Here is a 72,089-nt window from a genome sequence, read left to right on the forward strand (position 1 = left end):
GTCACTGGCCCGCGCGACCGCCACCAAACAAGGACCGGGTCAACGACGGGCTGGCTCCTCACCAACCTACGCCCACCGGAAGGTAGCACCTCCTAAAACCAGCCCGGTGGAGCCTAGTCCCGGACATGGCCCCTCTGATCAAGCCGGCCTCCTCCGCCGAGTCGACGACGAGGATGCGGGATAGGCATCGTCGACGTCGATGCGGGAATAATTGCTTTAACTAAAAAAACAAACTAGTTCTATTAATTTCCTTGCTGAAAATAAACTACTTCTATAGTAAAATAAACTAGTTTTGTTAAATCAACTAGTTCAACTACTAATTAAGCACTTACTATAAATAAAATAAAGTAGTTTTATTAATTAGTCAAGTAGTTCAACTACTAAGCACTTACTATAAATAAATAAAATAAAGTAGTTCTTACTAAAAATAAACTACTTCTATATATAGTAAAATTTAATAAAGTAGTTTTATTAATTAATCAACTAGTTCAACTACTAAGCACTTACTATAAATATATAAAATAAAGTAGTTCTTACTAAAAATAAACTAGTTTAACTAGTTCTTTTATTTTTCTAACTAATTCTATTAAACACTTTCTCTTCTTATTCTATGAACAAAATTACAACAGAAAAAAATCATAAAAATTCTATGAACAAGATAAAAATTCTATGAACAAAATTACAACAGAAAAAAATTATAAAAATTCTCAGAAAAAATTGACATATTCTTTGCATATATATGAACACACAAACATTTGCATATTCAACAATAATATCACAAAAAAATCTATGAACAGAAAAAAATTCTAACATTTGCATATTCTAAAAGAAAAAAATCTATGAACAAAAAAATCTATGAACATCTAAATTAGGAAAATACATATGAGCTCACAAAGGGGGCGGCGATCGACGAGGAGGCAGGGCACGGGGGCGACAGTGAGGAGCGCGGCCACGGGCGACGAGGAGGCAGGGGGCGGCGACGGCGACGGTGAGGGGCGCGGCGACGGGTGACGAGGAGGCAGGGGGCGGAGGTGAGGGGCGCGGCGACGGGCGACGAGGAGGCAGGGGGCGCGGGGCGGCGACGGCGTCTGGGCGGCGCGAGACGGCGTCGGAGGCAGGGCGACGACGGCGACGGCGAGGCGCAGAGGGGCAGCCTGGCGGCGTCGTCGGGGCGGGATCGAAGAACTGAACGAAAAATTTCACAAGTGCTGTATATATAGATGGAGCATTGGTCCCGGTTCGTGACAGCAACCGGGACGAATGCGACCTTTAGTCCCGGTTGGTGCCATCAACCGGGACCAAAGGCCTCTTTTCAGCAGCCCAAAGGGCGGGAAGCGGCGGCCTTTGGTCCCGGTTGGTGGCACCAACCGGGACCAAAGGCCTCTTGCTGCCCGTGTCGTGACCAAAAGTTTAGTCCCACCTCGCTAGTTGAGAGGGCTCGAGAGTGGTTTATAAGCGCTGCTGCGCCCACCCTCTCGAGCTCCTCTCAACTGCAGGCTTTCGGGCCTAATCTGTCACTATGTGCCTGTGGGCCTACTGGGCCTCCTGCGGGCCTGAATCCTAGCCCATGGATGGGTTTCTAGTCGTATTCAAGCCGTGGTGGCCCAGTAGGTGGCATATTTTTTATTTTTTGCCTGTTTTTTGTTTTCTTTTTTTGCTTTATTTATTTTGTTTTGTTTCTACTTACAACAAAAAACTTATGTATTTTATTTTATCTTGTTTCTAATTACTTATTTATTTTACTTTATGATAATTCATTTTGCTATTAAAGTTTCTATCAAAAAAAGTTCTTTATGAAAATTCTTTTTGCTTTTAATGATTTTGAACAGAAAATACTTCGATAATTTTAGTTGCATCAATTTTATATGATTTTAGTTTCAATAATACTAGAGGTTTCTTATAATGTTCTGAATAGAAAATACTTTGTTAATTTTAGTTTCATAAATTTTATTAAAGTTTATTTTATTTTGTTTCTACTTATATATTTTAATAAAGTTTATATTATTTTGTTTCTAATTACTTATTTATTTTATTTGTTATTTTTCATGCACCATTTTTCATGCCTTTACTAATTATTTTGAGCTATAAGACCCTAAAATTGAAAAGCATTTCAAATGAACTCTGAAAAGGTTGAAAGTTGGCATGATATCATCATTTCATCCACATAGCATGTGCAAGAAAGTTGAGAGGGTTACGGCAAAAACTGGATGCACTTCGTGTACAAAACGGACAATCTCTTTCAAAGTATCAGGATTTCATCCAGAAACTCGTCTGTTACAAAGGGATTTCATTTTTAAACCTTATTTGAAATCCTGACTTTTTGTGTGTTCAAAATGCACCATTCAAAGCCACATCATCATTTTTCAATCCGGTCTGACTTCATTTGTTATTTTTCATGCATTTACTAATTATTTTGAGCTATAAGACCCTAAAATTGAAAAGCATTTCAAATGAACTCTGAAAAGGTTGAAAGTTGGCATGATATCATCATTTCATCCACATAGCATGTGCAAGAAAGTTGAGAGGGTTACGGCAAAAACTGGATGCACTTCGTGTACAAAACGGACAATCTCTTTCAAAGTATCAGGATTTCATACGGAAACTCGTCTGTTACAAAGGGATTTCATTTTTTTAAACTTATTTGAACTCCTGACTTTTTGTGTGTTCAAAATGCACCATTCAAAGCCACATCATCATTTTTCAATCCTTTCTGACTTCGTTTTTTATTTTTCATGCATTTACTAATTATTTTGAGCTATAAGACCATAAAATTGAAAAGCATTTCAAATAAACTCTGAAAAGCTTGAAAGTTGGCATGGTATCTTCATTTTATCCACATAGCATGTGCAAGAAAGTTGAGAGGGTTACGGCAGAAACTGGATGCACTTCGTGTACAAAACGAACAATCTCTTTCAAAGTATCAGGATTTCATACGGAAACTCGTCTGTTAGGGATTTCATTTTTTAAAACTTATTTGAACTCCTGACTTTTTGTGTGTTCAAAATGCACCATTCAAAGCCACATCATCATTTTTCAATCCTTTCTGACTTCATTTGTTATTTTTCATGCATTTACTAATTATTTTGAGCTATAAGACCCTAAAATTGAAAAGCATTTCAAATGAACTCTGAAAAGGTTGAAAGTTGTCATGGTATCTTCATTTTATCCACATAGCATGTGCAAGAAAGTTGAGAGGGTTACGGCAAAAACTGGATGCACTTCGTGTACAAAACGGACAATCTCTTTCAAAGTATCAGGATTTCATACGGAAACTCGTCTGTTACAAAGGGATTTCATTTTTTTAAACTTATTTGAACTCCTGACTTTTTGTGTGTTCAAAATGCACCATTCAAAGCCACATCATCATTTTTCAATCCTTTCTGACTTCATTTTTTATTTTTCATGCATTTACTAATTATTTTGAGCTATAAGACCATAAAATTGAAAAGCATTTCAAATAAACTCTGAAAAGCTTGAAAGTTGGCATGGTATCTTCATTTTATCCACATAGCATGTGCAAGAAAGTTGAGAGGGTTACGGCAGAAACTGGATGCACTTCGTGTACAAAACGAACAATCTCTTTCAAAGTATCAGGATTTCATACGGAAACTCGTCTGTTAGGGATTTCATTTTTTAAAACTTATTTGAACTCCTGACTTTTTGTGTGTTCAAAATGCACCATTCAAAGCCACATCATCATTTTTCAATCCTTTCTGACTTCATTTGTTATTTTTCATGCATTTACTAATTATTTTGAGCTATAAGACCCTAAAATTGAAAAGCATTTCAAATGAACTCTGAAAAGGTTGAAAGTTGGCATGGTATCATCATTTCATCCACATAGCATGTGCAAGAAAGTTGAGAGGGTTACAGCAAAAACTGGATGCACTTCGTGTACAAAACGGGCAATCTCTTTCAAAGTATCAGGATTTCATACGGAAACTCGTGTGTTACAAAGGGATTTCATTTTTTAAAACTTATTTGAACTCCTGACTTTTTGTGTGTTCAAAATGCACCATTCAAAGAAACATCATCATTTTTCAATCCTTTCTGACTTCATTTGTTATTTTTCATGCATTTACTAAGCCTTTGTGACTAACAGATGAGTTCTCGTCCGAAGCCCTGATACTCCGAAAGAGATTGTCCAGTTTGTACACGAAGTTCGTCTAGTTTTTGCCGTAACCCTCTCTACTCTCTTGCACATGCTATTTGGGTGAAATGATGATACCATGCCAAGTTTCAACATTATCAGAGTTCATTTTGTAGCGATTTTCAATTTCACGGTCATTTGGCTCTCTAAACAAATCGGTAAATGACTGAAAAACAGCAAATGATGTCAGAATGTGTTGGAAATTGATGACGTCGCTTTGAATGGTGCGTACTGAACGCAAAAATAGTCTGGAGTTCAATTAAGTTTAAAAAACATGAAGTGCCGGTGTAATAGATGAGTTATCGTCCGAAGCCCTGATACTCCGAAAGAGATTGTCCAGTTTGTACACGAAGTGCGTCCAGTTGTTGCCGTAACCCTTTCTACTCTCTTGCACATGCTATGTGGGTGAAATGATGATATCATGCCAAGTTTCAACATTTTCAGAGTTCATTTTGTAGCGATTTTCAATTTCACGGTCATTTAGCTCTGAAAATAAATCGGTAAATGACTGAAAAACAACAAATGATGTCAGAAAGTGTTGAAAATTGATGATGTCGCTTTGAATGGTGCCTACTGAACGCAAAAAAGTCTGGAGTTGTAATCAGTTTAAAAAATGAAGTGCCGATGTAACAGATGAGTTTTCGTCCGAAGCAGGCCCTGATACTTCGAAAGAGATTGTCCAGTTTGTACACGAAGTGCATCCAGTTTTTTGCCGTAACACAAGAAGTCCGGAGTTGTAATAAGTTAAAAATAAAAAAGAGGCGCAATGCTCGTTAATTAGCTTCAAGCCTTTCGGAATAGTGTAGACTGCACTGCACATAGCTCCATGCAGTCTACCTTATTCCTGAAGGCTTGAAGCTAAGCAACGTGAAGGTGAGCATTGCGCCGCTTCTTCATCGTCTCTGCACTCAGGGCTTATAAACCGCTCCTAGTGCCTCTCTCTTCGTGAGGTGGGACTAAAAAACAGCTTAGTAAGAAACTCTAGTATCGGTTCGTGCCACGAACCGGTACTAAAGGTGCTCGTGGGGCCACAGCCTCATTAGTACCGGTTCGTGGCACGAACCGGTGCTAAAGGTTCGCCACAAACCGGTACTAAAGAGCTCCTCCTGCCTAGCCGTTGGAACCGGCACTAATGGACACATTCAAAGCCGCATCATCATTTTTCAAAGCCACATCATCATTTTTCAATGTATCATCAAATGAACTCTGAAAAGGTTGAAAGTTGGCATGGTATCATCATTTCATCCACATAGCATGTGCAAGAAAGTTGAGAGGGTCCCGGCAAAAGGTGGATGCACTTCATGAACAAAATGGACAATCTCTTTCGAAGTATCAGGGTTTCGGACAAAAACTCATCTGTTACAAAGGGATTTCATTTTCTTGAACTTATTTGAACTCCTGACTTTTTGTGTGTTCAAAATGAACCATTCAAACAAGAGACTGATTTTGAATGGTGCATATCAACACACAAAAAGTCTGTAAAGATCGCCAACCCCAACATAAAAAAAATGAGCATAAATGCGCCTATAGAGAAAATTCAACCTAAATTCATAATAAATTTCTATGAATTTCAGAGAAACTCACTATGAATTTAGGTCAAATTCCCTGTATAAGCGCATCTATTTTCATTTTGAGAGGAGCTCAACAAGGCAGAGAGGGACGGGCTTATAAACCTGTGTGAGCGCCCTTCGGTTGGCGAGGTGGGACTAAACTGGACCAACCCTTTAGTCCCGGTTTGTGGCACAAACCGGGACTAATGGTCATGGGCCAAGGGCGAGGCGCATTGGTCCCGGTTCGTGCGTTGAACCGGGACCAAAAGGTCCAGACGAACCGGGACCAGTGGCCCACATGGCCCGGCCGGCCCCCTGGGCTCACGAACCGGGACTAATGCACCCCATGGGTCCCGGTTCGTGCGGAACCGGGACTAACGGGCTGGCCAGGCCCGAACGAAAGCCCTGTTTTCTACTAGTGATAAGAGCAGTTCAAAGGAATTAGAAGTTGCGAAACAATTTACGCGAGAACTTACTTGATGTACGGCCGCACTTCTGTTAGGTTGGTGAAGATATACAACGAAATGGTCCGCCATTCTTGGACATCCAACGATATTGGTTTCGAAGCACCGGCTGGTGCGAGATTCCCTTTGAACAGGATGAGGTTGGATTTATGGCCGCCAGCATTGTATCGAGGCTTCAGATTATGCAAATGACAATTTTTGGCTTCGTAGTGTGTTGTCACGAAGTTTGCCGCCTCCTCAGTAATAAATGCCTCGGCCATCGATGCTTCAATTCGACGTTTATTTTTACATTTTTCTCGGAGCGTCTTCTGCAACCTCTCAGTTTCGTAGCACCAACGATTTTGCACGCCCCCCAATCTTGCCTTGGTCGGGAGATGCAAAATCAAGTGTTGCATTGGATTAAAGAAGCCCGGCGGAAAAATCTTCTCTAACTTGCAGATCAACTCCGGCGCCAACTCTTCCATTTCTTTTAGCACGGCAGGCGATAGTTCCTTCGCATAAAGAACACGAAAGAAATAGCTCAGCTCTGCCAGTACTAGCCATTCATCCTCAGGGATGAATCCACGCAACATCACTGGCATTACCCGCTCAATCTATATGTGCCAATCATGACTCTTGAGACCAAATATTTTCAATTTGTCAAGACTCGCTCCCCTCTTTAGATTCACTGCATAACCATCGGGGAACATCAACTTCATTTTCACCCACAAGATAATTTCCCTCATAGCTGGCCTTCCAAGATTGAACCATGCCTTTGGCTTCGTCCAGTTCTGCTTTCCTTTTGGTCCTTGCATGTTTTGTATCAGTCTAGCACAAAATATCGACAGGACCTCCTCGCTATTCTCCTGATACACGTCTCGGCAAAAAGCCAAGAGAATGTGCATCCGGAGAACAACAGGGGGCGCTGACGAAATTTTGTCTCGGAATGGGGTAGAGCATGGAGAACGTACTCAATCTACATATACTCGGGCTGTCCGTGGAAATCGCTAGACAATCTGAATGAGTTACGATGATAAATATGCAACTGAATGCATATTTATCAATGCAACCCTTTCGTACGGGAGACGCATACTGGTAACGCGACTGTAGTTACCTAGTTAGTGTCATCGGCACGAAGGCCAGAACAGAGCAGATAATTAAGGGGGGAGGAGGAGATGTCATTTGTGCTCACCCACAAACGCAGGGGCGGAGCTCGTCGAACACCAGACCCTCGCAGCAACGAAACAACTGCACATTGAAATCGAAAGATGAGTAACATAACATTATTGTTTTTGCCATCAACCTAACTAAAATTAAACTGAACTAAGCCTAAACTAAAGTAAATCTAAAAAACAGAAAAATAAGTAAAAAGGAGAGAGGGCAGCAATGGAGCTCACCAGAGAGAGGGCAGTGGTGGCAACGGGCGGTAGTGGAGGAGTGGGGCGGGGCGGCGGTGGCGATCGAGCGGCGGTGGAGGAGGGCGGGGCGGGGCGGCCTGGGGCGATGGGGGCGGGGGCTTCGGGGCAGGGAGGGGGGGCGGGTGGCGCCATGTGGTGGCGGCACCCGGGTGGCGGGGGCGGGGCGACGGGGATCGGGGGTGACGGGGCGGTGTGGGCGCCGGGCCGGCTGGGGCGGGGGGCGCCTGGCGGCGGGGCGGCAGGGATGACGGGACGGCGGGGGCGCCGGGATCCGGGGCAGGGAAGGTGGTGTGGCGGCGGTGTTGGGTGGCAGGCGGCAGGGGCGACAGGACGGCAGGGCGGGGGGCTCCGGGGGCACGGAGGGTGGTGGGGCTGCGGCGGTGGTGGTGCGGGCACGCGGGTGGAGAGAGAGGGGAAGAGAGAGGGGTGCGGCCAGGGAGAGAGGGAGGGGTGCCCGTTAGAGGTCGTTAGTGGGTACGTTCTTTGCCGTCAGCCAACCGACGACAAAGAACTGGTTGATGGCAAATAGGATCTTTGCCGTCAACCAATTCTTTGTCATCCGTTTTTTAGAAGTAGACGACAAAGGCCTTCTTTGCCGCTTGCTAGAAGACGTCAAAGATCTGACTGATGGCAAATTCTCTATTTGCAGTAGTTGTTCGGGAATGTAGCATGCAATTTCAAAAAAATTCCTACGATCGCGCAAGATCTATCTAGGATATGCATAGCAATGAGAAGGGGAGAGTGTGTCCACGTATCCTCGTAGACCTAAAGCGGAAGCGTTAGGTTAACGTTGTTGATGTAGTCGAACATCTTCACAATCCAACCGATCTAGTACCGAACGCACGACGCCTCTGAGTTCAGCACACGTTCAGATCGATGATGTCCCTCGAACTCTTGATCCAGCAGAGGGTCGAGGGAGAGTTTCGTTAGCACGACGGTGTGGTGACGGTGATGTGATCCGCGTAGCGCTTCGCCTAAGCACTACGACGATATGACCGGAGGAGTAAACTCTGGAGGGGGGCACCGCACATGGCTAAGAGAACAATTGATGTGCTATGGGGTGCCCCCTGCCCCCGTATATAAAGGAGGGGAGGAGGAGGTGGCCGGCCAGGAGGGGTGTGCCATGGGGGGAGTCCTACTAGGACTCCACTCTTAGTAGGATTTGCCCCCCTCTTTTCCTTTCTTACTGAAGGGGAAAAGGAAGGAGAGGGAGAGGGAGAAGGAAAGAGGGGCGCCGCCCCCTCCCCTTGTCCAATTCAGACTCCATGGGGGGGGAGACCCTTTGCGGGCTCCCCTCTCTCTCCACTAAGTCCCATGTAGGCCCAATATTTCCCCCGGGGGGTTCCGGTAACCCCTCGGTACTTCGGTAAAATACCCGAACCACTCGAAACCATTCTGATGTCCGAATACTACCTTCTAATATATGAATCATTACCTCTCAACCATTTCAAGACTCCTCGTCATGTCCGTGATCTCATCGGGACTCCGAACAAACTTCGGTCACCAAAACACATAACTCATAATACAAATCGTCATCGAACGTTAAGCGTGCGGACCCTATGGGTTCGAGAACTATGTAGACATGACCGAGACACATCTCCGATCAACAACCAATAGTGGAACCTGGATGCTCATATTGGTTCCTACATATTCTACGAAGATCTTTATCGGTCAAACCGCAATAACAACATACGTTATTCCCTTTGTCATCGGTATGTTACTTGCCCGAGATTCGATTGTCGGTATCATCATACCTAGTTCAATCTCGTTACCGGCAAGTCTCTTTACTCGTTCCGTAATGCATCATCCCGTAACTATCTCATTAGTAAAATTGCTTGCAAGGCTTATAGTGATGTGCATTACCGAGAGGGCCCAGAGATACCTCTCCGATACTCGAAGTGACAAATCCTAATCTCGATCTATGCCAACCCAACAAACAGTTGGGGAATGCAGTAATTTCAAAAAATTCCTACGCACACGCAAGATCCATCTAGGTGATGCATAGCAACGAGTGAGGAGAGTGTGTCCACATACCCTCGTAGACCAAAAGCGGAAGCGTTTAGTAATGCGGTTGATGTAGTCGAACGTTTTCGCGATCCAACCGATCCAACTACCGAACGTACGACACCTCCGCGATCTGCACACGTTCAGCTCGGTGACGTCCCTCGTACTCTTGATCCAGCTGAGGCCAAGGGAGAGTTTCATCAGCACGACGGCGTGATGACGGTGATGATGAAGTTACCGATGCAGGGATTCGCCTAAGCACTACAACGACATGACTGAAGTGGAAATCTGTGGAGGGGGCACCGCACACGGCTAAGACAACTGTCAACTTGTGTGTCTATGGGGTGCCCCATTCCCACGTATATAAAGGAGTGGAGTAGGGGAGGGCCAGCCCTCATAGGGCGCGCCCAAGGGGGGGAGTCCTACTCCTAGTAGGAGTAGGTTTCCCCCCTTCCCTACTTGGAGTAGGAGAAGAAGGAAGAGGGAGAAGGAGAAAGGAAAGGGGGGCCCACCCAATTAGGATTGGTCTTGGGGGGCGCGCCTTCCACCTGGCCGCCTCCTCCTCTCTCCCACTAAGGCCCAATAAGGCCCATTGACTCCCCGGGGGGTTCCGGTAACCTCCTGGTACTACGGAAAATGCCCGAACTCATACGGAACCATTCCGGTGTCCAAACATAGCCTTCCAATATATCGATCTTTATGTTTCGACCATTTCGAGACTCCTCGTCATGTCCGTGATCACATCCGGGACTCCGAACTACCTTCAGTACATCAAAACACATAAACTCATAATACCGATCGTCATCGAACATTAAGCGTGCCGACCCTACGGGTTCATGAACTATGTAGACATGACCGAGACTCACTTCCGGTCAATAACCAGCAGCGGAACCTAGATGCTCATATTGGTTCCTACATATTCTACGAAGATCTTTATCGGTCAAACCGCATAACAACATACGTTGTTCCCTTTGTCATCGGTATGTTACTTGCCGAGATTCGATCGTCGGTATCATCATACCTAGTTCAATCTCGTTACCGGCAAGTCTCATTACTCGTTCTGTAATGCGACATCCTGTAACTAACTCATTAGTCACATTGCTTGCAAGAATTATAGTGATGTGCATTACCGAGAGGGCCCAGAGATACCTCTCCGACAATCGGATTGACAAATCCTGATCTTGATCTATGCCAACTCAACAAACACCATCGGAGACACCTGTAGAGCATCTTTATAATCACCCAGTTATGTTGTGACGTTTGATAGCACACTAAGTGTTCCTCCGGTATTCGGGAGTTGCACAATCTCATAGTCATAGGAACATGTATAAGTTATGAAGAAAGCAATAGCAATAAACTAAACGATCATAGTGCTAAGCTAACGGATGGGCCAAGTCAATCACATCATTATCTAATGATGTGATCCCGTTTATCAAATGATAACTCTTGTCCATGGCTAGGAAACATAATCATCTTTGATTAACGAGCTAGTCAAGTAGAGGCATACTAGTGACACTCTGTTTGTCTATGTATTCACACATGTACTAAGTTTTCGATTAATACAATTCTAGCATGAATAATAAACATTTACCATGATATAAGGAAATATAAATAACAACTTTATTATTGCCTCTAGGGCATATTTCCTTCAGTCTCCCACTTGCACTAGAGTCAATAATCTAGATTACATTGTAATGATTCTAACACCCATGGAGTCTTGGTGTTGATCATGTCTGCCTCGTGAGAGAGGCTTAGTCAACGGGTGTGCAACATTCAGATCCGTATGTATCTTGCAAATCTGTATGTCTCCCTCCTTGACTTGATCGCGGATGGAATTGAAGCGTCTCCTGATGTGCTTGGTTCTCTTGTGAAATCTGGATTCCTTTGCCAAGGCAATTGCACCAGTATTGTCACAAAAGATTTTCATTGGACCCGATGCACTAGGTATGACACCTAGATCGGATATGAACTCCTTCATCCAGACTCCTTCATTTGCTACTTCCGAAGCAGCTATGTACTCCCCTTCACACATAGATCCCGCCACGACGCTCTGCTTGGAACTGCACCAACTGAAAGCTCCACCATTTAATAAAAATATGTATCCGGTTTGTGACTTTAAGTCATCTGGATCAGTGTCAAAGCTTGCATCGACGTAACTGTTTACGATGAGCTCTTTGTCACCTCCATAAACGAGAAACATATCCTTTGTCCTTTTCAGGTATTTCAGGATGTTCTTGACCACTGTCCAGTGATCCACTCCTGGATTACTTTGGTACCTCCCTGCTAAACTGATAGCAAGGCACACATGAGGTCTGGTACACTGCATTGAATACATGATAGAACCTATGGCTGAAACATAGGGAATGACTTTCATTTTCTCTCTATCTTCTGCAGTGGTCGGGCATTGAGTCTGACTCAACTTCACACCTTGTAACACAGGCAAGAACCCTTTCTTTGCTAGATCCATTTTGAACTTCTTCAAAACTTTATCAAGGTATGTGCTTTGTGAAAGTCCAATTAAGCGTCTTGATCTATCTCTATAGATCTTGATGCCTAATATATAAGCAGCTTCACCGAGGTCTTTCATTGAAAAATTCTTATTCAAGTATCCTTTTATGCTATTCAAAAATTCAGTATCATTTCCGATCAACAATATGTCATCTACATATAATATCAGAAATGCTACAGAGCTCCCATTCACTTTCTTGTAAATACAGGCTTCTCCAAAAGTCTGTATAAAACCATATGCTTTGATCACACTATCAAAGCGTATATTCCAACTCCGAGAGTCTTGCACCAGTCCATAAATGGATCGCTGGAGCTTGCACACTTTGTTAGCACCTTTTGGATCGACAAAATCTTCTGGTTGCATCATATACAACTCTTATTTAAGATATCCATTAAGGAATGCAGTTTTGACATCCATTTGCCAAATTTCATAATCATAAAATGCGGCAATTGCTAACATGACTCGGACGGACTTAAGCATCGCTACGGGTGAGAAGGTCACATCGTAGTCAACTCCTTGAACTTTTCGAAAACCTTTCTTAACAAGTCGAGCTTTGTGGACAGTATCATTACCGTCAGCGTCAGTCTTCTTCTTGAAGATCCATTTATTTTCTATGGCTTGCCGATCATCGGGCAAGTCAACCAAAGTCCATACTTTGTTCTCATACATGGATCCCATCTCAGATTTCATGGCCTCAAGCCATTTCGCGGAATCTGGGTTCATCATTGCTTCCTCATAGTTCGTAGGTTCGTCATGGTCAAGTAACATGACCTCCAGAACAGGATTACCGTACCACTCTGGTGCGGATCTTACTCTGGTTGACCTACGAGGTTCGGTAGTAACTTGATCAGAAGTTTCATGATCATCATCATTAGCTTCCTCACTCACTGGTGTAGGAATCACTGGAACTGATTTCTGTGATGAACTACTTTACAATAAGGGAGTAGGTACAATTACCTCATCAAGTTATACTTTCTTCCCACTCACTTCTTTCGAGAGAAACTAATTCTCTAGAAAGGATCCATTCTTAGCAACGAATATCTTGCCTTCGGATCTGTGATAGAAGGTGTACCCAACAGTCTCCTTTGGGTATCCCATGAAGACACATTTCTCCGATTTTGGTTCGAGCTTATCAGGTTGAAGCTTTTTCACATAAGCATCGCAGCCCCAAACTTTAAGAAACGACAACTTGGGTTTCTTGCCAAACCACAGTTCATACGGTGTCGTCTCAACGGATTTAGATGGTGCCCTATTTAACGTGAATGCAGCCGTCTCTAAAGCATAACCCCAAAATGATAGCGGTAAATCAGTAAGAGACATCATAGATCGCACCATATCTAATAAAGTACGATTACGACAATCGGATACACCATTACGCGGTGGTGTTCCAGATGGCGTGAGTTGCGAAACTATTCCGCGTTGTTTCAAATGAAGACCAAACTCGTAACTCAAATATTCTCCTCCACGATCAGATCGTAGAAACTTTATTTTCTTGTTATGATGATTTTCCACTTCACTCTGAAATTCTTTGAACTTTTCAAATGTTTCAGACTTATGTTTCATCAAGTAGATATACCCATATCAGCTCAAATCATCTATGAAGGTCATAACATAATGATAGCCGCCGCGAGCATCAACACTCATCGGACCGCATACATCAGTATGTATTATTTCCAACAAGTCTGTTGCTCGCTCCATTGTTCCGGACAACGGAGTCTTAGTCATCTTGCCCATGAGGCATGGTTCGCAAGCATCAAGTGATTCATAATCAAGTGATTCCAAAAGCCCATCAGCATGGAGTTTCTTCACGCGCTTTACACCAATATGACCCAAACGGCAATGCCACAAATAAGTTGCACTATCATTATTAAACTTATATCTTTTGGATTCAATACTATGAACATGTGTATTACTACTATCAAGATTTAGTAAAAATAGACCACTCATCAAGGGTGCATGACCATAAAATATATTATTCATATAAATAGAACAACCATTATTCTCTGATTTAAATGAATAACCGTCTCACATCAAAGAAGATCTAGATATAATGTTCATTCTTAACGCTGGCACCAAATAACAATTATTCAGCTCTAAAACTAATCCCGAAGGTAGATGTAGAGGTAGCGCGCCGACGGCGATCACATCGACTTTGGAACCATTTCCCACGCGCATCGTCACCTCGTCCTTAGCCAATCTTCGCTTAATCTGTAGCCCCTATTTTGAGTTGCAAATATTAGCAAGAGTACCAGTATCAAATACCCAGGCGCTACTGCGAGCATTAGTAAGGTACACATCAATAACATGTATATCAAATATACCTTTCACTTTGCCATCCTTCTTCTCCGCCAAATACTTGGGGCAGTTCCGCTTCCAGTGACCATTCCTTTTGCAGTAGAAGCACTCAATCTCAGGCTTAGGTCCAGACTTGGGCTTCTTCACTTGAGCAGCAACTTGTTTGTCGTTCTTCTAGAAGTTCCCCTTCTTCCCTTTGCCCTTTTTCTTGAAACTGGTGGTCTTATTGACCATCAACACTTGGTGCTCCTTCTTGATTTCTACCTCCGCAGTCTTTAGCATTGCGAAGAGCTCGGGAATCGTCTTATCCATCCCTTGCATATTATAGTTCATCACGAAGCTCTTGTAGCTTGGTGGCAGTGATTGAAGAACTCTATCAATGACACTATCAACTGGAAGATTAACTCCCAGCTGAGTCAAGTGATTGTGGTACACAGACATTCGGAGTATATGCTCACTGACAGAACTACTCTCCTCCATTTTGCAGCTATAGAACTTATTGGAGACTTCATATCACTCAATCCGGGCATTTGCTTGAAATATTAACTTCAACTCCTGTAACATCTTATATGCTCCATGACATTCAAAACGTCGTCGAAGTCCCAGTTCTAAGACGTAAAGCATGGCACACTGAACTATCGAGTAGTCAACAGCTTTGCTCTTCCAGACGTTCATAACAACTGGCGTTGCTCCCGCAGCGGGTTTGTCACCTAGCGGTGCTTCTAGGACGTAATTCTTCTTTGCAGCAATGAGGATAATCCTCAAGTTACGGACCCAGTCCATGTAATTGCTACCATCATCTTTCAACTTAGCTTTATCTAGGAACGCATTAAAATTCAACGGAACAACAGCACGGGGCATTTATCTACAACAATATAGACATGCAAAATACTATCAGGTACTAAGTTCATGATATATTAATGTTCAATTAATCATATTACTTAAGAACTCCCACTTAGATAGACATCCCTCTAATCATCTAAGTGATCACGTGATCCATATCAACTAAACCATGTCCGATCATCACGTGAGATGGAGTAGTTTTCAATGGTAAACATCACTATGTCGATCATATCTACTATATGATTCACCCTCGACCTTTCGGTCTCAGTGTTCCGAGGCCATATCTGCATATGCTAGGCTCATCAAGTTTAACCCGAGTATTCTGCGTGTGCAAAACTGGCTTGCACCCGTTGTATGTGAACGTAGAGCTTATCACACCTGATCATCACGTGGTGTCTCGGCACGATGAACTGTAGCAACGGTGCATACTCAGGGAGAACACTTATACCTTGAAATTTAGTGAGAGATCATCTTATAATACTACCGTCGTACTAAGAAAAATAAGATGCATAAAGGATAACATCACATGCAATCAATATAAGTGATATGATATGGCCATCATCATCTTGTGCCTTTGATCTCCATCTCCAAAGCACCGTCATGATCACCATCGTCACCGGCTTGACACCTTGATCTCCATCGAAGCATCGTTGTCATCTCGCCAACTATTGCTTCTACGACTATCGCTACCGCTGAGTGATAAAGTGAAGCAATTACATGGCGATTGCATTTCATACAATAAAGCGACAACCATATGGCTCCTGCCAGTTGCTGATAACTGTGTTACAAAACATGATTGCTACCTCTTGAGCACTGCGTTGGTTTTCCCTTGAAGAGGAAATGGTGATGCAGCAAAGTAGCGTAAGTATTTCCCTCGGGTTTTGAGAACCAAGGTATCAATCCAGTAGGAGGCCACGCTCAAGTCCCTTACACCTACACAAACAAATAAGAACCTTGCAACCAACACGATAAAGGGGTTGTCAATCCCTTCACTGCCACTTGCAAAAGTGAGATCTAATAGAGATGATAAGATAATATCTTTGGTATTTTTATGATAAAGATTAAAAGTAAAGATTGCAAAATAAACGGCGCCAGAAATAGCTTGTTGACGGGAGATTAATATGATGGAGAATAGACTCGGGGGCCATAGGTTTCACTAGTGGCTTCTCTCAAGATAGCATAAGTATTACGGTGGGTGAACAAATTACTGTCGAGCAATTGATAGAATTGAGCATAGTTATGAGAATATCTAGGTATGATCATGTATATAGGCATCATGTCCGTGACAAGTAGACCGACTCTTGCCTGCATCTACTACTATTACTCCACACATCGACCGCTATCCAGCATGCATCTAGAGTATTAAGTTCATAAGAACGGAGTAACGCTTTAAGCAAGATGAGATGATGTAGAGGGATAAACTCATGCAATATAATATAAACCCCATCTTTTTATCCTCGATGGCAACAATACAATACGTGTCGTTTCCCCTACTGTCACTGGGATCGAGCACCGCAAGATTGAACGAAAAGCTAAGCACTTCTCCCATTGCAAGAAAGATCAATCTAGAAGGCCAAACCACACTGATAATTCGAAGAGACTTGCAAAGATAACCAATCATACATAAAAGAATTCAGAGAAGATTCAAATATTGTTCATAGATAATCTTGATCATAAACCCACAATTCATCGTCTCTCGACAAACACACCGCAAAAGAAGATTACATCGAATAGATCTCCAAAAGAATCGAGGAGAACTTTGTATTGAGATCCAAAGAGAGAGAAGAAGCCATCTAGCTAATAACTATGGACCCGATGGTCTGAGGTAAACTAGTCACACATCATCGGACAGGCTATGGTGTTGATGTAGAAGCCCTCCCTGATCAATGCCCCCTCCGGCAGAGCGCCAGAAAAGGCCCCAAGATGGGATCTCATGGGTACAGAAGGTTGCGGCGGTGGAATTAGATTTTCGTGGTGCTCCTCGATGGTTTCGGGGTACGTAGGTATATATAGGAGGAAGAAGTAGGTCGGTGGAGCCACGAGGGGCCCACGAGGGTGGAGGGCGCGCCCAGCGGGGCAGGCGCGCCTCCCTGCCTCGTGGCCTCCTCGTTGATTTCTTGACGTCCACTCCAAGTCCTCTGGATCACGTTTGTTCCAAAAATCACGCTCCCGAAGGTTTTATTCCGTTTGGACTCCGTTTGATATTCTTTTTCTGGGAAACACTGAAATAGGAAAAAAAAACAACAATTTGGGTTGGGCCTCCGGTTAATAGGTTAGTCCCAAAAATAATATAATAGTGTATAATAAAGCCCATTGAACATCCAAAACAGATAATATAATAGCATGGAACAATCAAAAATTATAGATACGTTCGAGACGTATCAATGATCAAATCATGCAACAATTTATATAATCACGTCTTGACCATATCACATCACAACATGCCCTGCAAAAACAAGTTAGACGTCCTCTACTTTGTTGTTGCAAGTTTTATGTGGCTGCTACGGGCTTTGCAAGAACTGTTCTTACCTACGCATCAAAACCACAATGATTTTTGATCAAGTTTGCTGTTTTAACCTTCAACAAGGACCTAGCGTAGTCACACTTGATTCAACTAAAGTGGAGAAATATACACCCACTAGCCACCTGTGTGCGAAGCACGTCGGTAGAACCAGTCTCGCGTAAGTGTACTCGTAATGTCGGTCTGAACGCTTCATCCAACAATACCGCCGAATCAAAGTATGACATGCTGGTAAGCAGTATGACTATTATCGCCCACAACTCTTTGTGTTCTACTTGTGCATATAACATCTACGCATAGACCTAGCTCGGATGCCACTGTTGAGGAACACAATATTTCAAAAAAATTCTTACGATCACGCAACATCTATCTAGGAGATGCATAGCAATGAGAGGGGAGAGTGTGTCTACATACCCTCGTAGACCAAAAGCGGAAGCGTTTAGTAACGCAGTTGATGTAGTCGAACGTCTTCGCGATCCAACCGATCCAAGTACCGAACGCACGGCACCTCCGCGATCTGCACACGTTCAGCTCGGTGACGTCCTTTTATTTAGTACAACTTCAGTATAAATTTTGAGGCGAATGGGGTACACAATAATACCAATTAAACTATATTTTTTTTTGTAGCAAATGTGTCTTCAATGATTTGGTTACATTGCAGAACAAGAAGAATCATAATAACATACCAAAAGCGAGAAATGATTGTGTCTTCCTTTTCTTTCATGAAAAAAGTGTGCTCACAATTAACCAAGCAATCATTTAAATATTATTCCCCATTTTGTCTCTTAACTTATTCTTCACACAAGGAACCAAAATAATGATCTATTCTCGACTGGTAGTTTGGAGAAATCAAGATTAATAAAAATGGATAGAACACTAACCAACCACTCTGATGGGATGAGTAAGATTAGGTTTAGAAGAGTACTGTGGGGGGGCACTGCTGACATGTGGCATGAATTAAAAGACTTGTGGAAGGATGTGGTCTTGACAAACCAAGAGGATAGGTGTAGCTGGCTCCTGAATAAAACTGGTAGAGTCACTATCAGATCTTTATATCTAAGTTTGAAATTGAGTCAGGGACCTTGCCTCACAGAAAGCTATGGTATGCAAAAATCCCTCTGAAAATTAAAGTTTTCCTTTGGCTTGTCTTCAAGAATAGTGTATTAACCAGAGATAATTTAGCAAAGAGGAATTGGAAAGGTAAAGATGTTAGCTGCAGTTTTTGTGATCATAATGAAACTATAGACCACCTTTTTTGTACCTGTGTGGTTGCCAAGTTCGTTTGGGGAGTGGTTGGAAGTGTAACTGGGTTGGCTAATATTCCTTGCAAGATTGAAGAGTTTAATGGATGGATAGAGAGTTTTCCTAATAAAAATCAGAGACAGGTGTTAGCAGTGGGCGTTGCGGCGTTGTTTTGGTCTTTGTGGAAAGCCAGAAACTCGGCCACTTTCCATCATGTCTACCAGCATGATCCTAGTGTTTTGTTCTTCCAAATATCTTACTAGATATCGTATTGGGCTGGTCTACAAAGAAACGGAAAACAACATATGCTTCGTGCTGTGGCATCATTGCTAGTTGATGTGGCGAATGGTTTCTTCAACAAAAGAAGCGGGTGGGCAACAATGACAAGAAGAATTGGAGTAGGGTAATCGTGCTTGTGGGCATGTTTTTTCCTTTTAGTAATGAAATGAAGTGATGGTCTCTGCTCTGCGAGTTCTGAAGAATGTTTTTTGTGCACAGGAGTGAACCCTGCGCGGTCACACTGTTGCTTTTCTTTACATGTTGCTTAGCTGAGCATACTTTCATTCTCCTGGGTGCCATGGTAGGGTGCCTGGGCCTGAAGACTTGTATTTAACCTGTTTATCGGTCTTTTCATCTAATGAAATGAAATTGGGGGTGCGCCCCTCAATTCAAAAAAAAATATTGTAGATCTGAGGAAATATTTGTAACTTGGGAAGCAGACACTATTTTCTTTGGAAGCACCATTGATGGAAGCAAATATATTTCTTTTCTACGTTGTAAATTTTTTTTTATTCATATTTTGGAAGCAATCTCGTTGGACAAGGGAAACAAAATATTGTAGGAAGCAAATTCAAACTGGATTGGATTCACCACAGTTGGAAACATTTTTTCTCGTATGGAAGCAAACTGCATGGCCCCTAATTACACGCAGCGCTAGCAGTAAGAATAGACGAGATTATTGGAAGCAATTATCAGGGATTGTTTCCTAAAAACGGTGCTTCCATTGCTAAAAATATGGTTCCAACCATGGAAGCAAGAATATTTTTTGTTTTTTGTGGAAGCAGTATTGTGATGCTTTTGAAACAATATATAATTAGACACAATCTTGTTGTGTTCACCAATTGATGGAAACATAAATTACTGCATGTAAGATGGAAAAAAAATTCCACATTGAAGCAGTTCCTTCGGAAGCAAAACTGAATAAAATTGGAAACAATTTTTTTTGTAAGGCCGCAAATTATATGGCATACAATGCCTATTTTCTACAATTATTACTCTCCTTACCGTCCGAAATTTGTTGCCTAAATATATGGAGAACATTGAATTAGTTTCCTAAATAACGGAAGAAATTATTAGCTAATCCCACGTAATCAGCTCCAGCAGGTTTTAATTTTAGAAACTGCGCGTGCGCAGGGGCCAAGCTCATCTAGCGGCTATACACACTTCTATTATAAATGGGGATGAAGGGAACCCATCTTGAATACTAAACGAAACGTAGATCTGCAAGACTTGTATTTGTAACCAGAGAGCTAGCGTGTGTCTCTTCTTCTGTTTCGCTAGATAGCTAAGATGGGGAGTTCCAATCGCCACTGCTCCATTTCCCTTGCAGTCATCTTCGTCTTTGCCGTCCTGCTGCTCAATGCCGATATAGGGTCGTGCGGCTGCTTCAAGCGCATCTTCTCCTTCGGCGACTCCATCACCGACACCGGCAACTTCGCATATATCAGCCGCAACAGTCCACCAGGTCCGCCCTCGGTGCCCCCTTATGGAGAGACCTACTTCCACCGCCCCACGGGTCGTGCCTCCGATGGGCGTCTCATCATCGACTTCTACGGTGAGTACGCACATGCATGCATGTGTGTTCCAACAGTTCGAATTTCGTGTGCATGCTCAATTTGGTGCCTGATGTTGTGTCAGCACAAGCGTTGGGCCTGCCGTTGCTGCCGCCGAGCATTCCCAAGGAGAAGACGGGGAAGTTCCCGACCGGTGCCAACTTTGCCGTGTTTGGCTCTATTGCGCTCAACCCCAAGTTCTTCAAGTCAAGGTATAACTTCAATCTGTCGCGCGGGTGCCTCGACGATCAGCTCGCTTCTTTCAAGAGAGTGCTCGCGCGGATTGCTCCGGGAGATGGTACGTAACGCATGCAAAAACATACGTTACAGTCAGCTTATCATATTCTAATTAGGCCACATGTCTGCATGCACATTGCGTTCTTGGTCAACTTATTCTTTTTTTTTGTCTGTGATCAGCTTTAAGAGTCTTCTGAGCCAATCCCTGGTTGTCTTTGGCGAGATCGGCGGCAACGACTACAACTTCTGGTTCTTTGATCGTAGGCGCAGCCGGGACACGGCCCAGGAGTACATACCGGACGTGGTTGCCCGCATAGGCGCCGGCGTCCAAGAGGTGATCAAGCTCGGTGCCAAGACTGTCCTTGTCCCAGGGAACTTCCCCATTGGGTGCGTGCCGGTTTACCTCAGAGATTACAAGAGCAACACGTCCACGGACTATGACCAGTTCGGCTGCCTCAGGTGGTTCAACACATTCTCCCAGATGCACAACCGGCTACTGAAACAAGAGATCAGCATGCTCAAGTCGCAGAACCCCGGCGTGAAGATCATCTACGGCGACTACTATGGTGCCTTCATGGAGTTTGTCAAGAATCCTCTCAGGAATGGCATTGACAAGCCTCTGGTGGCATGTTGTGGTGGCAATGGCCCCTATGGCACAGGCCATGAGTGCAACCGGAAGGCGAAGGTTTGCCCCAACCCATCTAGGTTCGCCAACTGGGACCAAATCCACATGACAGAGAAGGCATACAATGTCATCGCTAATGGGGTGCTCAACGGCCGGTACGCCGACACCCCGTTGCTCCACACTTGCTAGGACATTCCAGTTCCTTCATTTTCAGATTTGAATAATTATTGGGCGGCTAATGAATACTCCCTTTGTAACAAAAATATAAGACGGTTTTTTGGTGACTTCTTATGTTTTAGTAGAGGTTGTTACTTTGTATCATATGCGTATCGAAAAGTGCAACAGTGGGAAAAATAAAAATAAATTAAGACATGCATTATTGGCTAGTCTTGTTTTAGATATGGTCAGCGACAGCGGTAGGGATTAGACTACTGATCCCTGCCTCCCATCAGACTAGTGAAACATTGTAGGATTAGAAGCATCATAGCCGTCCAATCTACTAGTATGGCCCACACATGGACTGTTGGTTTGGAACGTTAATTGATTCCTCCTATAATTGCTTCCGCTGAACATGTCCCCTACCATCGTCCCACACCTGTTAATTAGGAAATAATCCCTTTGCATCCTAATTCCCGCACCTGTTAATTAGGAAACAATCCCTTTGCTTCCTAATTCCCGCACATGTTAATTAGGAACAATCCCTTTGCTTCCTAGCTTGAACGTGAGGAGCATGGTAGACTGATACTAGTACTTTGCCATTAGCTAAAAATTGCTTCCCAGAAATCATGCCAAATATCTTTTGTTATCCAATTTTTCTGGTAAGTTATGATTTTCTTCTAACAAACAAATATAAGAAAATAATTATTATTGAAGATGCATTTTTGTGCTAAGGTGGCATGGAAGCATTATTCTTTGTCAATAAAAGCATCCTTTTATGTTGCAGTCGGAACATATTTTTCGGTCGTCGTATGGATAGAGTTTTTTTCTATATTGACTGAAGCATTGTTTCTCGCTTTGAAAATTTATTTTGGTGTAGCAAAAACAATATTCACGTTTGATGTACGCATTTACATTTTGTAGAATAAATTGTGCAGAGGCAAACGAAAACATACAGGGACACCGATTTATTTGATAAGAACAGTATACAACTTTATTTTTTACAAAACTACAATAATTCACTTCTACATAGCCAGTATCACTTCGCGTTGAACTAGCCGATCATGGGTGAGCTCCATGCGTGATGCGAGTTCTTCATTATCAACAAGGTAACCACCACATACAACGGTGCCTAGTGTCTGCATCTCACTCAACATTGTGGCCAATGTGCTTGAAATGAAGAAGCACAGCTGAACCGAGCACAACAAAGTGTCTGTACAACAGAAAAATCAGTGAAAAATAATGAAGCTCACATTAGTAGTGATTGAAACAAAAAATTATTACCAGAAACAAAATGCTTATCAGTAAAAGAAGCAAACACTAGCCATGGTTCAAGGACATAATACAATTGGTTGAATCAAAATGTCTTTACAATAAAAGAAGCACACACGAGCAATGGTTGAAGCAAAAGTTTACTACCATGGAAGCATATACAAAACCCTAAACCAGTGAAAAACAATGAAGCACACATCAATAGTGGTTCAAACAAAAAAGGTGCAGTGGAAGAACAAAAATTTATGCACAATAACTTTAGTCAAAGAAGCAGCACCATTCATGGTTGAAGCACACACTAATATTGACGGCGGCATGAACAAGTATTGGTCGAAGCAGAATTTATGTGCTGCAAGCGGTGCTGCAGCGCCATCTGGCCAGCATTCCTTCGATGCTGCGAGCAGCTGTTAGGTGTGCCGCAAGTGGCGGCGTTGTGAGGGTGGCGACGCCGACGACGTGGTGCTCCGACCGGCGGGGGTCTACAAGGGTGGCAACACTTGTGCTGTTGTGAGAGCAGCCACCAATGCTTCAAGCGGTGGCTCCGAGGGTGGCAACTATGATTGAAGTACGATCGCCGGGTGTCCGTGGGATGCACTGCTCTTGTGCAAGATGTCCAATTCTGTAATGTTGATTTGGCCATTCTGTATTGTTCATTTATGCTGCAGTTTAATTCAGTTCCATTTTGCCACTTTCATCTTACAGTGATGTTCAATTTCATGACCAGAGTATCCAAAATTCAGCTCATTCAGTTATAGCATCCATGAAGATTAAACAAAGACATAAAGACATGAAGATTAAACACATCATGGCAAATTTTATGGAAGCAAGGCATTAGAAGTAAGAAGCTAATTTGTTAAACACAACATGGCAAATTGTAGGAAGCAAGGAAACATGGCAACTCAACATTACCCGTCTAGGTTGGAAGCATACAATAGAAGTCCAATAATGAAATAAGCAAAACATGTGGCTACCATCAGGAAGCCTGTCTTGTGTCATCATCATATGAATTTAACGGATTTTTTGTTGACCCATTGGAATGATTATCTACCGAAGAAAGCGGGAGCTACTCGGACCAGGTGGACCGGAGTCCAGAATGGTGGAGGAGGGCCTGATCCCGGTGGAGATAAGCGCGACAGTGAGTTACGTTCTGAGCTCGTCGGTGACCACGTGGGCGGAGCTGGCCGGCCGGGTGGGTCACCGAGCGGCTGGACGAAGAGGAGAGAAGGAGACTCCTGCGTGCGCGGCAAGGGAGAAGGGGATCTGGGCAAGGCAAGTTGGGGACGATGCGTGCGAGGGGAGGGAGAGCCCGGCAAGCTGTGTGCAATCAGGGACGATTGCAACCAGGGGGGATTAAGGGCATGTACAATGGTTCTATCTTAGGCATGCCACGATAGGATAAATAATGAGGTGGAGGAGAGAGAAATCATAAGAAAAGGCTTCTCTTCTCTTATTTAAGAGAAGACAAGAGATGATCTATTAGCACAATATGTCTCACCACGTTTTTAGGAATAGCTATTTATTGAAGATGTTTAGTTAAGGTTACTAGCAACGAGCATGACTGAAAGCGACCTAGCTAGATGTCTAACTTACGGCGATGGCTGGGCTGCACTTGCGTATATAATATAAAATAGCACATATGCCCATGCATTGCAACGGGAGAGATAATATGCCCGTGCATTGTAACGGAAGAGATAATTAACGTGTTTACTGAAAATCCATCGGCACGTCCTGATAACAACCGAATTGTGCACGGCAGAAAGGCACATACTGAGTTCTAGCAAAAATTCATATGAGTAGTACAACCGACAATAATTTTGGTACGGTTTTTTACGGCGATTTTGATCTTAAGGTGCATAATTTTTCAAGTTTTCATATCAAGGCATTATTTGTAAGTTGAAGCAATGTTTGGAATTTGCACTAAATCATGAGAAAACTCAATAAAAAGATTCTCTCTATATTTTTTTGAATCTCCCCTTTTTTATCCTCACTGGGAGAGCAGCGATAGCGCGGAGGAGCTCGCGTGCTCCCGTTTCGTGGACCAATGCTATGGCTCGCAGGTGCCGTGAGCATTAATTGATCGAGGGAATACAGTTGTTGTCGAAACGAAAACCTATACATTACAAATACTGGGACCGTACCGTATACCGGCGCGAGGGCGTCGTGTGTTGGCGTTACCGCGGCTGGCATCCTGTTCCGTGGGAACAGGATGGTGAGGCCTGCCGACGACTGGTGGGAAACATCATCGTGGAATGGGGCGAGGGAAAAAAAATGTGACGGAAAAATTAAAACCAGATCCCGGCCGACGTGTTGGTTTTGCGCTTGTCGGAGAAGCTAATCCTTCTGGATCCAGCCGGCAGGTATTCTTTTCTCAACCAGGTTTCGATTCCGCTGGTGATGAGCCATTTGGTAGAACTAGCTGACTAGATGGGGGTGTGCCGTCAGGTTCCACTGCCAGCGATTGGGGGCTAAGAGAGTACGGCGCCGCCGTTTGGGAGCAGTGAGAGCACGCCGCCGGCCCAGCCCCTGGCAGATCTATTGGACGCAGCGGCCGAGCCCGGCATCGGTGAAGTGGGGAAGGAGGCACTGGTACTGCGACTGTACAGGAACGATGCTTGCCCCTCGATCAGCTTGTCGGCCGCGGATTCGGAGAAGTCAACAGGCAGTGACGACCCTCAGGCACAGCCTGGACAAAGAGGTAGTAATACGGTCGTGTAAGTTCGAACTATTTGGATGCCGTGCTCGCAGTAATTGCAGCTTTGCCTATGAATACTTACTACAAACTGAATTGTGTAGACGCTAACTGGAGTTGTCATCCTCGTGCAGTCGTGCTATGCGTTTGTCAGAAATAATGAACTGCATCTATTATGTGCAGGGTTCGTATTGCCGAGCACCTACAGAACTCATTAATAAAGTAAAAAAAAGACAAAACGCATTTTCTTTCTGTTTCCGAGAGGCATGGCGTGCCTCTCATGAAAGCAAAATCATGCCTCTCACGGATGAAAAACCGTGCCTCACGAAAAAAAAGAGAAAACACGTTTTTTTTCGTTTCCGAAAGGCAACCGTGCCTCTCGCGGAAGCAAAAAGAAAAAAAAGGTGTTTTCACGGAATATTTTTTTTGTCGAAAAACTAAGAAAGACCGGTGAAAAACAAAAAAAGCTAAAAAATCCAAAAAAAATCTAAAAAGCCAAAAACGCGTGCGAAAAATAAAAACAAATAAAATCCGGAGGGAGCATCCAGGGCGCGATACGTGGTGGCAAGTGATCGTCGTCAGGCTACCGAAGATGCGTTCGTCAACTAGTTGCTCTCCGGATACGGGGATCCACTTGTAGATGCTCCAAATCTCTTTCATAAACTAGGTTATGAATTGTCCGCGAATGCTGCCTCGTGCATTTGACCTGTCACCCATGCGTCGTGTTTAGCAAGTTGGTGTGGTTAGAGGATTACCAAGTTGACTACCATTTCACGCGTGAGATCGAGCAGAGTGTGACGTGTTTTAACGAACAGAATGTAAATGACAGGTGACTCTATTTTGTAATCCTCCTGCATGCGTGTCAGCATGGCCGGCAAGTGTGGACGCAAAGCCAGATGAGCCCACCCGACACCGCCTCGGTCGTGAGTCGTGACACACTGTTAAGTACTCCCTCCGTCCGGAAATACTTGTCCTAAGCATTTCAAGGACAAGTATTTCCGGACGGAAGGAGTACGACGTAGGCGGTGAAAATGTTCAGATGGCACATCTCGGTCGAGGATATAATTGTGCTACGCACATCAGCGTCCGTCAGTGATTCTCCAGATTTTTCCCTTCGGAGTAGTCAATTCTTTGCTGTAGAGAAGATGGTACTCCTAGGAGTAGAGTCAGTTCTTTGTTGTAGAAGCTAATCTTGTCTACTCCCGAGAAGATGGTAGAAGCTGATGTACTGTAATCAGCTTTAAGTGATGGTAGAAGCTGATATAGTCAATTCTTTGAAGTAAATTACAGCATGGTGTTGTTCAATATGAATTGGATTTGCTGTAAATTTATAGGTTGACTAAGGTGTTGTTGAGATGACTATGCTGCTGTCAATTCAGATAAACCTGAATTGACTTTGTCAGTGCTGTATTTGTCCCCTCGGATTATTGTAAATTCTATGTAGTCAAGCTTGCAATTTGGATTTGCTGTAGTCAACCTATTACATTTGTTAGTTTTAAAAATTCAGTTTATTCAGTTACTGAAAATTCAGTTAGGCACACAAATTTCAGAACTTTTGTGTGCCCTACATACTCCATGATCAGCAGCAGTTTCAGCCATGTCAAAACTGTCAATTTACTGTCAAATCAGTTAAAAACCAAGATGTTAACATGCTTTGTTACTGAATTACAGAGATTTTCAGAACCTGAACATTTTCAGAAACTGAACATTTTTAGAAACTCAACATTTTCAGTTAGTGGCTCAAAGATGTTCCACTAGGGAGTAAACAAATACCCCTATTAATTCCACTAGAGGAGTAGACATTTAACATAAGGTAGTCCCATTTTAATTTAACTGTAGTATATTTTTAACATTAGAGTAACTTTTCATTTCTGAAACTTTCAGCCTCAAAATGGCACAGTACTGTGCAAGAGTAATCTCTCATGTGACAGTAGTCATGATTAATTATCTTGAGCTTTTTCCATTTAATTTTTGAATAGCAGCACGTTTAAATTTGTTTTTTTTTAACTTGTTTGATGCATCCATGGCCGCATCCATAGCAGCGAGTACTGCTTGTTGAGATACTACTGCAGATATTGTTTGGCTGGTGATATTGCTTACTGCAGCTAGAGTAGAAGAAGGAATAGGAGTAGCTGCAACTACAGTAGGAGTAGGAGTACCCCATATTGTCCTTCACTGTGAGATCTTGTGTAAATCAAAACAAAATTGCGTGTCCATATTTAACAGCAAGCTCATCATGCCAACTGACATGCACTTCATTTTTGTTACATACACTCTGCACTTCTTACATGCACTTTGAATTTTCTCCAACATTAGTAACATTACTCCAAGATAACTGAATTCTCTGTTACATACACTAAGCACTTCTTCATTAACTGAATTTTTTTCAGGTTTTGTACAAGAGCATGTTGAAAACATGTAGTTATTGACAAATCATCACACAAGTTCCAGGAGATGGAATCCTGAGCACCAGGCATCAGGTTGACATTATGCAGCAAGACCCAAGGATCAACAATCCTGAGCATCATGGCACTGAAAAGAAAACTTAGCTAGACAGTGGGCTAGCCCCAGCTTGTTGGCCTTGTGGCAGCAATGATGAAATCTTGACCATTCATCACCATGCTTATTAGAAGAAAGCAAGGAGAAAATAAAGAAAAAGGGGCCAACAAGGTTCGAACTGATGACCTACTGATCCCCACACAAATTGCAAATTCTGAGACTATCATACACATGACAACTGAAATGCCATTACGAGTTGCCAGCATAATTGTTGATTGACTGGAATCAATTTGTCAATTTGTCAGTAGCTAATTCTGAAACTGTCACGATCCTTGTTTCCAAAAATACTGGAATCAATTTGTCAGTAGCTATTTCCTCCCTTGATTACTTCAAAAACAGTAGCAATTTCCTCCTTGATTGACTGAATATTGGGCAGGTAATATTGATCTGAGCAGGAATTGATTTATTTTTCTCGAAATTGATTGATTCTTCCTGTGATTGACCTAGGCAGGTAATATTAGGCAGGAGTTAATTAATTGTTATCGAAATTGATTGTTTCCTCCCGTGATTGATCTAGGCAGGTATTATTAGGCATGATTTAATTATTTTTTATCGAAATTGATTGTTTCCTCTCTTAGGCTGCTCATAGTAGGGAGTAACTTAGACTAGTAACATGCATATGTTACTAGTCTATGTTACTACCTCTATAGTGCATAGTATCATAGATTAGTATCATAGGTGGTCTCATTTATTGCCATGCATGATACATAGTAGCATCATATTTAGTATGTTACGGTATCTACCTATGTTACTATAACCATCTCTCTCTTCTTTAATTGCCTGCCACATAAGCATGTTTGCGAGTCCCAAGTGCATGATACTACTTATGTTACCCCCACTATGGTCAGCCTTAATTGACCGAACTGCTGCATAAGGCAGGATTTGATTGATTGGGCAGGAGATTACCCAACTCCCGCGGCGGAGCAGGGAAGGAGCAGCGGCAGGGAAGGAACAACGCCAGGGAAGGAGCAGCAGTGGCGGCGGACCTCGATCAGGCGCGCGGTTGTCTCCAGGCGGGGAAGGAGTAGCGGCAGCGGGGAACTTGCCCAACTCCCCCACCGGAGTGGGTGGCCGCGGCGGGCGCGGGGAAGTGGCGGGGGACGCGAGCAGGGCTACTTGGAGGAGGCGCCCATCTGCCGTGGAGCCGCTATCCGTCGAGGTGGTCGCCGCGGAGCAGCTGGTGGGCGGCGGCGCAGCACACTTTCGTGCAGGCGGCCAGGTTGGCAGGGACGGCGCAGCTGGGCAGCGGCCGCGCAGGTGGGCGGCGACGCCGGCTGGGCCCTACTGCCGGCTGCCGGCGGTGGCTGGGCGCGCGGGCGACGGTGGAAGGAAGAAGCAGAGACGGGTTTGATTAGCAAGAGATTTAAAAAGGCGAGGTTTTTTTGGCAAAACTGTAATTGCACTATGCCAGCGACAAGAAATACGGGACGGAGGGAGTACATGCAACAATACCTGACACGGCTCTTATCCCGATGAAAATGAGTGCGCAGCGATTCCGTGAGCATGCGAGCTCGTCCGCTCCTATGCATTTTCTGTTGGATTATGGATGGGCTTAGGCCCATATAAGACACTAATCCCTGGTTAATCTTGAGGCCCATGGATGAGATGGCAGGTGGTGGGAAGTTTAGTCCCACCTTGCTAGTTGAGGAGAGTTGAGACCCCTTTATAAGGGTTGCTCTACCACTTGCCATTGGGAGCTTGAGAAGAGGAGTGGTACAAGCGCGCTCCTCCTCCTCCGCCGCCTCGCCTCGCCGCTCATGAACGAATTAATTAATCAGGGATTAATTAATGAGTCGATGTGCGACCCTTGCCGGGAATTGCGTTGCCGGGATTCATCGACTCCCTTGCCGGGAGTGGGTCGACTCGGTCGTGGGCCTTCGCAAGGCCCACGACTTTCTCCCTTCGCGTGACCTAGCCGTCATCTACTGTTCCTCACTCTTTGCTGTCTTCGGCGACCCCATCCCGACGACCGCGTGCACGGCTGGTCGGGAGAGCAGGTGCCTCTGGAACCCTGTCGTTCGAGATCCTGCCCGGGAGAACGGCAATAAGGTTTTTGGGGAGCGTCTCAACGCGACTGCTCCCGATCCGTCCCCAACTTCGTTCGCCTCTGCTTCCACTACTTCATCTGCATACTCGTATTTATGCTAGCCGTATATGTGCTGCTCATAGATGGTTCGATTCTATGTTCTGTACGTGCTAGTATACTTAGGTATCGCTATGAGATGCATATCTTTTATGCCATGCTTACTGTATACTCGTGGATTAGTCTAATCGGAAAGGTGCTAATATTTTCAACATTTTCGCCGATCATTCATCGGCCTGTTATTCTCTTCTTTCTTTATTACTTCTATATGCCCTTTGAAACCGATCATTAATGCTCCCTCCAATCCATATAGCCCCTCCTAACATACTTCATATAAAAGTTATATTGTGTATTAGCATTTTCCAAAATACACCGTTGCAATTAATTGGGTTAAGCGAGGTTATGTCCTAAACAGAATCTCAAAGTGTTTAGCAGGAACAAATAATAGCACGGTTTGGAAACTACACATTTTTCTGATCAAATTACATATACAAATTATTTTAATCCGAGTTATGGTTGTAAACTTCACTAGCATGTTTATTCTATTCTTTGTAAATAATAAAAGGCAAGGACTTAAATAAACTGAAAACAGAGCGAACTGTCCTTCTCTGAACATGGATCAAACGTGAACCTCGTTATAATGCATCCGTTCTCTGACACAAGTGCAACCGAGCCATTGCCGTCTCTGCTAGATACTCCTATATTGTTAGGCTTGAAGTTTACTGCCTGCTCACGTTGTCAACCTTGTACAAGCTCTTGATTTATTCACAAACTTTGAAGGCTCTTATTTAAGTGACACCTAACTATCTAGCAGGTGCACAATTGTGGTATCAAACCATGTGAGAAAGCAAAACAAGAGTCACTGGATGAACAAATAAAACATCTCTAATCAAACTCTCCTAAACCACATAATTCTCTGACACACAAAGATAGTCAAAGAGAGATGAAGCACAAAAGATGAAGTTCAGGAAACGGACGAGCTTGATAACCGCTAATTATTTAACAAGAAAAAAATCCCAGATCACATATATTGATATACACTAGTAAGTTGCCCTTGCAACGAAACATATTTTTTTTAATGTTCAAAGTGGTAATGAAGGCAAAGATCAGGCATAAAAAATAATTAAGAATGATGAATTTTTTTTTGGAAGAGTGAAAATTAAAATTCCCTTCATACACAAGATCACATAAATTAAAATGAAGACATAATTCTTCTACAGATTTTGTCAGTGTCTTCTTTCATGCTGTATAACACAACTACTGTGAGCACATCTTTGTACACAATATACTTGGTAATTTCCGACGGAAAAAGGTGTTAGATCGACTAAGAGATTTACTGTGTGATGAACACTCCATACACTACATCTATCAACGGATAGTGAAATAATTGAATTATGTGTTTTTTGAAGTTTAAGAAATCCATCATTTACTGGAGACAATGCTTAGAAAACGTTGAGATCATGCAACATCGATACTTATGGAGATTAGCTCCGTACATAATTGTAGATTTAACACATAAAAGAATAGGAATGTCCAAAAGGTGTAAATTTCAAGACTCTTGCAGGACCGATCGAAATAAACTGGGCGCAAATTTGGAGCATGAAATTTGCCATGGTTGTAATGTACATATATTGGACTAATAACCCGATACTACAAAAAGGAATGTGAATGAACTACAAAATACTCTTTTCTGGTGTCCCGGCCTTTTTAAATAAGTAAAAAAAAAACATTTCTGCATCGGTACACCCCCTTAAACACATCACGGGCTGAGATTCCCCCATACCCCTTCGCTGTCAGGGGCACGATCGTCTTATATATAAAAAATTACCCCCGCGCGCCTGTGTATACGCGGCTGCGGGACGAGCCGAGCCGAGCAGTTAGCATCCATGGGCCCAGTATGTCAGATGCAGGGCGTGTTTTTTTAAAGTCGGCGTTGACCGGTGGGGGCGTACGTGTGGACGTGGCGCGGACGGCCGTATCGTCATGCAATTAACTGCTTTGCAGTAATGGCGGCGTGCATGCAGGCGCCGACTGCTCGCGGCTGATCTGCTGCCGCCCGCCTGCTACCCTCGTAGTCCGCGCCATCCACTGCCGCGTGTGCGGCGACCGGGCGCCTGCCGCCAGCCTTCCGCCTCGGGCCGGCAGTTGACGCGACCGGTCGGCTGCCGCCGCTGCGGCGACCGCCAGCCCGCCTTCAGACGCCACCGACGCATCGCCTGCCGCGCCTGCCGCCCTCGCCCCTTCCCACGCCACCGCTGCCGCGCCCAGACGCCACCGATGCCTCGCCTGCCGCGCCTGCCGCGGTTTCACACGCCACCGCTGCCGCGCGTGCGCCAGCCGCCCGCATTGGGCCGCCCGCCTCTCCCTCATGGCGCGCGCCACCGACGGCTCGCCCGCCCACCTCCCTCCCCCGCCGTCTATAAAAGGCCGCGCCAGCCCTCTCCACGCTGTGCCATCTCCCTCGTCCGCCCATCTCCCTCTTCCTCTCCTCACGCGCCCATCTCCCTCTTTCTCTCCTTGCCGGCAATGTCTTCCAGCGACTTCGACGAGGGCGCGTGGCCAGGCGGCGTCTGGCCACTGAGCCTCACCATCGGCGACACGGAGGATCTGGCCCGGTACCGCCTGATGGTGCCGCCGGCAGCCAAGGTGCCGGGGCCATGGCGGATCGGGGCGGACGACATCCCCACCATGGGACCGCCGCCGACGAGGGAGCAGCTCCGTGCCTTCCCTGGCGGCCGGTACAACCGGAGGGCCCACCACAGGTTCTGGCGCGGGAAGAACTTCGACATCGTCCTCGGCGCGTTCAGGGACGCGCCGGCCGGCCTCACCGTCGGGGACATTACCGGCGAGGCCGGCAGTTCCCGTAGTCGCCGCCGCCACGGCCCACCTCCAGCCGCCCCAACTGCCTCGGCACAGCAGGCGCCCCTGCCCCGGCGCTGGTCGAGATCCCGCCGGCGTAGGCCGCCCTCGCGCAAGACGGAGACCCCGACGACACGCCGGGGCTACTTGCGGTGCTGGCCCGGTCGGCAGAGGAGGCGGCGGCGACGGCCACTCATGAGGAACGAGAGCGGCTGGCGGCCATAGTGGCGGTGCAGGAGCAGCAGGCGCGGGAAGACAACTGGTGGGACTTCAGCGACGACGACGACGACGGCGGCGGCGACGATGGTGGCGACGGCGGCGAAGTAGAGGCCGGCGGTATGGCGCCAGTCGTCGACCTCACCGTCGCCAGCGACGACGAGTAGTCTAGTTTTAGGGTTTATATTTAAATTTCGATCTAAGTTATGTAAGAGCAGTGCTCGGTTATGTAAAATATTTTGAATTATGAATGAGCTCGGAATGGTTTACCTGGAAAAAAAATCCGTATGTTTAATTTGATGTTAGTCGTGCAACTTCAAAAAATAAACGGAAACATGAATTTTAACGTTACGAGACGATAATCGACACACAAATTGTAGAAAAATCAGTCGCAAAATGCATGCATTGGGCCTTCGCTCATACCCGAACGGTCTCCGGAGAACTTGTCATGCATGGACACCAAAAACATATTGCGTCACGTCCGGGGTGTGGTATGTGGTGTGTTCACCGAAAAAAATTATAAAAAATTCTTAAAGTGATAAAAAAGCCATAAAAGTTTTCATGCATCCTAGTGATGATGGTGGAACACTATTATAAAAAAAGTGGGTTCATTTGAAGGCTGTCGAAAAAAAACTCCTTTCGGACGGGGCCTTCGGTCCTGCCCGAACGGTCTCCGGAGAAGGAGGTAAATTTTTTGACATATTCGGAATGACCTCAAATTTTGCAAGTGAGTTGATATGGCCAACCCCACAGTCAATCCTAGAATTGAACATATTTAGACATCAAAAACATGTTGCGTCACGGCCGGGGTGTGGTATGTGGTGTTTTCACCGAAAAAATTATAGAAATTTCATAAAATGAAAAAAAAGTCACAAAACTTGTCATGCATCCTAGTGATGATGGTGGAACACTATGGAAAAAATTTGAGTTCATTTCAAGGATGTAGGAAAAAAACTCCTTTCGGACGGGGCCTTCGGTCCTGCCCGAACGGACTCCGGAGAAGGAGGTCAATTTTTTGACATATTCGGAATGACCTCAATTTTTGCAAGTGAGTTGGTATGGCCAACCCCACAGTCAATCCAAGAATTGAACGTATTTGAACATCAAAAACATGTTGCGTCACGTCCGGGGTGTGCTATGTGGTGCTTTGACCGAAAAAATATAGAAAATTCAAAAAGTGGCAAAAAGCCTCAAAACTTGTCATGCATCCTAGTCATGATGCTGGAACACTATAAAAAAATGTGGGTTCATTTGAAGGATGTCAAAAAAAGCATTTTCGGACGAGATGACACTAAATTTGTGTAGTGTAGGAAACGATAAAAAAAATTAGTGAGGCAAAAAAGGCCCAACAATACTTGCAGGCCGCTGCTGCGCGTAATCGGTCCGGCCCGATCAAGCCAGGCGGCGAAAGGGCCGGCCTTTCGGCCCAGCTACGGCCTGCAGTACAGTCAAACGGGGCAGTGGCGGGACGGGGCGGGAGTCAGAGGAGTTCGAAAGTGAGGAGGGACGCCGGTATATAAGGAGGTCCTGGCGTCGTTCGGCGGGCGAGGTGGGACTAAACTTTAGTCCTCACCCCCGCCGACGCTGCCCCCGCACCGCCGTACAGTGAATGGGCCAGGCCAGAAGCGCCGTCGTGCACAGTCATTGGGCCGGCCAGCGCGCGCTGTGGAGGGTTTTTTTGTTTCAAAAATAATATTAACGTGCGCCGTCCCGCGAATATATTGTTCATGTATTTGTGTAGATTAGTAATTACATTTTATATATTTATGTAATTTACTTAATGGTTAACAACACTTAAAATAGAATTGTTAATTAGATTTTAAATATTTATGTAATGTTCATTATTTAATTTTTGAAGTGTTATAATAATAATGAGTTTTTTGTTGTAATGTATAACTAAGAAAATTGAGTTTGTTTTATAATTTATAAGTACAAATATTAAGTTTTATGTTATAATTGTTTATGAACTATTATTTAATGGCTTGAGTTTATAAAAAAATAATTTGGAAAACACCCTTAATAATTGTACATATATGAAAAGTTTAGAACAGTAATAGCACGTTGCGTCACGTCCGGTCAGTGTTTTAGGTGTTTTCACCAAAAAATTGTAGAAAATTCGTAAAGTGGTAAGAAGCCACGAAACTTGTCATGCATCCTAGTCATGATGGTAGAACACTATGAAAAAAATTTGGGTTCATTTGAAGGATGTAAAAAAAACTACTTTTCAGACAGGGCGTTTGCTCCTACCCGAACGGTATACGGAGAACGAGGTCAAATTTTTGACATATTCGGAATGACCTCAAATTTTGCAAGTGAGCTGGTATGCCCACTCCCACACTAAATCCAAAAATTGGTCGTATTTCGACACCAATAGCACGTTGCGTCACGTCCGGTCAGTGTTTTAGGTGTTTTCACCAAAAAAATTGTAGAAAATTCGTAAAGTGGTAAAAAACCACGAAACTTGTCATGCATCCTAGTCATTATGGTAGAACACTATGAAAAAAATTAGGGTTAATTCGAAGGATGTAAAAAAAAACTACTTTTCAGACGGGGCGTTTGCTCCTACCCGAACGGTATCCGGAGAACAAGGTCAATTTTTTGACATATTCGGAATGGCCTCAAATTTTGCAAGTGAGCTGGTATGGCCACTTCCACACTGAATCCAAAAATTGGTCGTATTTCGACACCAATTGCACGTTGCGTCACGTCCGGTCAGTGTTTTAGGTGTTTTCACCGAAAAAATTGTAGACAATTCATAAAGTGGTAAAAAACCACGAAACTTGTCATGCATCCTAGTCATGATGGTAGATATTACTAATGTAATTTGGGTTCATTTGAAGGATGTCAGAAAAATAATGTAGATAGTACTAAAGAAATTTGACTGAGGTGAGACTAAATTTGCATAGTGTGGCAAATAATAAAAAATAAGACAGATAGTAATGATATGATTTGAGTTTACACTGCTTGCAGTACGGACGCACTGCCCGGACAGTGTAATGAGCTTACACTGTCCGAGCAGTGCGGCAGTGCAAAGTCAAACCAAATTATTACTAACTGTCTCATATAGCAATGTGCACGAACGCGGGTATATAAGCCGGTCGTGGCATCCCTCGGCGCGCGAGGTGGGACTAAAAAAGCGCCCCTTCCACCTCCGTGACTCATAGAAGGCAAAAAAATAATATGCCCGCCTGTGCTTGCATGCCACAACTGCGCTTAATCGGTCCGGCCCGATCAAGCCGGGCGACGAAAGGGCCGGCCTTTCGGGCCAGCTACGGCCTGCAGCACAGTCGAACGGGGCAGTGGCGGGACGGGGCTGGAATCAGAGGAGTTCTAAAGTGATGTGGGAGGCAGGTATTTAAGGCGGTCGCGGCGTCGTTCGGCGGGCGAGGTGGGACTAAACTTTAGTCCTGACCCCCGCCGACCCTGCCCCCCGCACCGCGCGCACAGTCAATGTGCCGGCCCACGCGCGGCGTCGCGCACAGTCAAGACTTTTGTTTTTTTGTAAAGAGTATTAAGTTTTTTAGTTATTTATGCCTTTCGTTATAGTATAAAAAAAGGTATAATTAATAAAAATCGATTCATAAAATAGAATTGTTAACTAGATTTATTATTATAATAATGAGTTGTTTATTATAATTTATAGGGAAAAATAATGATTTCATTATAATTAATTACTAAAACAATAATGAGTTTTTTGATAATTAATTGATAATGAGTTTTTTTCTAATGAATATTTTGTTCAGTTATTTGTGTAGATTAGTAATTACATTTTTAATATTTATGTAATGTTAATTAATGGCTAAAAAATACTTAAAATATATGCAAAGTTTAGTACTGTAATGTATTTTGCATTAATGGCTAATTGTTTTTTCATAATAATAATGAGTTTTTGTTATAATTTATAAGTAAGAATAATGAGTTTTTTATTACAATTTATAGGTAAAAATAATGAGTTTCTGTTTTAATTTTTTATGAGTTTTGCGTTAATGCCTAACATTTTTCAGCTTATTAAAAAATATTGATGAGTTTATTGCTATAACTAATAATTTGGAAACGACCGTTCATAAAAAACACTACTTCACATAGAATTTATTAAGTAGTTATATTAAAAACACTACTTAATACAGAATTTATTAAGTAATTATATTAAAAGCAGTACTTAATATAGAATTTGTTTCGTATTTAAATTATACATACGAAAACTTTACTATTGTTATTTCTGCGCGAAGTGACGAGCTGATACTAAAAAATAAGATAGTAATAATGTCAGTTGACTTAGTTAACTGACATTATTACTATCTTATCTAACAAATAGCACAAAGGCGGCTATATAAGCCAGTCCTGGCATCCCTCGGCGCGCGAGGTTGGACTAAAAAGGCGCCCCTTCGACACCCCCCCCGTGCCGTGACTCATAGAAGGCAAAAAATTTGTGATGCAAAAAAAAATAAGCCTACCTGTGCTTGCATGCCGCATCTGCGCTTAATCGGTCCGGCCCGATCAAGCCGGGCGGCGAAAGGGCCGGCCTTTCGGCCCAGCTACGGCCTGCAGCATAGTCAAACGGGGCAGTGGCGGGACGGGGCGGGAATCAGAGGAGTTCGAAAGTGAGGTGGGAGGCAGGTATATAAGGCGGTCGCGGCGTCGTTCGACGGGCGAGGTGGGACTAAACTTTAGTCGTGACGCCCGCCGACCCTGCCCCCGCACCGCGCGCACAGTAAACGGGCCGGCCTACGCGCGCCCTCGTGCATAGTCACTGGGCCGGCCAACGCGCGCTGTCGAAGTTTTTTTTGTTTTTTATTTATTGTTTCAAAAATAATATAAAGTTTTTTAATAACTGTTTTATAATTAATGAAAAGTCCTACGTATTGTATAAATGTTCTATAATTTATGTAAAGTTCATTATTTTTTAATGTGTTTTGCATTAATGGCTAAACTAGTTTTCATAATAGTAAAGAGGTTTTTGTTATAATTTATAAGTAGTAATAATTTGGAAAATACCCTTCTTAAAAAACACTACTTGATATAGAATTTATTAAGTAGTTATGTTAAAAACAATACTTAATATATAATTTATTATGTAATTATGAAAACTTGCACGCATGATGGCCCTGGTGATGAGTGCGTGTGCAAAAAGTTTGGGGTCCACCGGCTGAGTCAGAAAAGAGAATGCAGTACGGGGCTGACATCCTTCATATCCGATCAGTGCCGGTTGCATGGGTGGTACGAGGTGACATGCACGAAACGTCACCCAATTTTGGGAGGCAGTGGGCATGCCCATCTTAGGGCCCCACGCAAGATTTGAACGAATTCGGACACCAAACGCACGTTGCGTCATGGCCGGTCAGTGTTTTCGATGCGTTTCACGGAGAAAACCATAAGAAATTCATACGGTGTCGGAAAATTATGAAAACCTGCATGCATGATGGCCCTGGTGATGAGTGCGTGTGGAAAATGTTTGGGGTCCACCGGCCGAGTCAGAAAAGAGAACGCAGTACGGGGCTGACATCCTTCATATCCGATCAGTGCCGGTTGCATGGGTGGTACGAGGTAGCATGCACGAAACGTCACCCAATTTTGGGAGGCAGTGGGCATGCCCATCTTAGGGCCCCACGCAAGATTTGAACGAATTCGGACACCAAACGCACGTTGCATCACGCCCGGTCAGTGTTTTCGGTGTGTTTCACGGAGAAAACCATAAGAAATTCATACGGTGTTGGAAAATTATGAAAACTTGCACGCATGATGGCCCTGGTGATGAGTGCGTGCGGAAAAAGTTTGGGGTCCACCGGCTGAGTCAGAAAAGAGAACGCAGTACGGGGCTGACATCCTTCATATCCGATCAGTGCCGGTTGCATTGGTGGTACGAGGTGGCATGCACGAAACGTCACCCAATTTTGGGAGGCAGTGGGCATGCCAATCTTAGGGCCCCATGCAAGATTTGAACAAATTCGGACACCAAACGCACGTTGCGTCACGCCCGGTCAGTGTTTTCGGTGTGTTTCACGGAGAAAACCATAAGAAATTCATACGGTGTTGGAAAATTATGAAAACTTGCACGCATGATGGCCCTGGTGATGAGTGCGTGCGGAAAAAGTTTGGGGTCCACCGGCTGAGTCAGAAAAGAGAGCGCAGTACGGGCCTGACATCCTTCATATCCGATCAGTGCTGGTTGCATGGGTGGTACGAGGTGGCATGCACGAAACGTCACCCAATTTTGGGAGGGAGTGGGCATGCCCATCTTAGGGCCCCACGCTAGATTTGAACGAATTCGGACACCAAACGCATGTTGCGTCACGCCCGGTCAGTGTTTTCGGTGCGTTTCACGGAGAAAACCATAAGAAATTCATACGGTGTCGGAAAATTATGAAAACTTGCACGCATGATGGCCCTGGTGATGAGGGCATGTGGAAAAAGTTTGGGGTCCACCGGCTGAGTCAGAAAAGAGAACGCAGTACGGGGCTGACATCCTTCATATCCGATCAGTGCCGGGTGCATGGGTGGTACGAGGTGGCATGCACCAAACGTCACCCAATTTTGGGAGGCAGTGGGCATGCCAATCTTAGGGCCCCATGCAAGATTTGAACAAATTCGGACACCAAACGCACGTTGCGTCACGCCCGGTCAGTGTTTTCGGTGTGTTTCAGGGAGAAAACCATAAGAAATTCATACGGTGTTGGAAAATTATGAAAACTTGCACGCATGATGGCCCTGGTGATGAGTGCGTGCGGAAAAAGTTTGGGGTCCACCGACTGAGTCAGAAAAGAGAACGCAGTACGGGGCTGACATCCTTCACATCCGATCAGTGCCGGTTGCATGGGTGGTACGAGGTGGCATGCACGAAACGTCACCCAATTTTGGGAGGCAGTGGGCATGCCCATCTTAGGGCCCCACGCAAGATTTGAACGAATTCGGACACCAAACGAACGTTGCGTCACGCCCGGTCCGTGTTTTCCGTGCGTTTCACGGAGAAAACCATAAGAAATTCATACGGTGTCGGAAAATTATGAAAACTTTCACGCATGATGGCCCAGGTGATGAGTGCGTGTGGAAAAAGTTTGGGGTCCACCGGCTGAGTCAGAAAAGAGAACGCAGTACGGGGCTGACATCCTTCATATCCGATCAGTGTCGGTTGCATGGGTGGTACGAGGTGGCATGCACGAAACGTCACCCAATTTTGGGAGGCAGTGGGCATGCCCATCTTAGGGCCCCACGCTAGATTTGAACGAATTCGGGCACCAAACGCACGTTGCATCACGCTCGGTCAGTGTTTTCGGTGCGTTTCACGGAGAAAAAGCATAAGAAATTCATACGGTGTCGGAAAATTATGAAAACATGCACGCATGATGACCCTGGTGATGAGTGCGTGTGGAAAATGTTTGGGGTCCACCGGCCGAGTCAGAAAAGAGAACGCAGTACGGGGCTGACATCCTTCATATCCGATCAGTGCCGGTTGCATGGGTGGTACGAGGTGGCATGCACGAAACGTCACCCAATTTTGGGAGGCAGTGGTCATGCCCATCTTAGGGCCCCACGCAAGATTTGAACGAATTCGGACACCAAACGCACGTTGCGTCACGCCCGGTCAGTGTTTTCGGTGCGTTTCACGGAGAAAACCATAAGAAATTCATACGGTGTCGGAAAATTATGAAAACCTGCACGCATGATGGCCCTGGTGATGAGTGCGTGTGGAAAATGTTTGGGGTCCACCGGCCGAGTCAGAAAAGAGAACGCAGTACGGGGCTGACATCCTTCATATCCGATCAGTGCCGGTTGCATGGGTGGTACGAGGTGGCATGCACGAAACGTCACCCAATTTTGGGAGGCAGTGGGCATGCCCATCTTAGTGCCCCACGCAAGATTTGAATGAATTCGGACACCAAACGCACGTTGCGTCACGCCCGGTCAGTGTTTTCGGTGTGTTTCACGGAGAAAACCATAAGAAATTCATACGGTGTTGGAAAATTATGAAAACTTGCACGCATGATGGCCCTGGTGATGAGTGCGTGCGGAAAAAGTTTGGGGTCCACCGGCTGAGTCAGAAAAGAGAACGCAGTACGGGGCTGACATCCTTCACATCCGATCAGTGCCGGTTGCATGGGTGGTACCAGGTGGCATGCACGAAACGTCACCCAATTTTGGGAGGCAGTGGGCATGCCCATCTTAGGGCCCCACGCAAGATTTGAACGAATTCGGACACCAAACGCACATTGCGTCACGCCCGGTCCGTGTTTTCCGTGCGTTTCACGGAGAAAACCATAAGAAATTCATAAGGTGTCGGAAAATTATGAAAACTTGCACGCATGATGGCCCTGGTGATGAGTGCGTGTGGAAAAAGTTTGGGGTCTACCGGCTGAGTCAGAAAAGAGAACGCAGTACGGGGCTGACATCCTTCATATCCGATCAGTGTCGGTTGCATGGGTGGTACGAGGTGGCATGCACGAAACGTCACCCAATTTTGGGAGGGAGTGGGCATGCCCATCTTAGGGCCCCACGCTAGATTTGAACGAATTCGGACAGCAAACGCATGTTGCGTCACGCCCGGTCAGTGTTTTCGGTGCGTTTCACGGAGAAAACCATAAGAAATTCATACGGTGTCGGAAAATTATGAAAACTTGCACGCATGATGGCCCTGGTGATGAGGGCATGTGGAAAAAGTTTGGAGTCCACCGGCTGAGTCAGAAAAGAGAACGCAGTACGGGGCTGACATCCTTCATATCCGATCAGTGCCGGGTGCATGGGTGGTACGAGGTGGCATGCACGAAACGTCACCCAATTTTGGGAGGCAGTGGTCATGCCCATCTTAGGGCCCCACGCAAGATTTGAACGAATTCGGGCACCAAACGCACGTTGCATCACGCTCGGTCAGTGTTTTCGGTGCGTTTCACGAAGAAAAAGCATAAGAAATTCATACGGTGTCGGAAAATTATGAAAACTTGCACGCATGATGGCCCAGGTGATGAGTGCGTGTGGAAAAAGTTTGGGGTCCACCGGCCGAGTCAGAAAAGAGAACGCAGTACGGGGCTGACATCCTTCATATCCGATCAGTGTCGGTTGCATGGGTGGTACGAGGTGGCATGCACGAAACGTCACCCAATTTTGGGAGGGAGTGGGCATGCCCATCTTAGGGCCCCACGCTAGATTTGAACGAATTCGGACACCAAACGCACGTTGCGTCACGCCCGGTCAGTGTTTTCGGTGCGTTTCACGGAGAAAACCATAAGAAATTCATATGGTGTCGGAAAATTATGAAAACTTGCACGCATGATGGCCCTGGTGATGAGGGCATGTGGAAAAAGTTTGGGGTCCACCGGCTGAGTCAGAAAAGAGAACGCAGTACGGGGCTGACATCCTTCATATCCGATCAGTGCCGGGTGCATGGGTGGTACGAGGTGGCATGCACGAAACGTCACCCAATTTTGGGAGGCAGTGGTCATGCCCATCTTAGGGCCCCACGCAAGATTTGAACGAATTCGGGCACCAAACGCATGTTGCATCACGCTCGGTCAGTGTTTTCGGTGCGTTTCACGGAGAAAAAGCATAAGAAATTCATACGGTGTCGGAAAATTATGAAAACATGCACGCATGATGACCCTGGTGATGAGTGCGTGTGGAAAATGTTTGGGGTCCACCGGCCGAGTCAGAAAAGAGAACGCAGTACGGGGCTGACATCCTTCATATCCGATCAGTGCCGGTTGCATGGGTGGTACGAGGTGGCATGCACGAAACGTCACCCAATTTTGGGAGGCAGTGGGCATGCCCATCTTAGGGCCCCACGCTAGATTTGAACGAATTCGGACACCAAACGCACGTTGCGTCACGCCCGGTCAGTGTTTTCGGTGTGTTTCACGGAGAAAACCATAAGAAATTCATACGGTGTCGGAAAATTATGAAAACTTGCACGCATGATGGCCCTGGTGATGAGTGCGTGTGGAAAAAGTTTGGGGTCCACCGGCTGAGTCAGAAAAGAGAACGCAGTACGGGGCTGACATCCTTCATATCCGATCAGTGCCGGTTGCATGGGCGGTACGAGGTGGCATGAACGAAACGTCACCCAATTTTGGGAGGCAGTGGGCATGCCAATCTTAGGGCCCCACGCAAGATTTGAACGAATTCGGGCACCAAACGCACGTTGCATCACGCTCGGTCAGTGTTTTCGGTGCGTTTCGCGGAGAAAAAGCATAAGAAATTCATACGGTGTCGGAAAATTATGAAAACTTGCACGCATGATGGCCCTGGTGATGAGTGCGTGTGGAAAAAGTTTGGGGTACACCGGCTGAGTCAGAAAAGAGAACGCAGTACGGGGCTGACATCCTTCATATCCGATCAGTACCGGTTGCATGGGTGGTACAAGGTGGCATGCACGAAACGTCACCCAATTTTGGGAGGCAGTGGGCATGCCCATCTTAGGGCCCCACGCAAGAGTTGAACGAATTCGGACACCAAACGCACGTTGCGTCACGCCCGGTCCGTGTTTTCAGTGCGTTTAACGGAGAAAACCATAAGCAATTCATACCGTGTCGGAAAATTATGAAAACTTGCACGCATGATGGCCCTGGTGATGAGTGCGTGTGGAAAAAGTTTGGGGTCCACCGGCTGAGTCAGAAAAGAGAACTCAGTACGGGGCTGACATCCTTCATACCCGATCAATGCCGGTTGCATGGGTGGTACGAGGTGGCATGCACGAAACGTCACACAATTTTGGGAGGCAGTGGGCATGTCCATCTTAGGGCCCCATGCAAGATTTGAACAAATTCAGACACCAAACGCACGTTGCGTCACGCCCGGTCAGTATTTTCGGTGCGTTTCACGGAGAAAACCATAAGAAATTCATACGTTGTCGGAAAATTATGAAAACTTGCACGAATGATGGCCCTGGTGATGAGTGCGAGTGGAAAAAGTTTGGGGTCCATCGGCTGAGTCAGGAAAGAGAGCGCAGTACGGGCCTGACATCCTTCATATCCGATCAGTGCCGGTTGCATGGGTGGTACGAGGTGGCATGCACGAAACGTCACCCAATTTTGGGAGGCAGTGGGCATGCCCATCTTAGGGCCCCACGCAAGATTTGAACGAATTCGGGCACCAAACGCACGTTGCATCATGCTCGGTCAGTGTTTTCGGTGTGTTTCACGGAGAAAAAGCATAAGAAATTCATACGGTGTCGGAAAATTATGAAAACTTGCACGCATGATGGCCCTGGTGATGAGTGCGTGTGGAAAAAGTTTGGGGTCCACCGGCTGAGTCAGAAAAGAGAGGGCAGTACGGGCCTGACATCCTTCATATCCGATCAGTGCCGGTTGCATGGGTGGTACGAGGTGGCATGCACGAAACGTCACCCAATTTTGGGAGGTAGTGGGCATGCCCATTTTAGGGCCCCACGCAAGATTTGAACGAATTCGGACACCAAACGCACGTTCCGTCACGCCCGGTCAGTGTTTTTGGTGTGTTTGACGGAGAAAACCATAAGAAATTCATACGGTGTCGGAAAATTATGAAAACTTGCATGCATGATGGCCCTGGTGATGAGTGCGTGTGGAAAATGTTTGGGGTCCACCGGCTGAGTCAGAAAAGAGAACGCAGTATGGGGCTGACATCCTTCATATCCGATCAGTGCCGGTTGCATGGGTGGTACGAGATGGCATGCACGAAACGTCACCCAATTTTGGGAAGCAGTGGGCATGCTCATCTTAGTGCCCCACGGAAGATTTGAACGAATTCGGAGACCAAACGCACGCTGCGTCACGCCCGGTCAGTGTTTTCGGTGTGTTTCACGGAGAAAACCATAAGAAATTCATACGGTGTTGGAAAATTATGAAAACTTGCACGCATGATGGCCCTGGTGATGAGTGCGTGCGGAAAAAGTTTGGGGTCCACCGGCTGAGTCAGAAAAGAGAGCGCAGTACGGGCCTGACATCCTTCATATCCGATCAGTGCTGGTTGCATGGGTGGTACGAGGTGGCATGCACGAAACGTCACCCAATTTTGGGAGGCAGTGGTCATGCCCATCTTAGGCCCCACGCAAGATTTGATCGAATTCGGACACCAAACGCACGTTGCATCACGCTCGGTCAGTGTTTTCGGTGCGTTTCATGGAGAAAAAGCATAAGAAATTCATACGGTGTCGGAAAATTATGAAAACTTGCACGCATGATGGCCCTGGTGATGAGTGCGTGTGGAAAAAGTTTGGGGTCCACCGGCTGAGTCAGAAAAGAGAACGCAGTACGGGGCTGACATCCCTCATATCCGATCAGTGCCGGTTGCATGGGTGGTACAAGGTGGCATGCACGAAACGTTACCCAATTTTGGGAGGCAGTGGGCATGCCCATCTTAGGGCCCCACGCAAGATTTGAAAGAATTCGGACACCAAACGCACATTGCGTCACGCCCGGTCAGTGTTTTCGGTATGTTTCACGGAGAAAACCATAAAAAATTCATACGGTGTCAGAAAATTATGAAAACTTGCACGCATGATGGCCCTGGTGATGAGAGCGTGTGGAAAAAGTTTGGGGTCCACCGGCTGAGTCAGAAAAGAGAATGCAGTACGGGGCTGACGTCCTTCATATCCGATCAGTGCCGGTTGCATTGGTGGTACGAGGTGGCATGCACGAAACGTCACCCAATTTTGGGAGGCAGTGGGCATGCCAATCTTAGGGCCCCATGCAAGATTTGAACAAATTCGGACACCAAACGCACGTTGCGTCACGCCCGGTCAGTGTTTTCGGTGTGTTTCACGGAGAAAACCATAAGAAATTCATACGGTGTTGGAAAATTATGAGAACTTGCACGCATGATGGCCCTGGTGATGAGTGCGTGCGGAAAAAGTTTGGGGTCCACCGACTGAGTCAGAAAACGGAACGCAGTACGGGGCTGACATCCTTCACATCCGATCAGTGCCGGTTGCATGGGTGGTACCAGGTGGCATGCACGAAACGTCACCCAATTTTGGGAGGCAGTGGGCATGCCCATCTTAGGGCCCCACGCAAGATTTGAACGAATTCGGACACCAAACGGACGTTGCGTCACGCCCGGTCCGTGTTTTCTGTGCGTTTCACGGAGAAAACCATAAGAAATTCATACGGTGTCGGAAAATTATGAAAACTTGCACGCATGATGGCCCTGGTGATGAGTGCGTGTGGAAAAAGTTTGGGGTCCACCGGCTGAGTCAGAAAAGAGAACGCAGTACGGGGCTGACATCCTTCATATCCGATCAGTGTCGGTTGCATGGGTGGTACGAGGTGGCATGCACGAAACGTCAACCAATTTTGGTAGGTAGTGGGCATGGCCATCTTAGGGCCCCACGCTAGATTTGAACGAATTCGGACACCAAACGCACGTTGCGTCAAGCCCGGTCAGTGTTTTCGGTGCGTTTCACGGAGAAAACCATAAGAAATTCATACGGTGTCGGAAAATTATGAAAACCTGCACGCATGATGGCCCTGGTGATGAGTGCGTGTGGAAAAAGTTTGGGGTCCACCGGCTGAGTCAGAAAAGAGAACGCAGTACGGGGCTGACATCCTTCATATCCGATCAGTGCCGGTTGCATGGGTGGTACAAGGTGGCATGCACGAAACTTCACCCAATTTTGGGAGGCAGTGGTCATGCCCATCTTAGGGCCCCACGCAAGATTTGAACGAATTCGGGCACCAAACGCATGTTGCATCACGCTCGGTCAGTGTTTTCGGTGCATTTCACGGAGAAAAAGCATAAGAAATTCATACGGTGTCGGAAAATTATGAAAACTTGCACGCATGATGGCCCTGGTGATGAGTGCGTGTGGAAAAAGTTTGGGGTCCACCGGCTGAGTCAGAAAAGAGAATGCAGTACGGGGCTGACATCCTTCATATCCGATAAGTGCCGGTTGCATTGGTGGTACGAGGTGGCATGCACGAAACGTCACCCAATTTTGGGAGGCAGTGGGCATGCCAATCTTAGGGCCCCATGCAAGATTTGAACAAATTCGGACACCAAACGCACGTTGCGTCACGCCCGGTCAGTGTTTTCGGTGTGTTTCACGGAGAAAACCATAAGAAATTCATACGGTGTTGGAAAATTATGAAAACTTGCACGCATGATGGCCCTGGTGCTGAGTGCGTGCGGAAAAAGTTTGGGGTCCACCGACTTAGTCAGAAAAGAGAACGCAGTACGGGGCTGACATCCTTCACATCCGATCAGTGCCGGTTGCATGGGTGGTACCAGGTGGCATGCACGAAACGTCACCCAATTTTGGGAGGCAGTGGGCATGCCCATCTTAGGGCCCCACGCAAGATTTGAACGAATTCGGACACCAAACGCACGTTGCGTCACGCCCGGTCCGTGTTTTCAGTGCGTTTCACGGAGAAAACCATAAGAAATTCATACGGTGTCGGAAAATTATGAAAACCTGCACGCATGATGGCCCTGGTGATGAGTGCGTGTGGAAAAAGTTTGGGATCCACCGGCGGAGTCAGAAAAGAGAACGCAGTACGGGGCTGACATCCTTCATATCCGATCAGTGTCGGTTGCATGGGTGGTACGAGGTGGCATGCACGAAACGTCACCCAATTTTGGGAGGGAGTGGGCATGCCCATCTTAGGGCCCCACGCTAGATTTGAACGAATTCGGACACCAAACGCACGTTGCGTCACGCCCGGTCAGTGTTTTCGGTGCGTTTCACGGAGAAAACCATAAGAAATTCATACGGTGTCGGAAAATTATGAAAACTTGCACGCATGATGGCCCTGGTGATGAGTGCGTGTGGAAAAAGTTTGGGGTCCACCGGCTGAGTCAGAAAAGACAACGCAGTACGGGGCTGACATCCTTCATATCCGATCAGTGCCGGGTGCATGGGTGGTACAAGGTGGCATGCACGAAACGTCACCCAATTTTGGGAGGCAGTGGGCATGCCCATCTTAGGGCCCCACGCAAGATTTGAACGAATTCGGGCACCAAACGCATGTTGCATCACGCTCGGTCAGTGTTTTCGGTGCATTTCACGGAGAAAAAGCATAAGAAATTCATACGGTGTCGGAAAATTATGAAAACTTGCACGCATGATGGCCCTGGTGATGAGTGCGTGTGGAAAAAGTTTGGGGTCCACCAGCTGAGTCAGAAAAGAGAATCTAGTACGGGGCTGACATCCTTCATATCCGATAAGTGCCGGTTGCATTGGTGGTACGAGGTGGCATGCACGAAACGTCACCCAATTTTGGGAGGCAGTGGGCATGCCAATCTTAGGGCCCCATGCAAGATTTGAACAAATTCGGACACCAAACGCACGTTGCGTCACGCCCGGTCAGTGTTTTCGGTGTGTTTCACGGAGAAAACCATAAGAAATTCATACGGTGTTGGAAAATTATGAAAACTTGCACGCATGATGGCCCTGGTGCTGAGTGCGTGCGGAAAAAGTTTGGGGTCCACCGACTGAGTCAGAAAAGAGAACGCAGTACGGGGCTGACATCCTTCACATCCGATCAGTGCCGGTTGCATGGGTGGTACCAGGTGGCATGCACGAAACGTCACCCAATTTTGGGAGGCAGTGGGCATGCCCATCTTAGGGCCCCACGCAAGATTTGAACGAATTCGGACACCAAACGCACGTTGCGTCACGCCCGGTCCGTGTTTTCAGTGCGTTTCACGGAGAAAACCATAAGAAATTCATACGGTGTCGGAAAATTATGAAAACCTGCATGCATGATGGCCCTGGTGATAAGTGCGTGTGGAAAAAGTTTGGGATCCACCGGCTGAGTCAGAAAAGAGAACGCAGTACGGGGCTGACATCCTTCATATCCGATCAGTGTCGGTTGCATGGGTGGTACCAGGTGGCATGCACGAAACGTCACCCAATTTTGGGAGGGAGTGGGCATGCCCATCTTAGGGCCCCACGCTAGATTTGAACGAATTCGGACACCAAACGCACGTTGCGTCACGCCCGGTCAGTGTTTTCGGTGCGTTTCACGGAGAAAACCATAAGAAATTCATACGGTGTCGGAAAATTATGAAAACTTGCACGCATGATGGCCCTGGTGATGAGTGCGTGTGGAAAAAGTTTGGGGTCCACCGGCTGAGTCAGAAAAGAGAACGCAGTACGGGGCTGACATCCTTCATATCCGATCAGTGCCGGTTGCATGGGTGGTACAAGGTGGCATGCACGAAACGTCACCCAATTTTGGGAGGCAGTGGGCATGCCCATCTTAGGGCCCCACGCAAGATTTGAACGAATTCGGACACCAAACGCACGTTGCGTGACGCCCAGTCCGTGTTTTCAGTGCGTTTCACGTAGAAAACCATAAGAAATTCATACCGTGTCGGAAAATTATGAAAACTTGCACGCATGATGGCCCTGGTGATGAGTGCGTGTGGAAAAAGTTTGGGGTCCACCGGCTGAGTCAGAAAAGAGAACGCAGTACGGGGATGACATCCTTCATATCCGATCAATGCCGGTTGCATGGGTGGTACGAGGTGGCATGCACGAAACGTCACCCAATTTTGGGAGGCAGTGGGCATGTCCATCTTGGGGCCCCATGCAAGATTTGAACAAATTCGGACACCAAACGCACGTTGCGTCACGCCCGGTCTGTGTTTTCAGTGCGTTTCACGGAGAAAACCATAAGAAATTCATAAGTTGTCGGAAAATTATGAAAACTTGCACGCATGATGGCCCTGGTGATGAGTGCGAGTGGAAAAAGTGTGGGGTCCACCGGCTGAGTCAGAAAAGAGAGCGCAGTACGGGCCTGACATCCTTCATATCCGATCAGTGCCGGTTGCATGGGTGGTACGAGGTGGCATGCACGAAACGTCACCCAATTTTGGGAGGCAGTGGGCATGCCCATCTTAGGGCCCCACGCATGATTTGAACGAATTCGGGCACCAAACGCACGTTGCATCATGCTCGGTCAGTGTTTTCGGTGCGTTTCACGGAGAAAAAGCATAAGAAATTCATACGGTGTCGGAAAATTATGAAAACTTGCACGCATGATGGCCCTGGTGATGAGTGCGTGTGAAAAAGTTTGGGGTCCACCGGCTGAGTCAGAAAAGAGAGCGCAGTACGGGCCTGACATCCTTCATATCCGATAAGTGCCGGTTGCATGGGTGGTACGAGGTGGCATGCACGAAACGTCACCCAATTTTGGGAGGGAGTGGGCATGCCCATCTTAGGGCCCCACGCTAGATTTGAACGAATTCGGACACCAAACGCACGTTGCGTCACGCCCGGTCAGTGTTTTCGGTGCGTTTCACGGAGAAAACCATAAGAAATTCATACGGTGTCGGAAAATTATGAAAACGTGCACGCATGATGGCCCTGGTGATGAGTGCGTGTGGAAAAAGTTTGGGGTCCACCGGCTGAGTCAGAAAAGAGAACGCAGTACGGGGCTGACATCCTTCATATCCGATCAGTGCCGGTTGCATGGATGGTACAAGGTGGCATGCACGAAACGTCACCCAATTTTGGGAGGCAGTGGGCATGCCCATCTTAGGGCCCCACGCAAGATTTGAACGAATTCGGACACCAAACGCACGTTGCGTGACGCCCGGTCCGTGTTTTCAGTGCGTTTCACGTAGAAAACCATAAGAAATTCATACCGTGTCGGAAAATTATGAAAACTTGCACGCATGATGGCCCTGGTGATGAGTGCGTGTGGAAAAAGTTTGGGGTCCACCGGCTGAGTCAGAAAAGAGAACGCAGTACGGGGATGACATCCTTCATATCCGATCAATGCCGGTTGCATGGGTGGTACGAGGTGGCATGCACGAAACGTCACCCAATTTTGGGAGGCAGTGGGCATGTCCATCTTAGGGCCCCATGCAAGATTTGAACAAATTCGGACACCAAACGCACGTTGCGTCACGCCCGGTCTGTGTTTTCGGTGCGTTTCACGGAGAAAACCATAAGAAATTCATACGTTGTCGGAAAATTATGAAAACTTGCACGCATGATGGCCCTGGTGATGAGTGCGAGTGGAAAAAGTTTGGGGTCCACCGGCTGAGTCAGAAAAGAGAGCGCAGTACGGGCCTGACATCATATCCGATCAGTGCCGGTTGCATGGGTGGTACGAGGTGGCATGCACGAAACGTCACCCAATTTTGGGAGGCAGTGGGCATGCCCATCTTAGGGCCCCACGCATGATTTGAACGAATTCGGGCACCAAACGCACGTTGCATCATGCTCGGTCAGTGTTTTCGGTGCGTTTCACGGAGAAAAAGCATAAGAAATTCATACGGTGTCGGAAAATTATGAAAACTTGCACGCATGATGGCCCTGGTGATGAGTGCGTGTGGAAAACGTTTGGGGTCCACCGGCTGAGTCAGAAAAGAGAGCGCAGTACGGGCCTGACATCCTTCATATCCGATCACTGCCGGTTGCATGGGTGGTACGAGGTGGCATGCACGAAACGTCACCCAATTTTGGGAGGGAGTGGGCATGCCCATCTTAGGGCCCCACGCTAGATTTGAACGAATTCGGACACCAAGGCACGTTGCGTCACGCCCGGTCAGTGTTTTCGCTGCGTTTCACGGAGAAAACCATAAGAAATTCATACGGTGTCGGAAAATTATGAAAACTTGCACGCATGATGGCCCTGGTGATGAGTGCGTGTGGAAAAAGTTTGGGGTCCACCGGCTGAGTCAGAAAAGAGAACGCAGTACGGGGCTGACATCCTTCATATCCGATCAGTGCTGGGTGCATGGGTGGTACAAGGTGGCATGCACGAAACGTCACCCAATTTTGGGAGGCAGTGGGCATGCCCATCTTAGGGCCCCACGCAAGATTTGAACGAATTCGGACACCAAATGCACGTTGCGTCACGCCCGGTCAGTGTTTTCAGTGCATTTCATGGAGAAAACCATAAGAAATTCATACGGTGTCGGAAAATTATGAAAACTTGCACGCATGATGGCCCTGGTGATGAGTGCATGTGGAAAAAGTTTGGGGTCCACCGGCTGAGTCAGAAAAGAGAATGCAGTACGGGGCTGACATCCTTCATATCCTATCAGTGCCGGTTGCATTGGTGGTACGAGGTGGCATGCACGAAACTTCACCCAATTTTGGGAGGCAGTGGGCATGCCAATCATAGGGCCCAATGCAAGATTTGAACAAATTCGGACACCAAACGCACGTTGCGTCACGCCCGGTCAGTGTTTTCGGTGCGTTTCACGGAGAAAACCATAAGAAATTCAAACGGTGTCGGAAAATTTTGAAAACTTGCACGCATGATGGCCCTGGTGATGAGTGCGTGCGGCAAAAGTTTGGGGTCCACCGGCTGAGTCAAAAAAGAGAGCGCAGTACGGGCCTGACATCCTTCATATCCGATCAGTGCCGATTGCATGGGTGGTACGAGGTGGCATGGACGAAACGTCACCCAATTTTGGGAGGCAGTGGGCATGCCCATCTTAGGGCCCCACGCAAGATTTGAACGAATTCGGACACCAAACGCACGTTCCGTCACGCCCGGTCAGTGTTTTCGGTGTGTTTGACGGAGAAAACCATAAGAAATTCATACGGTGTCGGAAAATTATGAAAACTTGCACGCATGATGGCCCTGGTGATGAGTGCGTGTGGAAAAAGTTTGGGGTCCACCGGCTGAGTCAGAAAAGAGAACGCAGTACGGGGCTGACATCCTTCATACCCGATCAGTGCCGGTTGCATGGGTGGTACGAGGTGGCATGCACCAAACGTCACCCAATTTTGGGAGGCAGTGGGCATGCCCATCTTAGTGCCCCACGCAAGATTTGAACGAATTCGGACACCAAACGCACGTTGAGTCACGCCCGGTCAGTGTTTTCCGTGTGTTTCACGGAGAAAACCATAAGAGATTCATACGGTGTTGGAAAATTATGAAAACTTGCACGCATGATGGCCCTGGTGATGAGTGCGTGCGGAAAAAGTTTGTCCACCGGCTGAGTCAGAAAAGAGAACGCAGTACGGGGCTGACATCCTTCATATCCGATCAGTGCCGGTTCTATGGGTGGTACGAGGTGGCATGCACAAAACGTCACCCAATTTTGGGAGGCAGTGGTCATGCCCATCTTAGGGCCCCACGCAAGATTTGAACGAATTCGGGCACCAAACGCACGTTGCATCACGCTCGGTCAGTGTTTTCGGTGCGTTTCGCGGAGAAAAAGCATAAGAAATTTATACGGTGTCGGAAAATTATGAAAAATTGCACGCATGATGGCCCTGGTGATGAGTGCGTGTGGAAAAAGTTTGGGGTCCACCGGCTGAGTCAGAAAAGAGAACGCAGTACGGGGCTGACATCCTTCATATCCGATCAGTGCCGGTTGCATCGGTGGTACAAGGTGGCATGCACGAAACGTCACCCAATTTTGGGAGGCAGTGGGCATGCCCATCTTAGGGCCCCACGCAAGATTTGATCGAATTCGGACACCAAACGCACGTTGCGTGACGCTCGGTCCGTGTTTTCAGTGCGTTTCACGGAGAAAACCATAAGAAATTCATACCGTGTCGGAAAATTATGAAAACTTGCACGCATGATGGCCCTGGTGATGAGTGCGTGTGGAAAAAGTTTGGGGTCCACCGGCTGAGTCAGAAAAGAGAACGCAGTACGGGGATAACATCCTTCATATCCGATCAATGCCGGTTGCATGGGTGGTACGAGGTGGCATGCACGAAACGTCACCCAATTTTGGGAGGCAGTGGGCATGTCCATCTTAGGGCCCCATGCAAGATTTGAACAAATTCGGACACCAAACGCACGTTGCGTCACGCCCGGTCTGTGTTTTCGGTGCGTTTCACGGAGAAAACCATAAGAAATTCATACGTTGTCGGAAAATTATGAAAACTTGCACGCATGATGGCCCTGGTGATGAGTGCGAGTGGAAAAAGTTTGGGGTCCACCGGCTGAGTCAGAAAAGAGAGCGCAGTACGGGCGTGACATCCTTCATATCCGATCAGTGCCGGTTGCATGGGTGGTACGAGGTGGCATGCACGAAACGTCACCCAATTTTGGGAGGCAGTGGGCATGCCCATCTTAGGGCCCCACGCATGATTTGAACGAATTCGGGCACCAAACGCACGTTGCATCATGCTCGGTCAGTGTTTTCGGTGCGTTTCACGGAGAAAAAGCATAAGAAATTCATACGGTGTCGGAAAATTATGAAAACTTGCACGCATGATGGCCCTGGTGATGAGTGCGTGTGAAAAAGTTTGGGGTCCACCGGCTGAGTCAGAAAAGAGAGCGCAGTACGGGCCTGACATCCTTCATATCCGATCAGTGCCGGTTGCATGGGTGGTACGAGGTGGCATGCATGAAACGTCACCCAATTCTGGGAGGTAGTGGGCATGCCCATTTTAGGGCCCCACGCAAGATTTGAACGAATTCGGACACCAAACGCACGTTCCGTCACGCCCGGTCAGTGTTTTCGGTGTGTTTGACGGAGAAAACCATAAGAAATTCATACGGTGTCGGAAAATTATGAAAACTTGCATGCATGATGGCCCTGGTGATGAGTGCGTGTGGAAAATGTTTGGGGTCCACCGGCTGAGTCAGAAAAGAGAACGCAGTACGGGGCTGACATCCTTCATATCCGATCAGTGCCGGTTGCATGGGTGGTACGAGGTGGCATGCACGAAACGTCACCCAATTTTGGGAGGCAGTGGGCATGCCCATCTTAGTGCCCCACGGAAGATTTGAACGAATTCGGAGACCAAACGCACGCTGCGTCACGCCCGGTCAGTGTTTTCGGTGTGTTTCACGGAGAAAACCATAAGAAATTCATACGGTGTTGGAAAATTATGAAAACATGCACGCATGATGGCCCTGGTGATGAGTGCGTGCGGAAAAAGTTTGGGGTCCACCGGCTGAGTCAGAAAAGAGAACGCAGTACGGGGCTGACATCCTTCATATCCGATCAGTGCCGGTTGCATGGGTGGTACGAGGTGGCATGCACGAAACGTCACCCAATTTTGGGAGGCAGTGGTCATGCCCATCTTAGGGCCCCACGCAAGATTTGAACGAATTCGGACACAAAACGCACGTTGCATCACGCTCGGTCAGTGTTTTCGGTGCGTTTCATGGAGAAAAAGCATAAGAAATTCATACGGTGTCGGAAAATTATGAAAACATGCATGCATGATGGCCCTGGTGATGAGTGCGTGTGGAAAAAGTTTGGGGTCCACCGGCTGTGTCAGAAAAGAGAACGCAGTACGGGGCTGACATCCTTCATATTCGTTCAGTGCCGGTTGCATGGGTGGTACAAGGTGGCATGCACGAAACATTACCCAATTTTGGGAGGCAGTGGGCATGCCCATCTTAGGGCCCCACGCAAGATTTGAACGAATTCGGACACCAAACGCACATTGCGTCACGCCCGGTCAGTGTTTTCGGTGTGTTTCACGGAGAAAACCATAAGAAATTCATACGGTGTCGGAAAATTATGAAAACTTGCACGCATGATGGCCCTGGTGATGAGTGCGTGTGGAAAGAGTTTGGTGTCCACCGGCTGAGTCAGAAAAGAGAATGCAGTACGGGGCTGACATCCTTCATATCCGATCAGTGCCGGTTGCATTGGTGGTACGAGGTGGCATGCACGAAACGTCACCCAATTTTGGGAGGCATGGGCATGCCTATCTTAGGGCCCCACGCAAGATTTGAACGAATTCGGACACCAAACGCACGTTGCGTCACGCCCGGTCCGTGTTTTCCATGCGTTTCACGGAGAAAACCATAAGAAATTCCTACCGTGTCAGAAAATTATGAAAACTTGTACGCATCATGGCCCTGGTGATGAGTGCGTGTGGAAAAAGTTTGGTGTCCATCTGCTGAGTCAGAAAAGAGAACGCAGTACGGGGCTGACATCCTTCATATCCGATCAGTGTCGGTTGCATGGGTGGTACGAGGTGGCATGCACGAAACGTCGCCCAATTTTGGGAGGTAGTGGGCATGCCCATCTTAGGGCCCCACGCAAGATTTGAACGAATTCGGACACCAAAGGCACGTTGCGTCACGCCCGGTCAGTGTTTTCGGTGCGTTTCACGGAGAAAAGCATAAGAAATTCATACGGTGTCGGAAAATTATGAAAACTTGCACGCATGATGGCCCTGGTGATGAGTGCGTGTGGAAAAAGTTTGGGGTCCACCGGCTAAGCCAGAAAAGAGAGCGCAGTACGTGCCTGACATCCTTCATATCCGATCAGTGCCGGTTGCACGGGTGGTACGAGGTGGCATGCACGAATTGTCACCCAATTTTGGGAGGCAGTGGGCATGCCCATCTTAGGGCCCCACGCAAGATTTGAACGAATTCGGACACCAAACGCACGTCGCGTCACGCCCGGTCAGTGTTTTCGGTGCGTTTGACGGAGAAAACCATAAGAAATTCATACGGTGTCGGAAAATTATGAAAACTTGCATGCATGATGGCCCTGGTGATGAGTGCGTGTGGAAAAAGTTTGGGGTCCACCGGCTGAGTCAGAAAAGAGAACGCAGTACGGGGCTGACATCCTTCATATCTGATCAGTGCCGGTTGCATGGGTGGTACGAGGTGGCATGCACGAAACGTCACCCAATTTTGGGAGGCAGTGGGCATGCCCATCTTAGGGCCCCACACAAGATTTGTACGAATTCGGACACCAAACGCACGTTGCGTCACGCCCGGTCAGTGTTTTCGGTGCGTTTCACGGAGAAAACCATAAGAAATTCATACGGTGTCGGAAAATTATGAAAACTTGCACGCATGATGGCCCTGGTGATGAGTGCGTGTGGAAGAAGTTTGGGGTCCACCGGCTGAGTCAGAAAAGAGAACGCAGTACGGGGCTGACATCCTTCATAACCGATCAGTGCCGGTTGCATGGGTGGTACGAGGTGTCATGCACGAAACGTCATCCAATTTTGGGAGGCAGTGGGCATGCCCATCTTAGGGCCCCACGCAAGATTTGAACGAATTCGGACACCAAACGCACGTTGCGTCATGCCCGGTCAGTGTTTTCGGTGCGTTTCATGGAGAAAACCATAAGAAATTCATACGGTGTCGGAAAATTATGAAAACTTGCACGCATGATGCCCCTGGTGATGAGTGCGTGTGGAAAAAGTTTGGGGTCCACCGGCTGAGTCAGAAAAGAGAACGCATTACTGGGCTAACATCCTTCATATCCGATCAGTGCCGGTTGCATGGGTGGTACGAGGTGGCATGCACGAAACGTCACCCAATTTTGGGAGGCAGTGGGCATGCCCATCTTAGGGCCCCACACAAGATTTGAACGAATTCGGACACCAAACGCACGTTGCGTCACGCCCGGTCAGTGTTTTCGGTGCGTTTGACGGAGAAAACCATAAGAAATTCATACGGTGTCGAAAAATTATGAAAACTTGCACGCATGATGGCCCTGGTGATGAGTGCGTGTGGAAAAAGTTTGGGGTCCACCGGGTGAGTCAGAAAAGAGAACGCAGTACGGGGCTGACATCCTTCATATCCGATCAGTGCCGGTTGGATGGGTGGTACGAGGTGGCATGCACGAAACGTCACCCAATTTTGGGAGGTAGTGGGCATGCCCATCTTAGGGCCCCATGCAAGATTTGAACGAATTCGGACACCAAACGCACGTTGAGTCGCGCCCGGTCAGTGTTCTCGGTGCGTTTCACGGTGAAAACCATAAGAAATTCATACGGTGTCGGAAAATTATGAAAACTTGCACGCATGATGGCCCTGGTGATGAGTGCGTGTGCAAAAAATTAGAATGGTTGCATTAAAAAAATGCATTAATATTTTCTGTCGTTAAAAGAACATCGGAGATAATGGCTCTCTTTTTGAAGAGTATGCATGATCCATGTGAACCTTCACAAGCTCTGAGCAGGTGAAGACTCACATCGATCCCGCATATCCTCCAAATAGAGTCCCACAAACTCAGATGTTTGTTCATTGACCAAAAGAAAATTATATAAAGGAGTCAATGGCTCGCCGGCCTAGCGATGTTGTATTAAACTAGAAATGTTAAACTACAATGCATTTTTTTAATAAATGCATCGTGGGCCAGCCGGCAGTAGTTTTACGGGACGGGCCAAGGGGCCCACTATGGCGTGACCACGTCTATGACGCTGTACATGCGTGCATGGCATGGAAACCACGCCGCCATTACCTCGCCCCAGGACCGCCTAACCCTGCCGCCTCCACGCACGTCCTCACCCCGATCCGACGGTCGCACCGCCGTGGCCGTCCCAACTCCCTTCCCTGCCGGCCTGGCGGCAGCCATACACTTTGGCATCTGCGCGCGCGACTTGGATCTCAGGCCCGGCCGTGCCGTCTCGGCAAAGTCGCCCGCAGCCAGAACCCTAGGACGGGCCGTCGGCCAGTGCGGTGGTGTGGGCAGAGGGCGCGCGGCTGCCATGATTAACCCACACCGGGTGGGGTTAAGGGGCTGCCGGTGCATGTCGAGGCGCCAGAAGGCATGGTATTAAACCATATGTAATGTTTTTTGAATCTCGTAACTAGTTAGATAACTGTCATCTTATTTAGAATGCAAGAATTCGGAGATGTGTACTGCTCGGTTGAGAAGTGGTGCGAATTGGTGGGAAAATTCACACCCAGACAGCGCATGATGCTACGTGGCACAAATTTGGACAGTATGTTGAGAATTCCTTAAGTGAAAATGAGGAAAAATTTATTGGAATATATGATTACAACGTATGATATTAGTAGAAAGCGATTTATTATTCGGCCAAATACTGACGGCATCAGTATGCTTAATGAAGATGTTTATGACATATTCGGGCTACGTAACGAGGGTGATGATGTCAGTAGCATGATAGCAACAGTACAACTAGATGCCAAAAAAATTGTTCCGAATCGGTTTCTAGACAAAAGAACAGGCCTAATCCTCATCGATGAGTTGATAAAAAATATTGTTGATACTCAGTCATATGATGATGATTTTGTGAGAAGGGCCGTACTGGTTCTTATGGGTACAGTCTTAGCACCACAATCCACCAAGTTTGTTCCTTATCGTTATTACAAAATGGCGGAGGACGTGAACGCTATCAAGTCATACAATTGGAACGATTTCACGTTGGGGGTGTGCATGGATGCTATTAAAAACACGGTCGAAGATCTTGAAAAATTCAAGTGGCCTATCGGGAACTTGGCTCTTCTTTAGGTACAAGTCATTTCGTAATAGTTGTATGTACATATATTTTTATGTGATCTATGTGTCTGACTAGTTGTGTTTACTATCATGCATTATATATACTGGGAAAAAGTTGAGCCAATTGGTGTGGAAACATTTGATCCTTTGTCTCGTGAATACCCACTAATGCTTAACTAGTCAGAAACGGAAGGGAAAAAGCGAGACGACTATGACAACATGCACGGGCGGGGCACCGGCAATGTAAGTCAATAAGTATAGTCCTTATTGGTTGCACATAGTAATTTAGTATATTCGTTATTTAATTAATTTTTTTGTTTGTTGTACAGATTGAAAACTGCGTTAGCGAAGAGTACAGACGTGCTAAGGTAGCACGTGAAGGGACTGTCCCAGAGGAAGAAACGAAGAAACCTAAACGGAAAGGTGGTGGCAGGAGTAGAAAGCCAAGCACGTCCGCGGTTTCATCGAACACGACTTATAGTATCGACCGTGTGATGACATACGTAAAGCTGCTTCACAAGGAGGTTCTCAATATACCCGAAAGATGTGCAAAGGTAATTTAGAAGTTGTATTGAACGTGTTTTAATTGTTCAACTACTTATCGTGTTTCATTTGTGATTGTAGATGGTAATGGAAAGGTTGAACACGGAAGGTGTGCTGTACAAACCCAATAAGAGGGACAACAATGACGAATTTGATAATGTAGGTGAAGGAGTTGGGATGGAGAATGGCTAGTACAAGTCATCAAAATATTGGCCAGATATTGAATCACCTACGGATGTAAAGATAGGAACATCTTTCACGGGTATCAATGATACCTCCGTGCCCGTTGATGACACAGGTGCCCCGGCGACGACACCGGATAAAGGTGAAGCTACTGATCCTTTCATTATAGACGATAATGGAAACTCTCCATCTTCGGCATCAACTGTACGTACAAAAGACTTTCCGTCTATGTCCCGAACCCCGCAGAATGCTGATATTTCTGGTGAGTCTATGGATGCTTTGTCACCAACAAAGTCCGAAGACACGTTTGAGAGTTTCCCGGCAGAGAGCAACATAGGTAATGGTGAAGGCAGTCAGGAAAATGAAGGTAAGCGCAAAAGAAAAAAGTCAAAATATTGTCGATCCCCCTACGACCTTCTCATTACCCGCAAGAAACGTGTTTAAAAAGTAAGTCAAGTACTACTTTATAATTCATGCACGCGTTATGTAATTTTTTTATTATATAACTGACTGTAGTTGCATTGTTTTAGATCTGTTTGCATCATCACCACATTCAATTCTAGCAAGTTCTCTTAATATGACTCCGGATCACATAGAGGCAGCCAGAGTTTTTGTTGAGACTCTCGCATCGTCAAAGAAGCATGCACACCGAACCGTGGTTGATGTGCCGCCACCAGATGGGGACATATGCACGCCAGCTATGCTTCACGATGTCCTGACGTTTAAATGGTTGAATGGCGCTGTAAGTATGAGTTTGGTTTTAACAAAACTCTCATTTGTACTTCACAAGTTGATAGAAATTTTTTGTTTATGTATGCAGATCATGAATGCATATTGTAAACACCTACAACACCGTGATTTTTCTGATCGTTACATATCAACAACGTGGTTCCCCAAGTTTATGTTCAGTAGGGCAAGGGGAAAGACCAAGTCAGTAAATGATTTAGACTCAGAACATGTTACAAAGAAAACAAAAGTCCTCGCAAGAGTAATGGATGAGTATTTCAGACGGGACAAGGTATTGCTTTCATATTTATTTGTTTTTATTAGTCATTACTATTTAATTGCACTAACATCATTTGGTTACTATGTAGGCGTATTTTCCTATGCACGTTAATGATAATCATTGGATAACCATAGTGATGCACACCGTCAAGGAGGAGTTTCAAGTTCTTGACTCAAATTCTAAAGGCGCAATTAGCCAAAGAATTCGCAATATGATTGCCACCCTGGTACGCTATAATTTTCGCACTCGCATTCAGAAAAATATTGGGTCATACATTAAATTCTGGTTCTGTTAATTTGTTTCAGAGAGCTGAAATTTCTAAGGATATTATGGAGGCCAACTCAACTCTTGAAGAAAAAAAAATTCCAGATGTCTCATCGTGGCCAATTAATGAGTATAAAATGCCGAGACAAAAAGATGGGTAAGTTAAATGAGTACAAGCAAATGCATGCTACATCGTAAGCTGATCACACATGTTTATTGCAGAGTGTCTTGTGGACTTTTTGTGATGTGGTGCATAAAATACTGGGACGGAGATCGCTGGACACATGAATTTGACCAGGAAGAGATTAATGCGTCAAGGCCACGTATTGTCACGAAAATTATTTTTTCAGAGGTGAACAAATTAGAGAAGGTCAAGATGAAAATTGTTAAAATCATGAAGAAGGAATAGGTATTAGCATCGGTAGGGTTTTAGTCCTGTAGAAGGTTTCCCTACCGTTGTTGGATACTTTGATCGATTGTAATGCGACATGGCACTGGGACAGATTTCGACATTTTTTCACGTTTTATTTATCGCTTTCGTGTGAGACTAAACATTTAAATGCATGTGGGCAAGTAATATTTTTGTTGTCCTAAAATGTATCAGTTTGCGGCTGTGATGTTATATGTACTGTTGTTGTTTCTATTCACAGTGGTCATTTATTTATTAAAAAATATCCCCGCCGTCCTGAGTTGGCGCGATGTGGACAAAACCAGCACAATATCCCAGGTCGATTCTGGTGGCACACTACAAGAAATATGTCAACTAGTGACCTTCTGGCAGTGACCCTGGAAGAATTGGTCATAGATCTATGACTATTTGAGACCAATTGGTCAAAAGCTGTTCGGGGGGCTCCAAACTCTAAACTATATCGACCATTTTGGTCAGAAAGGTCGTAATTTCCTTACACGAAATGGTCACAAAGCAGACATCACTGATCCACTGCCTTATTTCTAGCGGGTCATGACCAATATAGATGGTCATAACCTTGTAAGTTGTGGTGGATTTCTATGACTAGGCGCCACCTCATCAGTTTTGCCTATGTGTCATGTCCATGTGTCAATTTTTGCCCTAGGTTGTGAAGCAACCTATATTTCTGTCATTACCAAAATTGCCAAAAAAATTGGGCATTCTTTACTATTCAAATCATTGCCTCATGACAATATTCAACTCCATTTGGCTGGTAAATCTACCTCGGCAAATTTCCAAAGTTTTTGTTCAACTCGAACTGTTGTGAAGGAAGTACTAGCTAGGCATATCCTAATGAGCTGAATTTTTGCCACATCTTCTATATTCCCAAATCATTGCTGTCCACAAAATTTGAGCCCCATCTTACAATACATGTGAGTGTGGCTTCAACATTCATATTTCTGTCCAGTGTGGTACGTTGCAAAGCAAGTGACACCTAGGCTCCTCCATTTGAGCTGCAAATTTTCGGAGATAGTGTCCTTAGTAGATGATCATCCTCAGCCAAAACTCAGGCCCATTGGCCATGTGCATTTCCCGTACCACTAATCAAACACTTGGGTGCTAATTCATGTTTGAGCATTGTTCGGGCTCCTCGTGAGATTATTCTGTTGTTATTTTCTTCCAAGCATCTACCTGGGGAGTGCCAAACCTACTAGACATGCCCAGGCTTCCCAGAACGCATGGCAACACCACGGTCACGCGGTGACCATGCGGCGGGCATGCGAGTCTACGCGCTTTGGAGTTGGGGCCCTGGGCCACCGTCCAAACCTCAACGTATCACCACCAAACCATGTATTTATGCTTAAATTGATACTTATGTACCTTGAAATGATTTTTGGAAAAAATAAAGAGCAAACTATAAGGCAGCTGCAGTTCAAATTTGACCCGCTTCCTACTGAATCGGCGGAAATTTGTCTTTTTCACCAGAGATGGATCAAAGATTTTGACACCCAACCATTTTGTCAATTGTGAATTAAATATGGCCTAGTATTTTAGAAAATTGATTTGGTCCTATTTTGCAACAAATATATGGTAGGTCCTTCACAAAAAAAACTCATTTGGGGCACTCGGAAAATGGAAAATGAATTTTCTGTGCAAAGGAAATGAAAACTCCCTTAGGCAACATCGTTTGGAATTCCAAGATGCACCTTTTGCACAATATGAGATCATTTGAACAAACTATGCCATGAATGTGGCCATAAGATTGATCATTTGGCTTGAAAGCCATGAATCTTCACACATGATAGCTCATTTCTGAGAATACTTTTTAAAATAATTGTCGTATTACAAGTTTATTATTTTTCCTGGAAACTTGGTCACATATAATGACACAATGCGAAAGTTTCCCAAGTTTTTGATTTTTTTGAATTTTTTATGCCCATTTCAAAATGCGGTCAAAACGGCGGGCTTGACCGTTCCTAGCTAGTGGTTGAATCTTGGATTTTTTTGGTGTTTCTCTGATTAAATAGATACTTTTGTACCTACAAATGATTTTTGGAAAAAAATAAATAGCAAACTATGAGGCAGCCGCAGTTCAAATTTGACCCGCTTCCTTCTAAATCGGCGGAAATTTATCTTTTTCACCAGAGGTGGATCAAAACTTTTGACACCAAAGCATTTGGTCAATTGTGCATTAAATATGGCCTACTATTTTATAAAAATGATTTGGTCCAATTTTGCAACAATTATTTGGTAGGTCCCTCACAAAAAAACCTCATTTGCGGCACTCGAAAAATGGAAAATGATTTTTTCGTCCAAAGAAAATGAAAACTCCCTTAGGCAACATTGTTTGGAATTCCAAGATGCACCCTTGTGCACAATATTAGATCATTTGAACAAACTATTCCATGAATGTGGCCATAAGATTGAATGGGTTGAAAGCCATGAATCTTCACACATGATAGCTCATTTCCAAGAACACTGTTTTAAAAGAATTGCCGTATTACAAGTTTATTATTTTTCCTGGTAACTTGGTAACATATAATGACACAATGCGAAGGTTTTCCAATTTTTTGTTTTTTTTTGAATTTTTTATGCCCGTTTCAAAATGCGGTCAAAACGGCGGGAATGACCGTTCCTAGGTAGTGGTTGAATCTTGGAATTTTTTGGTGTTTCTCTGATTAAATAGATACTTTTGTATCTAGAAATGATTTTTGGAAAAAATAAATAGCAAACTACTGGGCAGCTGCAGTTCAAATTTGACCCGCTTCCTACTGAATCGAAGGAAATTTGTCTTTTTCACCAGAGGTGGATCAAAACTTTTGACACCCAACCATTTGGTCAATTGTGCATTAAATATGGCCTAGTATTTTATAAAAATGATTTGGTCCAATTTTGCAACAAATATATGGTAGGTCCTTCACAAAACAAACTCATTTCGGGCACTCGGAAAATGGAAAATGAATTTTCCGTGCAAAGAAAATAAAAACTCCCTTAGGCAACATTGTTTGGAATTCCGATATGCACCCTTGTGCACAATATGAGATCATTTGAACAAACTATGCCATGAATGTGGCCATAAGATTGATCATTTGGCTTGAAAGCCATGAATCTTCACGCATGATAGCTCATTTCTGAGAACACTTTTTTAAAATAATTGTCATATTACAAGTTTATTATTTTTCCTGGAAACTTGGTCACATATAATGACACAATGCGAAGGTTTTCCAATTTTTTGATTTTTTTTGAATTTTTTATGCCCGTTTCAAAATGCGATCAAAACGGCGGGCTTGACCGTTCCTAGCTAGTGGTTGAATCTTGGAAAACTTTTCATGTTTCCCTGATTAAATAGATACTTATGTACCTAGAAATGTTTTTTTGAAAAAAATAAAGAGCAAACTATGAGACAGCTGTGGTTCAAATTTGACCCGCTCCCTCCTGAATCGGCAGGAATATATCTTTTTCACGGGAGGTGGATCGAAACTTTTGACACGCAACCATTTGGTCAACCGTGCATTAAATTTGTCCTAGTATTTTAGAAAATTGATTTGGTCTAATTTTACAACAAATATATGGTAGGTCCTTCACAAAAGAACTCATTTCGGGCACTCGGAAAATGGAAAATTGATTTTTCGTGCAAAGGAAATAAAAACTCCCTTTGTCAATATTGTTTGCAAATCCAAGATGTAAACTTGTGCAAAATATGATATCATTTTAACAAATATTTGATAGGACTTTCACAAAAAAACTCATTTTGAGCACTGGAAAATGGAATGCAGTTTTTATCTTGAATCGATCACGACCAATTTATATGGTCATAAGGTCATCAAATGGTTTGCTACGTTCTGATTGGTCCATGAGCATATCACACGGATCATGCATCAACCACCGTAGGATGCTTCCGGATCCAACGGCAGCCCTCACCCCCTCACCCAACCGCAGCCCAACTACCCAAACCCTAAACTGCACCCGCACTCCTCCTCCCTCGGCTCCTCGCCGCCGCCACCTCCTCCCCCTTCCAGATCTAGACAGAGCGAGAGCTCGCCTCCTCCCTTCCAGATCGCTTCCGCCACCTCCCTCCGGCGGAGCTCGCCACCGTCCATGGCCTCCTACACGCCCTCCTTTTCTCACCCCTCCCCTTCCCTCACCAGAAGGGAGAGAAGAACCCGAGGGAGGGAGATCCAATGCGATCCAGCCTCGGCCTCGCGCCTCGCCGGAGCAGCTCTGTACTTCTCTTTGCAAGGAGGCAGCCATGGACTTCCTCGTCGAGCCGTCGCCGGAGTTCCAAGTCCGCGCTGCTCGAAACCATCTTCAACCTCCGTCGGCCCTTGTTCCTCCATGCCCCGCCAAGCGCGCGCCAAGCCGTCGCCGCGTCGAGCTCCACCGCCCAAGTCCGCTGTCCTGTCGCCCGCCGGACCTCCCTGGCTGTCTTCCTCCACTTCATCCAGTCGTTCCTCGAATGCATCAAGTCCCCCTGCATTAAGCGCCGCCCTCGCCAAGACGCATCGAGCGTTGGTGCTCTTCTGCCTCATCGGGTGGAGGACACCCAGCGCACTCACGCGCGTGGGGTCAAGGGCGTTGACTGCGCCCCTGCCTGGGTAGATCTCCAGCGCCTCCCCGCTTGATCCCCTGCTCGACCGCTCGCATGGTACGCTCCCTCGCTCCCTCCGTCCCCTCTCCTCGAGTTGATGAGATCTGAGAGAAGCCGACAAGCGGCCGTTTGGTGCGGCACGGGACAGCGGCCATGTGCTCTGCTCAAGGACTTGTTTTAATCCTGATATATCTGATGAAATAGTACTTCTCTACTTCACTGTTCAATCAGGCGATGCAGAATCCCAGTTCCAGAATGTTTTTCAAATTATATTTGCTAGAAAAACAATCTTATATTATTTACATGGGTCAATCTCGACCATCATGATTCCTAAGCTAATAAGGTTGGTTGTGTGCTCTCCTTGCAGCAGCCTGAGCTCCGGCGAGGTTGATCCGGACGGCTCGGCAGCGTCACCGGCGGTGAGAACCCCCTTCCTTCGCGGCTATGGACGAACTGGTTTGCGTGTTGCCTCCTGCCTTTTGTGCTCGCGTTGCGGTGGTTAGGTTAATGAAAATTGAACTAGTTAACCTGTAAGCGATTCTGCAATTGTTTGTGCATCTGGCAGCAAGCAGTATGAACCATAGTTTAGCTGCTTTAGATAACTACTACTTAGGTTAATAACAATTAGTGGGACTTCATCACAGTTCTTCTGTAGTTCTCTTTAGCTGCTTTAGATAACCATAGTTCTGTAGTTGTAGCTGGACTGTTAATTTGGTACTCCATCACATCGGTGTGGGTTTTGGCAGTACGAGTGTACTGCCACAATGTCACCAGCTGGTGCAATTGCAACCAGTAGAAATGAGAATATAGTATTGGCAATTTGGCATAATATACACCAGAGTCGGATAAGACTTAGGACAACGTCCTTTGAGGCTGCAGAAGATTAGTTGCTAGTTGCTACCATGTGCGTAGGATAAGATCAGATGCTGCTGCTGCAGGATAGTTATCCTCTTCGTATGCCAATATGCTTATTTTCCTTGGTTCCAACTACGCAGCGAATTCTCTTTCAAAAAAATGTGGCGCATGCATGAGGATCAATCCTGTTGACTGTGTGACAATCATGTTTCTCATCATTGTAATTTTTGGTTTTGAAAAAAATACATGTTTTCTTGATCTTCTGTTAAGTCTGTTTATTTATAAATCCAACTTCCATGTTTTTTTAGAGGCAAACCTGAAGACTGACCCCCAATGTTTCCGTGCAGGTAGTAACTCTAATAGGACACTACACTTTCCAAATTCCAATGCTCGCGTGTTGGTCGTTCCCAAGTTTTCACTACCCTGAGTATGTACTCTACCGTACATTTCCAAAAATTCTTCCTCTCATTCACCTGATGCAAACTTGTTCAATGTGTTTCGGTGAAGTTATTACACATACAATACTTTTGAAATACCCATACTGTAACTGACCAAAGAACTAGAAGCAAAAGACATACAATACATCACTTTTCAAATGCTCAATACTGTAGCTGACACACTAGAGAACTAGAAGAATAACCTGGATTAGAAACACTCGCTGGGTGCTTCCCTTGCCCCTGGCAATGTCAATGAATCACAGTGGTACTGTAGGCACCGAGGAAATTGTGGCATGTTGTTTAATTTGTTTATTTATTTGTTGCAGTCTGTGCACTGTTGTGGTGAAACTCTAGTGTTTCTGCAACCTACAAGTGCGTATGGGCACTGATTTCTAGAAGTATTTGAGTTGAAATCTTTGTTGGTTTAGATAGTACAGAAATTTTGAAGGGCGGTTGATTTGCTTCTGGTTTTTGAAATAGGGCTGACTATAGTTATGCATGAACAAGAATATGCTTGTAACTGGTGACAAATAGACCAGCTTTGCAGTTTGCCACATTGGTGATGTAAATGCCCCTAAATGATGATATCTTAACAAGAGCTTTCTGCGATGTTTAACCTTGTTACTATCGTCCATAAGTATTGCCGTTGATTTTGATATATGAGCACTAGTGTTTCCTGCTTACAACAAGCTATGTATTGTACATGTGTCCATTTTACCTGTGTAAATAGTTTGTTTCATACCTAGTAACATGTTTCCTCATAATGAATTATTCGTTCCATGTGAATCATTGCTGCTATCTTGCTACTAATGGATACAGGGACGAAATGCACAGTTTCCCTGTCAAGTAGTTTTTGTTTGGTGACAAGATGCTGTTTTTTTCTTCCAAGTATAATGCTCCTTTCATGTAGTGATGATACTACATCTATTTCATTTCATGTTTATGCCTCTTCCAGAAAATGTGTTGCACCTACAGTAATCAATCTAACTTATCCATTTTATTTTATAGGCCTTCGAGTACAAGAGGCTGCTGCTTGACTATAACAGCGAACACGACCAACAAGTTCCGCCAGCGCGAGGCAAGCGACGACATGCTCGGTTACCCCCACCTGTGAGTCGCGCTCCCCCTGCCCAGCTGCCCCTCCGTGAGTCACTCTAGATTCGGGATCACTGCTAGATCCTCGGCACTGGAAACGATCAGATATTCAGATGATATGTTAGTTTTTGTGGTTTCTGATAGGCCCGCTGCATCTGTTGGCGTTAACCATTTCCTATGTGGTTCTGTGTGGAACCCTTCCTAATTTGTTTGCAGCCCTTCCTAATTTTTTGTTTTTGTTCTATTTGGAAATGGATGCAGCAGGTGCTCTGCTCTTGCACAGGTCTAGCACCGTCTCCGGCGTGGTGGTGCTTCTTGAGGCGACCGGCGTGATGGCGGCTGTGTACGGCGGTGACCACAAGCTCTCCGGGAGTCCGCTCCATCTTCTAGCCCTAGCTCCCTATTTTCTGCTCCTATAGCATGCTCTGTTGGTTTAGAACACTAGCCGCAGTAGCCTACCGTGTATACGTACTAAACAGCAGGAGCTCAATCACCTTGTGTACACTAGCAGCTTGCTTACACACTTGTCAATTTTGCTTGTGGTAGCCATTACGTAGCTGAATCATGTCCGTGTCTACTAATCATCACTTCATAGTATTTGGCTTCTGTGTGATGGTCTGCGACTATTTTATGGTGATGTGGATATACTTTCTGATTTAAAGTTACTAATATTTTTTGTTTTGATTCTTTCTCTGGTGCGAGGAAAGCTGTGAGTAGATGTGAGTAGACGTCAACGATGCCTACTTGCTTGGCTGCTACAGTGATGCATGCGCCGGTCAAGCAAGCACGCATGCATATACGTACATGTTAGGATAGTAGCAGATGTGCCATAATTCCTGTGTAAGGAAATGTATTCATGAGATGATTTTGTTATGTTATCTAAACCTGGGAGATGTGTTATGTGATGTGATATGATGGATGATCTGAATTCGACATTGAGTTTTCCTGATTTGAATATGAAACAATGTCGGATGCGTGTGTGTAATTAGATTAAAGAGGTCTTGTGCCCAAACAATTTTGTCCAAACATTTATTTCAAAATCCGAGATCTAATACTGGACAACTAATTGGGCTAAAAAAGGCCACAGCCCAACAAGCATTGGTCTGTTTAAAAAGTGAAACAAAAAAAGCCTCAGCAAATAAAAAATAAAAATATTGCAAAAAAGGCCCGGCCCCCTAATATGGAAGTATGGCCTGTGCAGAAATTGACAGAAAAAAACACTAAATTGGCTGAATTAATGGGCTTGGCCCATATAAACACCCAATTGGACTGGGTCGATTCTAATTTTTGACCTTTTCAATTGGTCGCAATTTTGCACGTCGGATCCGACGTGGCCTGGGCAGAGAGCTAGCGACCAAAACAGAAGGTCATGGAATAACGACCTTTTGTTTTGGTCGTGGAATTCCACGACCTTCTCACAGAGAAGGTCGTTAATTTCAGTTTACGACTGCCAGCTTTTGACCATCTGTTTTTGATCAAAAAAAGGTCGCAAATGAAAATCAATGACCTTTCAGTGACCAATAGTGAGGGTCGTAAGTTGACATATTTCTTGTAGTGGCAGCAGCGGCGCTGGATCTGACGAATATTCCAGCCCAACCCGTGCGGTGGCCGACAGCCGAGGCAGTGGCGGGCCCGTGCAGTCCAGCTAGTGCGGGCTGGCGCGATTCGCTGTGCGCCACGCGCGCGTCTGGTGGCCCAGCAGCCGACCCAGCGACAACCGTGGGCCCGGTGGCAGACGTCTCGTCCCGCCCCACCGAGCGGGCACATGCAACGATCCCGAGGGGGATTTATGGCGATCTGTCGGCCCATTAACGACGCGCGTCGGGCGCGTGGGCCGGCCCTTTAATGCCTCTTCGTGTGCGGATGGGGACGCTGGCGTGTTGTGCCGACTAGGTTTAGTCCCACCTCGCCCGCGGAGAGACGCGACGACCGTTTTATATACCCGCGTCGTCGCCTTCTCACAAGCTCGCTACAGAACACTAATGAATGCCCTGTTGTACGCCGTGGCCTCCCCGCTCGGCGGCCGAAAGGCCTCCTAGAAGGCGTTGTAGTATACTGTCCGTGCGCGCGCCCGGCGATGGCTGGGCCTTTTTTTCAAATATTTTTTTCACATAGATTAAATTTTAAAAATGTTAATCAGTTGACAAAGTCATAACAGCAGTAACACATTCATACAAATATATCATGTTTCACACATAATAATAAAAATCACATTTCTCATAACATCGAACAAGGTGGCATAAAGAATAAACTCAAAGTGCCATGTCTCTTATCCTTAAACAAATAAATTGAAAGTGCCATGTCGCATTAGAATCGAACAAATTAACCAAAATAAAGCGACAAATAGTACGACATGCTAATTGAACTCTGTCCCAGTGCCTTCCATTGATTATGAATACTTCATCTTTATGCCCGGTTCCTACATAACAAATTGTAAACAACTCATCAGACAATTGTAAAGAGAGAAACAAAAAATAATTAAAATAATGTAAAACTTACTTTTCATTCTCAGGGCACGTTTGCCGTCTATGGCCCTCTTTCTTACAAATGCCACAAAGAGGACCGGGTTTTCTCTCAGTAAATGATTTTGGTCTTCCATTTTTTGTAACATTTGGATCTTTCTTTGCCTGCCCTGTCGTGCTCTGTTTAGGGGCGCCCTTCATGGAAACTTTCACGGGATCACCTATGACATCAACATGTTGTTCCGGCTCACGTGGCTCCTCATGCACATTTCTTCTACTACCAACAGCATCATCATCAGGGACCTTTTTCTTCGCTATTATATTCTGCAGACACTGCATCAACTCATCAAAGACGAATGGATCATTTGAAGCAACATGAAAAGCTTCAGCTCCTGTTATACTGAGTTGACTATAGCGAGCACGCTGCTCTGCCCCTGTCCAACCCCAGCCAAACATGTCACTCTTCCGCTGTGCAGGCAGCCCACCTCTCGCAACTTTCGACATCCTCTTAAGGATGCAACACTTAGGTATTTTAGATATTTTCAGATGAACCAACACATACAGAATGTGTTTGCAAGGCAACCCTTTCCGAAGCATTCGTCCACAACTGCAGTCTATCTTATTCTCAGAGTTTTCAGCTCGATAATTCACGCAGAACTGAAATTTGCGGTTATTTCTTCATGTCA

At 45.7% G+C, this 72,089-nt stretch overlaps 2 protein-coding genes across 2 annotated transcripts; both read left to right on the top strand.

Annotated features, from left to right (window-relative positions):
• Positions 1 to 20,510: 20,510 nt before the first annotated feature.
• LOC109785923 (GDSL esterase/lipase At1g28600-like) lies at positions 20,511 to 21,945 on the top strand. Its single transcript, XM_073503097.1, has 3 exons — positions 20,511 to 20,809; positions 20,893 to 21,019; positions 21,225 to 21,945. The coding sequence occupies exons 1-3, from the start codon at positions 20,545 to 20,547 to the stop codon at positions 21,856 to 21,858; spliced, it is 1,026 nt and encodes a 341-aa protein (XP_073359198.1). The 5' UTR covers positions 20,511 to 20,544; the 3' UTR covers positions 21,859 to 21,945.
• Positions 21,946 to 58,512: 36,567 nt separating this feature from the next.
• LOC141027495 (uncharacterized) lies at positions 58,513 to 61,718 on the top strand. Its single transcript, XM_073504552.1, has 9 exons — positions 58,513 to 58,866; positions 59,742 to 59,804; positions 59,891 to 60,115; positions 60,186 to 60,291; positions 60,403 to 60,654; positions 60,818 to 61,029; positions 61,108 to 61,305; positions 61,382 to 61,519; positions 61,599 to 61,718. Exons 1-9 carry the CDS (start codon positions 58,513 to 58,515, stop codon positions 61,716 to 61,718), a joined length of 1,668 nt encoding a protein of 555 aa, XP_073360653.1.
• The last annotated feature ends 10,371 nt before the right edge of the window (positions 61,719 to 72,089 follow it).

This window comes from Aegilops tauschii, chromosome 7 (assembly GCF_002575655.3).
Source record: "Aegilops tauschii subsp. strangulata cultivar AL8/78 chromosome 7, Aet v6.0, whole genome shotgun sequence".
In the NCBI taxonomy this organism is placed as follows: domain Eukaryota; kingdom Viridiplantae; phylum Streptophyta; class Magnoliopsida; order Poales; family Poaceae; genus Aegilops; species Aegilops tauschii.

Bases quoted from the DNA above. Each gene is read 5' to 3' on its own strand.
- LOC109785923 (XM_073503097.1), top strand. From the start codon at position 20,545: ATGGGGAGTTCCAATCGCCACTGCTCCATTTCCCTTGCAGTCATCTTC. The intron at 20,810-20,892 runs GTGAGTACGCAC...ATGTTGTGTCAG, and splicing joins TCTCATCATCGACTTCTACG to CACAAGCGTTGGGCCTGCCG. The intron at 21,020-21,224 runs GTATAACTTCAA...GTCTGTGATCAG, and splicing joins CCCAAGTTCTTCAAGTCAAG to CTTTAAGAGTCTTCTGAGCC.
- LOC141027495 (XM_073504552.1), top strand. From the start codon at position 58,513: ATGACGCTGTACATGCGTGCATGGCATGGAAACCACGCCGCCATTACC. The intron at 60,292-60,402 runs GCTAGTACAAGT...TTGATGACACAG, and splicing joins AGGAGTTGGGATGGAGAATG to GTGCCCCGGCGACGACACCG. The intron at 61,520-61,598 runs GTACGCTATAAT...AATTTGTTTCAG, and splicing joins GCAATATGATTGCCACCCTG to AGAGCTGAAATTTCTAAGGA.